This window comes from Fundulus heteroclitus, chromosome 12 (genome assembly GCF_011125445.2).
Source record: "Fundulus heteroclitus isolate FHET01 chromosome 12, MU-UCD_Fhet_4.1, whole genome shotgun sequence".
Lineage (NCBI taxonomy): Eukaryota > Metazoa > Chordata > Actinopteri > Cyprinodontiformes > Fundulidae > Fundulus > Fundulus heteroclitus.
Window position 1 is genome coordinate 1,070,177 of NC_046372.1, and position 71,823 is coordinate 1,141,999.

General features: G+C 40.0%; 3 protein-coding genes across 3 annotated transcripts; all 3 read right to left on the reverse strand.

The window, feature by feature from the left end:
- Positions 1-8,181: 8,181 nt before the first annotated feature.
- On the reverse strand, positions 8,182-29,442 carry LOC105926939 (leucyl/cystinyl aminopeptidase). Its single transcript, XM_012863485.3, has 22 exons — positions 29,031-29,442; positions 26,645-26,739; positions 25,180-25,382; positions 24,715-24,826; positions 24,361-24,618; positions 24,085-24,275; positions 23,765-23,903; positions 20,169-20,303; positions 19,955-20,075; positions 19,697-19,848; positions 19,492-19,605; positions 19,235-19,366; positions 17,167-17,295; positions 15,799-15,953; positions 15,635-15,723; positions 15,368-15,551; positions 13,930-14,086; positions 13,508-13,692; positions 13,158-13,319; positions 11,759-11,899; positions 11,560-11,641; positions 8,182-10,979 (listed from the first exon to the last, which is right to left on the reverse strand). The coding sequence occupies exons 1-22, from the start codon at positions 29,056-29,058 to the stop codon at positions 10,848-10,850; spliced, it is 3,096 nt and encodes a 1,031-aa protein (XP_012718939.2). The 5' UTR covers positions 29,059-29,442; the 3' UTR covers positions 8,182-10,847.
- A 1,165-nt stretch (positions 29,443-30,607) lies between these two features.
- Positions 30,608-40,656, reverse strand: erap2 (endoplasmic reticulum aminopeptidase 2). The gene is made up of 22 exons (XM_036143639.1): positions 40,471-40,656; positions 40,175-40,243; positions 38,543-38,894; positions 38,250-38,436; positions 38,003-38,172; positions 37,777-37,915; positions 37,556-37,690; positions 37,341-37,461; positions 37,110-37,264; positions 36,885-36,998; positions 36,667-36,798; positions 36,288-36,419; positions 34,128-34,196; positions 33,857-34,032; positions 33,679-33,758; positions 33,403-33,586; positions 33,166-33,322; positions 32,890-33,074; positions 31,758-31,919; positions 31,386-31,526; positions 31,085-31,166; positions 30,608-30,754 (listed from the first exon to the last, which is right to left on the reverse strand). The coding sequence occupies exons 3-22, from the start codon at positions 38,710-38,712 to the stop codon at positions 30,608-30,610; spliced, it is 2,838 nt and encodes a 945-aa protein (XP_035999532.1). The 5' UTR covers positions 38,713-38,894; positions 40,175-40,243; positions 40,471-40,656.
- Positions 40,657-47,126: 6,470 nt separating this feature from the next.
- rgmb (repulsive guidance molecule BMP co-receptor b) lies at positions 47,127-56,830 on the reverse strand. Its single transcript, XM_012863558.3, has 3 exons — positions 56,296-56,830; positions 51,333-51,868; positions 47,127-48,272 (listed from the first exon to the last, which is right to left on the reverse strand). Exons 1-3 carry the CDS (start codon positions 56,411-56,413, stop codon positions 47,514-47,516), a joined length of 1,413 nt encoding a protein of 470 aa, XP_012719012.2. The 5' UTR covers positions 56,414-56,830; the 3' UTR covers positions 47,127-47,513.
- Between the last annotated feature and the right edge of the window lie 14,993 nt (positions 56,831-71,823).

Here is a 71,823-nt window from a genome sequence, read left to right on the forward strand (position 1 = left end):
TTAAAGGGTTTCAGCATTTTTACAGTCCTCTGGGAGTTTGTTCCAGATGAGTGGAGCATAAGAAAGAAATGCTGCTTCTCTGTGTTCGGTTCTGGTTCTAGGTATGCAGAGTGGATTTGAGCCAGAAGACCTGAGTGGTCTGGAGGGTTGATACACTGATAACAAGTCTGTGATGTATTTAGGTGCTAAGACATTCAGGGATTTATAGACCAACAGAAGGATTTTAACGTCTATTCTCTGAGATACACGGAGCCAGTGGAAGGACTTTGGAACTGGGGTGATGTGCTCTACTTTCTTAGACTTAGTGAGGACGCGGGCAGCAGCGTTCTGGATCAGCTGCAGCTGTCTGATCCACTTTTTAGGCAGACCTGTGAAAACACCGTTGCAGTAATCAGTTTGACTAAAGATAAAGGATTTGTTTTTCCGAGATACTGCTGAGACATCAGTCCTTTAATCCTGAAATGCTCTTCAGTTGACAGAAGACTGACTCTTGATTGCTCCTCCGTTGGTCCCAAAGTTATTACTTCAGGTTTGTTTTTATTCAACTGTAGAAATTTTTGACACATCCATGCATTGATTTCTTCTAAGCATTTACTCAGTGCTTGAATGGGTTCATAGTCACCTGGTGACATAGTGATGTAGAGCTGTGTGTCATCTGCATAGTTATGGTAAATTATGTAGTTGTTTTCTATCATCTGAGCTAGACTTAGACTTAGACACTTTATTTGTCATTTTGTATGCACAGAGTGCGTACAGAACAAAATTTCGTTTGCAATCAGCTTGAAAAATCACAGTAAATTGCAGTAAGTTTCAGGATAAGGGCAGTAGTAATTTATGTAAACAATTGAAATGTTAACAATGGAAACAATGCAGGGGAAATAGACAGTGTGCGATTCACAGTGTACAGGTGAGTATTATTAGAACCGTGCAATACACGAATGTGGTACAGAGTCCATTTGTGGCTTCAGCAGTTCAGCAGTTCTGAAGCCTATGTGCAAATGTGTAAATGTGTAAATGTGCAGATATACGAATGTGGTACAGAGTCCATTTTGAGGCTTCAGCAGTTCAACAGTCTGATGGCATATGTGCAAATGTGCAATATGTGAATGTGGTCCAGAGTCCATTTTGCGGCCTCAGCAGTTCAGGGTCCCTTTTGTGGCTTCAGCAGTTCCAGCAGTTCAACAGTCTGATGGCAGCAGGGAAAAAGCTTTTGCAGAACCTGGTGGACCTGCAGCGGATGCTGCGGAACCTCTTACCAGAGGGCAGCTGGGAGAACAGTCCATTGTGGGGGTGTGAGGGGTCCCTGATGATGTTACAGGCTCGGGACACGCAGCGCTGAGATGAAAGGTCCTTAATGGAGGGAAGAGGAGCCCCGATGATCCCTTCTGCTGTCCGCACGTTCTTCCAGTCGGAGGCACTGCAGCCTCCACACCACACAGAGAGACAGCTGGTCAGAATGCTCTCTATGGTGCTTTTGTAGAAGGTTGTGAGGATGGGCGGGGGCAGGTGGGCTCTCCTCATCCTCCGCAGGAAGCACAAGCGCTTCTGTGTCCTTTTGACCAGTGATGTGGTGTTCACAGACCAGGTGAGGTTGTCCGTGATGTGCACCCCCAGGACCTTGGTGCTGCTGACCACCTCCACAGCTGAGTTGTTGATGAGCAGTGGAGCGAGGTGGGGCCGGTTCTTCCTGAAGTCGACGATGATCTCCTTCATCTTCTCCACGTTCAGGATCAGGCTGTTGTCTCTGCACCAGCCCACCGGTTGCTCAACCTCTTCTCTGTAGTCCTGGTCATTAAGCTAAGGGGAGCATGTAGATATTGAATAGGAGGGGACCCAGGATGGACCCTTGGGGAACTTTTGTGGTCTCTGATTCGATCCGTATGGCAGGGATTGGTCAGAGTTTTACAGGTCTGCAGCTCTCACAGAGATAAAAATTGTCCCCTCCTTTTTCCGAATATATAATGTATTGACTACTGTCAGGGTGAAAGGACTAATTTACCCAGTATAACAAAAAGTGTTTCTGAACATGATTACCAACTATAGCTTTAAGTAACATATCCCTACAAACTTTCTTTGGACCTAAAGAGGAATGAACTAGAGTCAGCACGCAGCTTAAGTTATTATAACTACTAATTAGTGATCCGAAATCTATGTGTAGTGATGGACTCAGAGCTGAACCTTCAAGGACACATGAAGACAGTCACAAAGTCAACCTTCTACCCCCCGAAGAACATTTCCAGGATTAAAGGATTGATGTCTAAACACAATCTAGGGAAATTTATCCATGCATTTATCTTTTGTTGCATTGATTACTGCAACGGTGTCTTCACAGGTCTACCCAAAAAAATCAATCAGACAACTGCAGCTGATCCAGAACACTGCTGCCCGTGTTCTCACTAAAACCAGAAGGATAGGGCACATCAACCCAGTTCTGAAGTCCTTACACTGGCTCCCTGTAGCTCAGAGAATAGACTTTAAAATACTCATGTTAGTTTATAAATCACTGATTTACCAGCAAAATACATTAAAGACCTGTTGTTGCTGTATCAGCCATCCAGACCACTGAGATCTTCTGGTTCTGGTCTACTCTCCAGAACTAAACAGGGAGAAGCAGCATTTAGTTCATATGCTCCACAAATCTGGAAAAAAACTTTCAGAAAACTGCAAATCAGCCGAAACACTGAGTTCCTTTAAATCAAGACTGAAAACCCACCTGTTTGGAGATGCTTTTGACCCATAATAACAGGAACACTGACCAACATATTTGATGCGTATTGATGTTTTCACCTGATACAGTTTAATGTTTGTTACTGGTCTCACAACCAGTGACCATTTCGATGTGTGGGATATTTTTATATTCTCATGAACATAATGTAAACATGATGTAACCTTGAACCACCTTGCTGCTGAAATGCGCTGTACAAATAAATCTGACTTAACCCCAGATTGCTCTTCGTGCGCTGCACAGTGGCAGTCCACTGCTCCCAATGGGATTAATTGCAGAGAACATACGTATTACATTGGAATGTATGCTGCAATGACAGTAAAGATTATTATTATTATTATTGACTCTATTAGACATGCCTCCTGTTCCTGTGTCTCACTGGTCATTGATTATATCACTTTGTCCATCTCTCTGGCTCTCTCCAACATCTCTTCTTCTTCCCTCTGATTCAACTCTCAGTCACACAAGCAAAGAGTACTGCTTTGAAACGTTTACACAGTCTTTAGTAATAAAAAGTTAAAGGTTTTTCGCATCAGTGCATGAATAAATATGCTCACGGTGAGTCGTTTTCTCCTAATGCCACAACCGATCTGTGTTAAGTTTTTCTTGGCAGAATTGGCACAGTAGTAGACCTAATCATTTTTACCATTTTGCTATCTTGCATCTGATTTGTGTAAAAGAGCATATCTTCACGTAAGCAATGACTTTCAAAGTATGAGGTCAAGCACAATATCTAGATGTAGAGACAAAGAGTAACGTTCTCAAAAATAAGTCTGTGAGACATGACTGAAATGTCATCACAGTAATCAAAGTATAAAGCCATTTTATGTTTCGTCAGTCTTGCGTTAGTAATCATTTTTATTTAATAAATTATATATTTAAACACAATGATAAAAATAAAGTGCTCCCCATCCCCGAGGAAGAGGGTTGGACAGCACTTCTCTAATGCATGCATGCAAAAACACAAGACTTAAAAAGTTTTAACTCTGACAATACTGATTAAGGAACACGTTCTGTTTGCTACATCATGATATAATAATTTAACTCTGATGGTTTAACTCTGAAGTAATTGATTACATTTGGAAATAGCATCTAATCTATTTTCAAATGTATTATTATTTGCAGCTGAGGAGGCCAGTTTCAGTCGTGGAATTGATGCAGAGGGAGAGAATAATGCCAGTCATAGGAGTCCGGAGTTAGGAGGAGACAGATGAGGAGGAACAGGAGAAAGGTGATGGAAGAGGAACAGAAAAAGCAGGAAATAACAAAAAAACAAACAAAACAAAAAGACAATGCCAGCTACAGGTGCTGGGCTATGTTGGTAAAAAGTGTTTGCATTGAATTATATTAAGCCACTTGAGATCTCAGGATCACAGTTCAAATCAAGGCTTTTTGACATCTTATAGCCAATAGGCTGAAAAGGCTGATTAATTCTAGGTCTAGCTTTTTTTTCAGGATATAGCTTTAGTTTTTGTTCCTTAATATTTGCTTTGATTTTTATGATAAGTTCTTTGTTTAGTATTGTTTTATAATCTGAAAATAGTTTTTATTTTTATCTTTAAGTTTTTTTTACTGCAAATAATGTATTCATGTCAAAATTATGGTTCCACTTGTATTCGTTGTGTGATCAGATGAAAGGGCCTCTTCAAACCGGGCTCCCGGGCTGCATTTCAACCCCAAAATGCCCCTGGCTGTGCTGTTTTCTTCTTACCTTTCTTCTTCTTGTTATGATGTGGTCTCAGTAATGTTGGCTCCCATTTCTCAAAAACAGAGAAGCCAGTATCCACATTTTTTCTGTAAACAGTTTCCCTTCTGTGTGACCCTAACCTTTAATCAGTGTTGTAACAAAGCTTCCTGGTTTTTGTTACCAGCACCACATGAGGTAGAAGGACCGTGTTCAAATATTTGGAACAAGGTACCCACAATGATCCAATAATAAGATTACATAAAAGTAATATGCATAATACACCATATTGAAAATAACTCCATGAAGAAACATAACCAATCAAACAAATACACCTTCAACATATTATAGCTATATATACTGGAATAAAACATAATTCAAATAAAATGAGGCAAATGTAAATTCTGTAATTTCTGCAAGTTAATGACTCAATGCAATCTGCTGGTACCTTAGACGGAGAACTTTTGAACCATTCTGTCTGTATGATTTCACATAATTGACTTTGTAAAGTGTCTTGAGATAACTTTGCCTGCAAGCCGAATACTTGTGGTATTTGTGCGTTTACAAACACGAGAAAATCCATCTTGTCTGGCTCCCGCTTCAACTGCCAATCACGTTGCAGTATTATGGTTTCATCACCGCTGTGATGAAACCTAGGGCTGCCGAGCCCACAGCCGAACTAACATAAACATGGCAGCGCAGGAGAATGCACGTGTAGCTGCTGCTATCACATCTGTTTTGTAAGAATCCACAATTTCATCTTTGAAAGAAGAACAGCGACACAAGCTTTGACTAGTTTACCTTGTTGCGGTTTCTTACGACGCCTGGTTCTTACATTTTCATTTAATACCGTGACTGGCTAAAACCAAACTTTGGTAGGCGGGCACTAGATGTCGCTTTGTCCAATCAGCTCGCTCTGCTGCATGTTCCTCTTTTCCCCAAACAGATATGATAGGAGCAGTCCCATATTGATAATGTACAGAACGGAGAGTGCTACACATTATCAACCTGTCTTGCCAGGTTAGCTTTGAGATGGCATGTTGTAAATTGGTGCTATGTAAATAAACTGGTTTGATTTCATTCTCTCTGTAAGGCAGTGGTCTCAAACTCCAGTTTTCAAGGGCTGGTGTCCTGCAACTTTTAGATGCAGCTCTGCTTCAACTCACTTGGCTCCAGTGTGAGCTCATTATCAGAGCTTGACCACATGCTAGTGAGGTTGCTTAGCTATTTGATTCAGGTGTGCAGGACACCAACCATCAAGAATTTGAGTTTGAGATCACTGTTGTAAGGAATACGGAAATGCATCTTGCAGCAGATTGTCATAGAATAGAACAGCAATGCAATAAAAATTTAAATCAGTTTATCCAGGCTTGGTTAGTTGGATTAGGCACATCGTGCCGTCTGTGCATAGCTTGTCAGTCAGTCATAGTCTGTCTCTTTGGCTCTCTACACCTTCTCCCCATCACACTCTGTCAGATGCTGATTTAGCCCTCATTCTCACACAAGACTACATCCACATTAGATTGCTATGTGGTAGATTTTAATCTTTATCAAGAAGGAAAGCACACTACACATTAATTAGAGAAAGATGCACCTTTGTCTTTGCAAATTTATTCAAAGGCGTAGAGCGTTTGAATGTCTCTGTCCCAACGCAGTCAGGAAACAGAGTGAGAGGAAAAGAGCACACTACATTTTCTGGGTTAACATAGGAAGTAGAAGTAGTCTTCATCTGAGAAAATGGGAGTGCACACAGCTGGTATGATCTTGTGCTAATCTAACACAACTCTTCTCTGTGTCCTTAGTTGAACAGAACACAATAATAAATCTGTGAGCTTTTTGTGTTTTGGAATACAAAATCACAACATCCCCCCACAGTTGTCAACAAAATCCTTCAAGGTCAACTGCAGGCACTTGGAGAAGACGCAGTTTAGACGCTTAACCATTAATGTTAAATGGCATTAATTCAATACATGTATTCATACTTTTAGCATGGATCTTTTTTCACATACAGAATAAGAGGTCATTACATCTGGACAATCTCAGGACCCTGATCTGAGTAATTAAGTTGATTTAGTTCAAACTAATGTCACCTGAAGACCTTTTTAACATTCTTGACAACATTAGAATGGCTGCATCAGTGTTTGTTCAAGCTCTGTTCTTGTGCGGTTCTCTTAATTTTTTAGTTAAAAAAAATATATCTTTTGTACATACTGATTTAGAACTGATTCAAATTAAATCACTTGAGGTTTATCTGCTCATAAAGACATTTGCAACATCCTCACAACAAAGGTATATTGGCATATTATCAACCTCAAAATTAATATACCAAAAACTATACAAAGCATTAAACTTACAAACATAACCCAGAAAAACGGAGGAGCTTCACTGCCATCTCCTGGTAAGATATATTATGGTTTACAAAGGTTTAAAAGCTTCAGCAAAGCAACTTAAAATCATGTTTTTCTTGACATTTTCTTAGTCTGTAAGGATTTTAAGCTGCTGCTTTAGATATAAATCTGTTTTTGTCATCCTCAGATGAGATTTGCTTACTCAAGATCTTATATGTTCCATTCCAAGAATGTAATTAATTTACAGATTCTAAATTTTAAACTGTTACTTTACATTTTAGATTTAGACAATTTTATTTAGAATAACACTTTCAAAGCCTCAGGTAAAGTGGAATGGAGCTACTTTAACTCTGTATTCTCTTGATCTTGGTTCACTTCCCTGTGAAATAAGGTGATTTAGCGAGGTGTGAAAAGAAAACTTATTTAACCCTAACTAGAGCTAACCTGTTGGCTTTCGACACAACTCAAATCAGTAAAAAAAATAAATAATAAATTAAAGAAAAAAAAAATTATATATATATATATATATATATAAATAAATAAAAGTGGGCCAATAATCTGTCCATAAGAATCTGTCCAATACATTAACTAAATCTGAAGGGAGAGTTAAATTGGGAAAATAAAACCAATTTTTTACATCATAATTGGAAATTATTTCAATAATAAAAATCTTGCAATATTCGATAAAAAAAAAAAAACCCTGTGTAGTGTTCCAACATCTCAACGGTGAAGCTAATAAAAAAAAAACGTTACTTAGGCTTAAAACAAAAAGAAGTGATGAAAATAATTACAGATTATCGCAGATCTAGAGAGACGGGATCAATTGTACAAGACAAACAGATGAAATATTGCACCCATCATAGTTTTTTTAATCCTTAGGAGGAAGTATAATGATCTGGGGTTGCTTCAGACAGCCAGATCCAAGTCTCACCACATGTTCTTTTTCTCTCAAAGAAATTTCACCCCATGAGGGATTAAGCGGGTCAGAAAATGGATGGATGGATGGTGATCATGTTTACATGTAAGCACGTTTATGTTTTCATTGGTTATATGTCTAATAGGGGGTCATCTCCTGATCTTAACGACCAATGCCCTTCAAGTTTTAGATGTTCCCCAGGTCAAACACCCAGGTCAAGCTGAGAAGGTGACTCATTACTTCGATGCAGGGAAACATCTAAAATACGGATCAAGGATTTAAAGATCAGGTGGGAAATGTGTCTACATCTGGGCAGAAATATGCTGTATTATTATTATTATTATTATTATTATTATTATTATTATTATTATTAGTGCACAGCTAATGTTCTGATGACATTTAAAGATGTTCTGACAAAATATGTGTGAACAACTTTTTTTTTTCTTTGTAAGGCTGGATATTTTACAATAAACACTGTTGTTGCACAATGAATGCCAGTGAAGAAAACTTGGATGCAGCTTAACTTTATTTGGAGTTTCAATAATAATTATCACTGAAACATTTTTCTTTCATGAAAAAAGCTTCTAAAGCACAGGAACTTGAACTTCGGTCTGTTATTGAAAGAAGGACAAAATTAAAACGGCAAAAAAATAAAACATAGGAACAATGTGGGAAAATCTGACAGATAATGATGGAGTTCCCTTTAAATTCTATCAAAAATCAAAATGTTTCCCCCAGAACTGCTTAGTCCAACAATTTGTACACATATCAAGCAATGAAATCTTCAAAGCATCTACAGCACATCATCTCAGTGCAAAAAGAGACCAATCTGACAGTTCCACTGCAAACATGGTGCTCTCCTACAGTCCTGCGTAACACAGAAAAGTATCTGGACATTCAATGCCTTCAAAATTAACAACGAAACTGAACGAGATCCTCTAACTGAATACAATCACCGAGTGGAGGACAAACTTATCATCTGCAATATTGATGATCCTCAAACAGATTTAAACTATTTAAACTACAGTCTATTTCAGTCATTTGTTTTTCTCGAATTCTTCTTTAGAAAATTAGAAACACTTGCAATAGTAGATCGTTATATAGTTCTGACACATTTTTATGACAAATTTTGCATTTCCCAGAATTAAATTTCTAGATTTAATCCAACAATTTATAATAAATCTTTACAAAACAATTTGACCCTGCTTGAATAGCAGTCCAGTCAGTTTATATGTAGGTTCCATAATATTTTTTGGAGTGTGACATAAGAGATAACTTAGATCAGCTCATAATGTCCCAGACCGAAAGCAGATATTTAAAGCACAGATTTGAAACTTTGATGCCTTCATTTTGCTTGTAGAAATTGATTAAAGAATGCAATTCATATTGCTTTGTTAAATTGTTTAATCTGAATCTAAAACTGTCTAGAGATCAAACAGGGAGTAAAATAGTAGGTCTTCAGTAGATTCCTGACGGAGTATTCTTCATTCGTAAAACCAAAATTCTTGTGAGTAAAATGTTAAATGTATAATTTGAAAGCATATAAATTTCATACAGATCAACGTAATAAGTAAAAAAGAAAATGCAATTAACTGTGGGAACATCAAAGAACTATACTACACTCAGATTTCTTTTTCCATACTTATTGAGATCTGCAAAAATGCTGAAAGCAAATCCATACTTTTTAGGGCCCTATGAGGAACCCTGTGTTTCGTCATCCCCATTAAAGATGAGGGTTTTATCGAGTCGTCTTCTCTGAAGGTACCGTTAAGTTTAGCATTTTCACAGATCTCTCGAGTTGTCTTTATGAGTGGGAGTGACACTCAGTATTATGTAACGACACATTTTTAACAGGATAGTGAAGTACCTCTCTGGATGTGCATCTGTCTTTAAATAACATTTAAGAACAAAACTGAGTCACATGTAACAATGCTAAATAAATAGCTAATTCTGAGGAGCGACAACTCTAGTTAACACCAGAGCAAGCTCCGTGTTTTTTTTTTTAGACTAATAACAAATTATCAATAAGTACAAACAGATAAACACATATGCCTGGTATCTGTAATATGCACAGTAGCCCTTGTAACACAACAATCATCAGCAAATGACTTCTTTTTGGTTGTCTAAATGAGGAGGTAAGGGAATAACAAAAAAAAGCTTTGACCTGGACTCAGAATAATTTGGACTTTACAATATACACAAACAAAACAGAAATCAAGTCGTAAAATATTAAAAGTCAGTATGTCTAAAATGGTATCTCCAAAAGCACATCGCTGACCGTATTTACATTATAGTTACATCTTTACACAGGTGTGGCCTAAAAAAAAAAAAAAGGAGCATACAGGCAATACAAGTAGAGAAAAACCTGTGGATCAGAGCAGAAGTTGGAGAAACTAAATAAAGAGACCATTTGGCTCCAGTGTTGGCTGCCTGCTCTCACCTGCTGTAAGACACATTGGGTGATTTAAACCTGCACTGTTTTTCAGTACATCCTTTACTGCACACAGTGGGAAGGTTTCTTTCTACATTCAACTAATGCCAGCACAGTTTTTGGCATTTTAAGCTATCAATTAATCATCTAACCCGACTATGATCAACATGGCAGAAGGCTTTAGTTACAGGAGTAATGGGGATTTATTTATTTAACACAACTGGCATCTGTCAGTTCCTCACGGCTGACGAACGCTGCACGGCCTCGTCTTCGCAAAACAAATTGGCTGTTCTGACACAAGACAGCGACGCTGACACTAATCTTAACTTGGATTTACCAAGAGGACGCATGTTTATCTTAAATGGTTGGGTTGACTGAGATGCAGCGGAGACTAAGAGGGGGATTTGTTTCAGTCTTTGAAGCATGATTGTCTAATAAAGTCCAGGGTTCAGATGAGAACTGCAGAGGAGGTTTGGTCAACAGCATAAAACACCAGGAGTGTGTGGTGGAGTCTAACAATGCCAAGTCAGACGGACAATCGGATCCACCCTGAGCTATCAAGTAAAACTGACAGGACTCATCTCTGAAGCCTTCCATCCAGCAAGAGCAGCTGACTGGTGCTCTGATCTGGATACTGGGAGTTAGGGGACAGAGTCCAAAAGTTGTGCAAACACTGCTGCTGTCTTGAAGATGCACCCCACCTGCTCGTTTTTCGGGGGTGGCTTCAGCTTGAATTAACCTTCCTAAAGCCACTTTCCAAAAGCTTGTAAGTTGTTCTCCATCCACCGTTTGTTCAGCCTGATGGTCTCCAGAGCCTCCCGCACGCTCCTCATCTGAGAGCCTCGTTGCTTCAGGCTGGAGAAGAAAGCTTGAACCTGAACAAGACAGAAAGTGATCACAGGACTCCTAATCCCCTCAAAACAAGAACTTATTTACTTTTTGTCACATTACAACCTCAATGTACTCTACTGGGTTTTTATGACAGGGTAACACAGCAAGTAATATAACTGTGTCTAATGGATGGTTTTCAAAATAATTTACCAAATTAAAGAATGGGGTGAATCTGTATTTAACCCAAATGAGTCAATACTTATTGGCTGTAGAATCACCTGTTGCTGCAGTTAAAGCCAAGTATTTAGTATTTTTGGGGGTATGTCTTTACCAGCTTTGCACATGTACAGACATTCTTACTCATTGTTGCCCATTCTTCCTCACAAGACAGCTACAGAGCGGCCAGATTATAAGGAGACATCGACTGCCAAACATTCCCAACTTCGTATAGGTTCGGAACGGGCCATTCTAACACATGGATGAGTTTAATCTAAATGACTCCACTGTAACTCTGAGTTTAGGGTCAGAGTTACAGTGGAGTTACATACTCTGTATGTTTAGGGTGTTGTTCTGGTCAATCATATAAAATTATACTGTATATATATTTTTGTAATCTATACATACCTGATCCAGGTGTGCCTGGGTGGAGAACTGGGAGGTAGTGGATTTGATGATTGACTGGATGGCAAAAGAGCCCAGAGGAAACCTGCAGCCAGAATCACAAAAAGCTTATTATTATATCATAAAAAATGTCTGATCCTTTTAATAATGCGGTAAATTTATCCTAAAATGGACTTTAAGGAATGGTTTTGATGAGACTTACTTCTCTATGAGCCGGTCCCAGTTTACTTGTATGAAATCCCAAGCAAACAAATAGCCAGCAAAGCCGTTACACACGGTGTTGATGATCAGAGGCAGCTCCTGCGTCTGGATGATATCCCCGTTAAGACCCGCCTTGAGGATCCTGCACAGACCAAAACAGAGAGTTTAAATACCGCTCACAACACACTCCTCGCTGAGACCATAATGCAACAAGAGTAAAATGTTTGTACTAAGGGGGAAGATGGTGTGACGGGAGAAAAATAAGCAGCAGATGTCATCTTTAATTTGTTAACCTATAAGCCCTGCCACTACAATGGTTAATTAGGTTCTCATACACCGATTCATTTATTTGTGTATTTTTTCATCTATTCACAGAACAGGTCGACAGTAGCTTGAAAGGAAATGGGAAGTCTACCTGCTGTGATGTATTATGAAGTGCTGTTTTCTACATCAGCCAGCAAAGTTAACTGCATTTAACAACATTTTCACATTTTGTCAAATAAAGACAAAATTCTAAGTATTTTATACCCATTTTATGTGACAGTGAGACACAACCTTGTCCATTATCGTCAAGTGGAAAGATTATAACACAGGGTTTTGACTAACAGATAAAAATCAGAAGACTGTAGCGTGCTTTTACACGCCCCCTGAGAAAATACTTCGCAGAATCAGAACCTTTGCTGCAGTTACGGCTGCAATTCCTTTCGTTTACGTCTCTGCTAGCTTTCCACATCTAGAGACTGAAAGATTGCCCATTCCTCTCTGCAAAATAGCCCAGGCTCAATTAGACTGGATGGAGAAAGTTGTAAAAAAATCTATTTTACAGTCTTACTACAGATTTTCAAATGGATTTAGATCTGGGGGTTTACTGGGCATCAATTTAATTTGATGAAAGCATTCTCATGTGGCTCTTGCTTTAAGAACACCCCCTCCTAAGGATGGCCCTGCATTTAGCTCCTTTCGTCTTTCCAACGCCTCTGACCATGTTTCTCTTCTCTGCTGAAGACATATATGGTGCTGCAACCCCCTTGTTTTACAGGTATGGTGTACAAATAGTGTTTTCCATTATCTCAACAGATTTGTTCTCTGCAGCTCCTCCAGAGTCACCAGTAAGACTAAATTACATGCAGATGGACTGCATTTACTCATTTGTTGATTTGTTGACAACTGACTGCACTAGATTTTATTTAGGGGTAACAAAGTAAAAGAAAATAATAAAAAAAGAAGATTTTGTATTTGCAAAAACTGTTGAAAATAATTTATTTTACACTTCCAGAACTATGGACTACATTGTGTTGGTCTGATATTTGTAGTGCAAAATGTGCAAGACTTTAAAGAACTGGGTGGACAGCTGAAGACATACAGAAATAAATCTGTTAAACAGAGAGAGAGACCCTTACCATGCAATACGCCGAGGGTCCTGAGTGGATGCCAGGCCCTTTAGCATCTTCCGCTTCTCTGCATCATAGGTGGTGGTTGTGTACAAGTTGAGCAAGCTTCTCCAACCATCGTCTGACTGAGCTGCCACCATAAAGACAGCTTGCTGCAAATCACCTGGAATCCTACAGAAGTAAATATAAAACCCCACAAATATAGGAATGTTGAGTTCAGGGCTGCTGCTTTAGTCATCCTCCTAACACACATTTACAGCCCAGTTCTGTTGACTCTTAATTCATTTCAAGATTGTTTCTGTTCTTATTTAGGTCATTATTCATTCAAAGTCCTGGTAAATCTTGGGTTCTGTACTTACTTAATGGTGAAATTGGAGTCACTGTATTGTTTGAACAGGGACGTGGCATTGGCAACGCAGCTTTCTTCATTCAGAGTACAGGCCGTCGAGACGAGGGCTGAGCGCAGTTCCTGTTTCGATAGACTCTGCTCCTCGCCCCAGGATTGATTATTCATCAGAGAACCAAAATGAGTCAGAATATAAGTCTGTTGAATAGACAAAAACAGATCATGAATACATTTTCACCCGAAACATTTCTCCAGTTAAACCTAATATTTGGAATCTGACAGACTTTTTTTATTTTACAAAAGTGAGATACCTTGTGACTCAATGAATTATTAAGACTTTACATTTAGGGCTGATAGACATCAAAAAGCAATCATTTCACTATTTAGGAAATGTAAACACATACTGACTTTCCAAAACACTTATATGTAAAGTACCTTCATGCGAGCTACCAAGCCAGACTCCTGTCTTTTATCGAGCAGCCCGTGGACACTATTGAGCTGCAGCAGAGCTTCTCTCACAGGAGAAGTCTCCGTTTCATTGGACATGGAGTTTAACAGGTGGAGAACTTGTTCAAAAGTTACCCGTCCCAGCCTAAGACCAAACAAAGCAGTTAGAAAAGGTGGAACATTATAGAAAATCAAAGAAAACAGATGCATCTCAGCAAAATAGAATATTGCTGAAATGTTAATTTATTTAAGGCATTCAATTCAACTTTGTTTGTATCCAGAAATATTAATGGAAGGTTGAGGGGAAGAAAAAGGTGTCTGAGCAAGAGATGACCACAGCCTCGTCAGGCTTATGAAGCAAATGTCATTCAAGAGTTTGGAGGAGATTCACACGACCTGAACTGTACCCGAGTCAGTGCTTCAGGAGGCTCAACACACCGACATAGGCAATAACCCAGTCCTTGAATTAATGCATGAGGATCATGCATGAGGTAAAATATGGCATCTCCACATTCAATGATGCTTTGTGGAGGCATGCCATCTGCTGCTGTTGGTCCTCTGGGTGTTATCAAACCCAAATTCATCACAGCATCTATCAGGAAATTTTAGAGCACTTAATGCTTTCCTCTGCTGACCAGGCTTTATGGAGATGCTATTTTATATGTCAGGAAAACTTTGCACCAAGTCACATTGCCAAAACTATCAATACCTGCTTTAATCACCAAAGTATCACAGTGAACTAGTCTGACCTAAAAACACCGTACAAAACCTTTATGGCAGGGGTCACCACATGTGGTCCTCAGGGGCACCAAGTAGCCCCTGAGGACCACATGTGGTGCCCTCGACGAGCCAGTTCTAAAAAAACAAGGAAAGAATACACAACCCGCCAGTGAGCTGCATCTAAAACTTTATATCGTTACACTTCCTGTTTGTTCATACTTGCATTTATATAGATTTAAAAACGACATTATCTATAACATGGCATGAAAAATGTAAAGTTGAGCTCTGACTCTTCTAGTACAAAGGTCAGTACTGGTAGCCCTTCGTATGACAACATAACTGAAGTAACTCTCAGTTTCAAAAAGGTCGGTGACCCCTTCTTTAGGGTATTTTCAAGATAAAAGGTGAAATACACCAGAGCGACAATGCATATGAGCTGAAGGATAATATTAGAGGAACCCGGGCTTCTTTCCAGAGCCAAAGGTCGACGGCCTCCATATGATGCTGCATTGATGCATTTTGACTGATTAATTCAGTCAAAATGAGCCCCAACCAACCTCTGAGTGCAGATACTATATAGTATAATGACAGACTTCTCAGTAAGTTTTTGATCCGAGTTACTGAAATAAATTAACTTTTCGATGACATCCTTTATTTTGGCGAACTCGTAAAGTTAAAAAACAATGTTCAGATGTGCTGTGTGTACCTGGAGAGAGCAAAGATGTTATGTATGAGCGAGGCCCGGTCTTCAGGTGTGAGAACACTGATGTTTGTGGACAAAGCCTCGATAAGAGCATTCCAGCCGTCATTTCCATAGTCGACAACATAGAAGCCAGTACTCTTGTAGTTCAGTTTTAGCCACTTTACACTTTCTGGCACCTTGAGATTTTCTAAAACACACAAACGTTTGTCATTACACACTGCATCATGAACAACATGTCATATTACGTCAGGGTTAAGCTTTGTACTGTACCGCTCTTGCTCTTCAGAGTGAACATCTGGCTGCACTCTGGGGCCAAACTACAGCTGTCGTTCACATATGTGATGGGAATAGTCCACAGTCTGAAACGGAGATCGCAGCAGAGTTGGGATCCATGTTGCATTTCTCAGACCGGTGAGTGTGATGACAAAACCCACCTGGATTTTTTTGTGGTGTTGTCAGATGTGAGCAGGAATGGTTCCTGGGAAAGGGTCACCTGATCTCCTTTGCGACTGACATTGACCAATGGGAAGCCTTTCTGTGATGTCCATGAATTCATCATCTCGGAAATATTCTGACGTGTTGTGGAAACCTCAAAACGCAAAAAGGAAAGAAAATGAGCAAGCTGGCAGGAGGAGTCATTTGAAGTGTTACAGCTGAATTATAAAGATTCTGTTAAGAAAAAAAAATATCTAACATAAATAGTGTATAAACAGATTGATTTGACATCAAGCAAAACTGTTAAGAGATGGTAAAAGTAATAAATCCTATATCAAAAGTTTCTATTGCAGCTTTTAAGAGCTGTTTACACAACAGAAATGGAACTAAAAGTAAGTAAGAAAAATGTATTAGTGTATTTGTTCTTATTTTGAGCAGGCAAGTTTAAATGATCTGCCAATGGAATAAGATTTTTGCACTTAAAATAGGAACAACTCATCTCCATCATCTTATTTCATTTAAGTGCTGTACCTGCTCAAATCAAGAACAAATACACTAATTTCAAGAAAATGTTACTTACTTTTAGTTCCCTTTTTGCAGTGTAAACAGCTCCTAAAAGCTGCATTACAAAATTTTGAGCCAAATCTTTCACATGACTCTCCTTTAGCAAAGTATATCTTTTATTAATAATAAAGCTCATGAGAAACTATCCAGTTAACCCGAAGAGTAAAAATTACAAAATTAGGTCCATTTTAGGAGAAACAAAGTATTCCTTTCAGGAGTACTAAGTTCAGGAGTACTAATGATAAAAACCTATGAATAAAGACAGATCAGGTTTTTATGTACCAGTACCGATTTCTAGGGCTGACTTGTTCATTATAATTTTCTTTTTGAGCACTATCTTATTTATTATCTTTAACCAAGAAATGTAACACTGACCATAAAATTTACTGCAAATTACTGGGATTTTTCAAGCTGTATAAAAACGAAATTTCATTTTGTACGCACTTTGTGCATACAAAATGACAAATAAAGTTGTCTAAAAGACAAAGTGCTACAGGCAAATTGAAAGAAACACTCGAACATCTGCTACTTATGTATAGAAGCAAATATTCTACATCTTTAATCGTTTGTTTTAGTAAAGTCCAAAACAAATCATATACATGTGTGAACCTGCTATGTGCTTACAAATTAAAACAGTAGGAGTTTTGCGCTTCGATGCATTTATCGGACATGAAATAAATTAGGATTTTGAAGCATTGTGACCTGCATTTTAAGGATAAGAGGCAATCAAGGGAAAGGGTAATCACTGACCGACTGCATATTGGTTACTAATGAAAACAACAATAAGATAAATGCACACATACCTGTGTAAGGCTGTTCCAAAGATCATCAGTTTCTGTATTTAATCCTCTAAATGTTTTCAGATACTGAATAATGCCTTTTTTGAACTCCTTTGGCAAGGACGCATTCAGCATCAGGAGAATCGATGCACCCTGGAGAGCAGAGGCACAAAACATCCACAATTAGAACCAACATGGATCACTGAATGCAGCAATGGCTGAGTGCGATGTCGAGTATAGAGACATTTCTCAGAGGTAAATATTCGGATGTGGATTTTTGGCAAAAGAAAACCAGTTAATTAGGCAAGTTATAAACTACCTCAATATATGTTCATTATCTGCCTTTAAGAAGCCAGGCTTTCGGTAATGTGTAAACGTTTTCTGTATCCATAGCTCCCCGAGCTTTTTAAACATCTTTCAAAGCTTCTTCTGTTCACTTCTTTAAAAAAGTAATTGAACATAACTGCAAATTGTGCAGCGTGAGCTTTAAAACAGGAAAACAGACAAATGGAGGACAATGGAAGAAGCATTAGGCAAAAACAAACTGGAAACTAAACCTGTAAAGATGCAGGACTTGAGAGATGCATCATCCTTCAGTTGGTCATGTTGTATGCCAAGGATTCAGCTAATAGCTCTCTGAAAATCACCTTGTTGGTGGCAACATATGATTTCATGTGTACTACTGTATAATTTTTGCTAGGTTTATAAATTCAACATAAGAGATGGGAACAGATGTGTTTTTAAGAGCCTGTTGGAAAATGTCACTATTTTCTCTTGAACTACAGCAAGTATTCACCAAGCCCAACGACAACACAACTGTTATTGTCAGTCCTCCCTTTCAGAGGGACTAAATACTATTAACCCCTGACAAAAATAACACATATACTCCTAGTTATCTAACGCAGCCTGAAATGTATAATATTATGTCGAATCACCGAATTAATCCACTATTTCAGATATTTTTCTCTCTCCTCCAAAACATTTATCTCAGTGAGAATGTGCAAATCACATTCAGTTGTTGCACTGATTATCTTGTCAGGTGATAAATGGCGCTAACCCACTGTAGGACCATCACCCCCACCCACCCCAAGCTGTAGAGTTAATACTTGGACATAATACTCTGATAAAACTATGTGTGATAGTGATTTTTTTTATAGATCAGCTTCTCCTGCTAGGTAAACCAAACAGCTTTCTTTTATTTTTCTGGTAGAGAGCTTTTTAATGATTTAATGCTGAAAATTCACCTCCATAAAAGAAAGTTTTAGTAGGTAGAAAACCCGCATTATACAGCTTAATGGGTTACAAGAAGGAAGAGATTTTTTTCTCTATAGATTTGTTCAGGGAATTTCTGGATCTGAATGGGCCCCCTGTGGTAAACATACTGTAAAATGCCTGGTGTAAATCACTAATGAATCATATGAGTCAGTGAGGCTGCAGTGTTGACTGCGACAGAGCACTGTGTAGAGCAGCTTAGGTGGGTCACCTTTTGGCTGCAGTGGAGCCTTTCAGGGTTAAAATTATCAGTGTTTAAGTGCCGATACTGAGCTTTATGAAGTAACACATTTATTCTCCTTTATATCTCACAAACCAAGTCTGTTAAGTTAAATTATTAAACTTAAGATTGTTGTAGCAAATGCATCTCAACTAGTTATTGTTGGAACAATAATGAAGGGTGAATATATTTGTGATGTTCCACATCTGCACAGCTGTTGACCTCTGACAGGTGTGTTTATCTGCAGGTGAATAACACTGACTATAATAGTTCTGATTTTTACAAATAATTTTTTTTTTTTTTACGAAGAGGACGCATATAAATAAGCAGCTCTAAACAGGTCCGATGTTTGACTGATTCTTCAGAGTTAGGAAGCTAAAATAACCAAAAGAGTATTTCTTGGTTTTTCATGTAATGAGTGCAAAGTCAGCCAGTTCAAGGAAAAACAGAAAATAATCTGGCATGCTGGGCCAAATATCAATCAGGGTCGCTGTAAATGACAACAGGAAAGTCCAATTCTTATTGGAAGCAAGATATAGAGAGATGAGAGATGTCTAAACACCTCTGCATTGCAATTGTACCCAACACTTAAAGCAGTACCTTTTCATAGGAGACAGAGTCAAACATTTCTTCGACTTGCTCAGGCGTATTAACCTCTGTCGACACAGGGTGGGAAGAGTTTAGAGCATCTTTGTCCATGGCTCTGAACCGCACAGACAGGAATAGGTTACCCTGCAAAAAAAAAAAAAAAAAAGATACAAACAAAAGGTGATGCAAAAACACATAAATGTATCTGCCAGAAAAAAAAAACAACGAAAAATCAATCAGGAATTCACAGGTAAAATGTTCAAACTTACAGTGTCAAGACTGGGCAATATTTCCTGCAGTGACATGAACTCCATGTAGGTGGCGAAGCCTTCGTTTAGCCAGAGGTCGTTCCACCAGCTCATGGTTACCAAGTTTCCAAACCACTGCAACACAGAGATGGATCAGCAGCTGAACACAAACGCAACCTCTGCTACTTTCGTAGAAGTTTCAATAAATAAATAAATCTAAAACTACCTGATGAGCGAGCTCGTGGGCTATTACAGAAGCGACTACTTGTTTTTCGAGAGAGGAAGAATTGTTTCCCAAAAGTAAGGTGGTCTCCCTAAATGTGATGAGCCCCCAGTTCTCCATGGCTCCTGCCAGGAAGTCAGGAATGGCCACCAAGTCTGACAAAAGAGAAATTAAGCTAAAGTGTCCACAAAAGGAGGCTCAAGATAAGACCAAAAAGAGGTGTAATAAGATAGATGTGTGCAGGAGAGTGGTTGAGCTCACCTAGTTTCTTTAGTGGGTACTCAATCTCAAAGAATTTATTGTAAAACGTCAACAGTTTGGAGGCTGTGTCCAAAGCGAAGCGAGTCTGTTCTTTCTTCTCTGGCACAGAATATACAGAGACCTAAAACCCACAGACGTAAATATACATCACAAATACGCACAAACCAACACAATGTTTTCAAATCACTTATAGATGATTATGGCCTGAATGTACCATTGTTCCTGGATCAGTGCTGTTGACACGAGTGAAGTTAGCAACAATGAAGGCCACCAGATAAGTGCTCATGTTGACATTGGTCTTCTCAAACTCATCCTGCATGAGGCCATTGGAGAGAGTCATAGTTTTAGCCTGAAAAACACAGAGAGATGGAGTTACTCTAAGCTCATCCTGCAGGAAAATAAAGCCGGTTTTAAAATCTGAAAATGAGAGAACAAAAACAGCGAGCCCGCATTGAGAGCTACAAATCTCAGGAGGTTATAGTCCTTGGTATAACCACACCCATAAACTTGTCTAGTGTATAATGTATAGATTGGAGTTGTTGCAGAATTATTTCTAGAACCTTTGGTAAAATACCAGCAGGTGCAATGAACCTGTAATTATCCAGACAGCTCACCTTTCCAGCTTTGTTCTTAATGACTGGGACATGCAAAATAAACACTGACTCTGGCACTGTGCCATGCATCATCCAGCCAGTGAAGCAGAGCGTCAAAAAGTGGAGCTAGCTTTAAACGGCAATTTTTTAAAATGTTTTACTGTACCGTGATCCAAAGCAAAGGGACCATTATCAGGTAATTTATGAATGGCTAGTGGTTTGGGTTACTTCATGGGTCATTATACTTCTAGGTTCATCGGCCACATCAGAACAATCCACATACGGATTGCTTTTTATACAGTTGAACAATGTACTGTAATGCTGCTAAGATTATCTGCCCCAGAAACACTTTAACCAAGCATGGTAGAGATGATTTACAATTATTAAGTGGTCTCACCTTTTTACAAAAATCTGTGATATTATTACACTGAATTTTCCTGGCCATACAATCTGCCTTCATAATTTGATCATGTTTAGACATAAAAATTAACAGCACCATTATATCTGGCACTAGCAGGCTTTTTCTGTTCAAACTATGGACATACTTACAATTGACATCCTTGAACAAAATAGCTTCTAAAGGCAGATAAATGTTCAGATCTCTATCTGCGTTATTATAATGGGCTAAGGAGTGATCTTCACTGAATTCTCACCAGTCTAATTTTACACTGGTAACACTATTAGTGTGCCAAGCTTCAGACAGATAAAAAAAATGTCCACACTGCAAAAAAAAAAAAAAAAACAAGGCTATTTTGTTCCCGTTTTGGTCGGGTCAGTTAGGATTTCTACAGTTATTTATAATTGCTTAAGGTTACAATGAGAGAGGGAACAGTTTTTAAAACTGTTATTCAAATTCAGGAGTTTTCATGAATTTCTCTGATATAGGATCGCCTTTCAATTGTATGACTTGGGTCAAATGTTTTGGGTATCCTTCCCACAAGCACCTCACAATAGTTTGCTGTAATTTTGGCCCATTGCTTCAGACAGAACTGTTGTAACCGAGTCAGGTTTGTAAGCCACTTTATTCAAACCTTTTCAGCTCTGCCCACTAACTCGGGACAATAGGACTTGATATCAGGAATCTGTGATGGCAACTTTAAAACATGGTCTTTGTTGTCCTCAAGCCTGTTTGCAACTAATTTGGCCGTAGACTTTGGTTCATTGTGCATTTGAAAGACCTGCTTGTGCCTAAGCTTTAATGTACTTGCATGTGTTTTAAGATTTTGAGTTAATTTTTCCCTAAAATGTTCTTTCCTTATTATACCATCTATTTTGTGAAGCCCACCAGTCCCTCTTGCAGAAAAATACACAATGCTGCCAATCCAGCACATATTTGAGATGATGTTCTCTGGCGCCAGCTAGTAAACAAAGTAATGTAACAATGTTTTTTTTGTAGCCAAACACTTATTTTTGTATTTATCACACCGCAGGACATGTCCATAAAATCTTGTCTTTATCCCTTTGTGCCTCTGTAATCTGTTTATATGCTGTTTTTTTGAGTAATGGCTTCTTCCTTGCTGAGCGGCTTTTCAGTCTATATTGGTACAGGACTTGTTTCACCGAGGAGCTTTACATGAGATTCAGTCAGGTATGATAACTGAACATTAATGTTTGTACTTGCATATAATTGTTTGAACAGATCAATAAGTTATCTTCAGGCATCTTGTATGCAACTTTGAACTAGACACCTGAAGTGAATTCTCTCCACAATATCTTACCTAATTGTTTTGACTTTTCCATGATGTCACATGAGGAAACTGTGTGTTTCAGGTATTGCCTACAGATGTGTCTTCATTTAACTCAAAACTATTGAATCACCCTATTAGAAGGTATGAAAGTAAAAATTCAATGGGGTTTCACAGCAACAACGCACAGTTGAGTAAAATGCTGGTCTCAGTGAAAGCCATTGTGTATGTGTTGTTCAGATTTTAACCACCAAGCGTCACTATTGCTTATAGCTCCTTTAAACAAACCAGCAAACTGAGGACACACCTGCACAACTTTTACAGTGTTCACAGATTTTGAGAAGACTTGGAGTTGGCACTAACGGACTAATTCAGTGGATTGTTTTATGACTGAAAGACCACGTATCACACATTTCACAACTGGACCTGCCAAGGGACGGACTCGCTGCTCACTGCAGGATCTATCTAAGCAACTAAAGTCAACTGAGCACATCAAGCTCTAATGAGGGCGACAGTTTAAAGGGTAAACAAGCATACCTGTGGGTGGCAGCCATAAATCATATTATATTCAGACTATATTCCTTTTCCGCTTCAGTCTAAGATGAAAGAAATGTGATTTTTAGCCTATAGATGAAAGAACCTTAACCTATAAGTGAATTTCTAAAATATTAATTTGATTTGTATGTTTATTGTGTTTCTTTTTTTTCATTTTCTTTTTTTTTGATAATATGCAGAAAGTTGGAGTATTTTCTTTATGTGGGGTTATTAGAGATGATGTTCAATGTTGGCTTCATTCTGAAAAATGTTATTATTTCCACCGTTACAGACAAGACACAAATATTTGGAGTCTATAATAAACAAATTCATTATCATTATAAATACTTTATGCATGAATGTTGGTTCTTCACACGCAAAATGTTCTGACTTTATTTGGTAAATCCATGATAATTCAAGAGCATTTCCATCCTTTAAAATCAAAATTTTAAGTTATGTTTATTTTAATAAGGCTATCATTATTCATTTGACGTATCTTCTCTTTTTCCCCATCTTTTTTATAACTTTACGTTCCGCTTAGTCTGAGATTTTACTGTATTTAATAAGTTGAGAGTTTGCATTATGTCCACTGTTCTTCTTTTGTATTTATGCTTGTAATGTCGTTTTACAAAGTTTTTCAAAGAAAAAAAAAATCTGCTGAAATCTAACGTTTAGTCCCAGCCTCTACTTTTCATTGGCTGTTGGAAACACGTCTTTGCTGTCGGGTCGGTAATCATTTCACACAACCCAAATTCATCCAGAGTTAGGTTGAAAAATCCAAAGCCATTTGATTGAATGCGACTGAGACTGGATCGGTTCTGTGCTCAAACACACGTGCCGAGTCCAGTCTCTGCTTACTGTCCCCAACTAGTGAAGACAAAACTGATTCTCCCCAGCATAAGGTGCAAGAATTACTATCATATAGATTAGTGGGAGCAGAGCGCTGTAATATATGTACCCTTTTAACGTTAGAGGGGAAATCACTAATAGGACAGTACCTGAGGCATGTTTGAAAGAGTCATGTAGTTCGGTTTTCTGTTGATTTTTATCAGGAAAGTAGCTTTGAAAGATGGCTCATCAAAACAAGGAAAGGCCTTCCTGGCTGACAGCGGCTCAAACTGGGTTGCTGCAAGGACTCTATGGATAAAAGATGAAGGTTATTAGGCACTTGTCAAATAAAAAGAGTCAAACATAATTTAAGTTGTTGTCTTTACATCATTTCTTTCATTCATGTCCAATTAAGAGTCGGGATAGCTTTCAGCAAAATGTCTTCCTCTTGTAATCTTAACAAAAGCATTATTATTATTAAAAAGTATACCTCTTGTTTCCATCTTTATCGGTGTATGAGCTGTTGTAGAAACCATCATAGGTGTGGGAGAGGTTAGCTGAGTAATCAAAGGTCAAAACACACTGCTGGCCCGCTTTCAGCTCCTCTTTCATTTTAATAGCAATCTGCTGGTGGGGTTTGTACTCCAGCACATGTACATCATCGGCCTTCCCATCCCCCAGCTGGAAGAGAACACAAGTCCAATGAGCAACAAGACAGAGAGCAAAGTCAAAAACAATTACTGAACTGGCCCCCTTTCAATCCAACCTTAAACGTAGCCTTGATAATGTTGATATTAGCAGCATGGAGCACAATTCGTTTTGTGCTGTGAAGTACGGACATTTCGATGACAGTCCTGCCAGTAAAGGTCATGTTGTCAAGGTCTGGGGTCAAGGTGAGATCATAGCCGAGAGGTCGGATGCTGCGAGGCAGCCGGAGTTCGGCCCATGGAAACGGTTCACCGCTTGTGGAATTAGGGTAGACTGGCTCAAAAGGTGCGGTCTTATTTGGCTTAGGACAGCCAGCCTGTAAAAAGACAAAGGTTAGGGAGTGAGCGCGAGAGGCAGAGAATGGTTGATCAAGAAGGAAAAGAATATACTTTATAAAAATTATTTATCCTACCTTCGTGAAGGTGCAGCCAGGTAAGAGGTACATGACCATGATCAATGAGGCTACTAACACCAGGACTAGGACACACGCGATCATGGTGCGAGTTGAAGGCCGTGAGCATGACCTGAGACCGAAAATAAATTAAAGGTATATTCTATCAACTAAAGTGCAAACAACTCTTGATTTCCTACAGCAGAAAGGCTAGAAATACATATTTTGAATGTTCTTCTTTTATATTTTTATATTATTGTTCTGAAAGTAAAATATCTGAATCTGCCAAACTCCGTTCCGACAGGTCAAAGGTTTAGAAAAACCAGAGAAATCACAATTTGTTGATCTCTAATCATCACATAACCCAAAAATGATAAATCCCAAGATCCAACCCTAACTGACTCCCAGAAGAGAGCTGAAGATCATAAAGTCAGAAAAAATATCAACAGCACATCAACGTTTTTGATGACCAGGTCTGAGTGTTACCTCGGTGGAGACTGTCTGGCGTAAGGGGACGAGTTGGATCTGTTGGAAGAGCTGCGGTTCATGAAAGACATTCCTAGGAGACGTGCAGAAGACTCGCAGTCCTCTTCATCGTCGTCCATGTCGTTTTCTCCCAGGCCACGCACCAGCAGCCGTGAGCTGCGAGGCTCATATGCCACCTCATCAGGGTCCAGAGTAGGAAATGCCTATGGAGATCATGGGCGATTCACTGTCGTTACTCAGACAAGAAAATAAATAAATCGCTCCGTTGTGTAAACCATTTAGCATGGGATGCAGCAAGGAGAGAAGCGACACAGACAAGTAAAAAGCCTGGATCAAAATTACAGGTACAGCACATTGCTTATGTATTCATAAATTTTTCACATTTTGTCACATAACAACCACAAACTCCAAAGGTATTTTATTGGGATTATTTGTGACGGATCCACACAAATGTGCCCATAATGTGATGTGGAAGGAAAAGCATGTAAGATTTTTTTTTTTTTTTAAGTTTGACCAATAAAAATTCCAAAGGTGTGCATTTGTTTTCCACCCCCTTTACTGTGACACAAGCAAGTAAAATGTCTAAATTTGTATTTTTTTTTTTTTTCTCCACATAAATCCTTTAGGTCTGATGGTGGCACCATCATATTGTGGGGATGCTTTTTGTCAACTGGGGCAAGGAAGATTGTTAGGTTTAATGACTAAACACAGGGCAATCCTGGAAGAATACTCTAAAAGACTTGGGGAAATAAGTGGAGGTTTACCTTCCAGCAGGACATTAGACAGTTTGGATCAATCCATAGCCTTGTGTTAGAATGGCCCAGTTAAAGTACAGAACTAAATCCAACTGGGAATCAATGGCAAGATTTGAAAATTGATGTTCACAGGCAGATGCCTTCCTTCTAGCCGGACTGAGCTGGAGCTATTTTGCTAATGGCCAAAAACTTCAGTCTCTAGAAGAGCAAAGCTGGTATAGAGAGAAGTTTAAAGCCGTTACTGTGAGAGGTAGTTCTACAAAGGCCTGATTCGTGTGAGGAGAAAACAAAAGCATGCAATGCTTTTCAGATTTGTTTTATGTAAAAAAAAAAAAAACTTGTGTTGTGTTCCTACTGCTTCTACTTTGTGCCTCACACAGAAAACCCAATAAAATATATTCAAGTTTTTGGTTTTAAAATGACAAAGTATGAAAACATTTGATGGGTGTGAATACTTTCACAAGGCCCTATAGATAAGATTCAGTTCCTAATGCATGGAAATAAAATACTGCAATAGAGTATATATATATATATATAAAAATAAATAAATAAATAATTGAATTCACGATCCGTTACAAGCATCTTCATCTTCGCTGGCTCATCTGTTTGGTGACACTTGGTACCAGCTTAGCCATCACATCTCTTTCAAATGTGCAATTTTGTGCAACTTCCGCCTTTTTTACAATGAACAGAATAGGAAACTGGCGTACTGGAAATGTGCTGGAGTCTTTGGCCAAATCCACCACGTCAGGCTCTTCTTCGAACATGCTGTTCTCGATCATGTTCCTCGGTAGGTTAGCTCGCTCTGTGAAGCACAAGGGGAAAGGAAACAAGACAAATGATTCTCAAAAAGGTTGCCGAGCAGTGTGTGAGGGAGAGGTATATCCTAACAGAATACAAATGTTGAATTACACGGGCACAAAGCGAGTTTCATCTGTTCATGTTTGGAGACGGAGTGGAGATTTTTCTCATAGAGTGGCGACAAATGCTGTGTTAATGCAAAAGCTTGCTTCACTGGCTGAGTTTCTGCAGTTTCCTGTTAGTACACCTTCTACCGTTTTTTTTTCTTCCTTTCTTAGAACCCTGACCTAAATAAAACAGGTTTGTCTGCCAGCGGAGAGGCCTTTCAGTCTCATCTATCTAAACTGGCACTCATTAAACATATCTCACCCCGGTGGTTTACATAGCTGCCACAAAACCGAGCAAAAACAGAAATTGTCAGAAACATAATAAATATGCAAAGTCTCTGTTTTGTCACATGGTGCTGTTAAAGAGAAAGACCTCCACTTCCTCAAACCAAAATGCATCTTCAGCAAAAGGAAGAGAATAAACCTCTGTTTAACTAAATGCAGGGCATTTCCAGGCAGCCAGACTCTTTACTCCCGAAGTAATTTGTGAAACAATCAGAAGCATGTTCAGCTTCCTAATTCAATAACTACGCGGGTAAGACACTGCGCAGCTGTGTCCTCACAACCCACCCAAGCTTTTAACAGGTGATGGGCAGCGTATTATCCTAGCATTTGATGGATGCGAGATGGGAAAGTGGAGAGACTGTAAACACCTACTGAAGACATCCTGTCTACTTTGAGTTAATGACAACAAACACAGCCGAGCTTCAACTACCCCCAAAAACGCGCCGGCCGCCCAGACATGCGAAGGCTGTATTACCCGAGCCCGTTTCTGCTCAGTTACAGTGTTTCTGATGGGACTTCCAACACAGCCTCTCTGTCTGGACCACTCTGCTGCGGTATGAATGTCTATTAATAGGCAAGCAGCTAAGTAGCTCGGCGCTGTGTAATGTCCAGAAGAGTTTATGACAAAAATAATACAGTCGCATTACGCTTTGGATGCCGTCACTTTTAACAACTCGTGTGTATTGCTGCATTATCGCAGCAATGCGCACATTATGCAACCAGAAAGACATCTTTGGATGAGAGAGGAAGTGGATAGGGTGGTTATCGCCAAACCAGGCACATATCATTTGCATGGTATCTGTTCACTGTGGTTTACCTATTACTCAGAAACATTTATCAACTTTACATTACAGTGTCTGGCAAATGTATTCATGCCTCTTTAGGATTTTCACCCTTTTGTCACATTATGACCACAAACAAGTGTTTGTGATAGACCAGCGCACACCAATGCATAATTTTGTAGAGCAAAACAGTAAAAATGGTGGTGCTGGTGGTGGTGGTGGTGGCATTGTGCTGTGGGGATGCTTTCATTCAGCAGAGGCAGGGAAGCTGATTAGAGAAGATGAGACGACGGATAAAGCTATAGATTATTGATTATAAACACGTCACACTTTTCAGATTTTAGCTATGGAAAAATAAATTCCTTTCACTGCACAGTAATGTACAACTTTGCGTTTATAAACACAAATCTCCCCCCACCCAAAACGTGTTAAAGTTTGCGGGTTTGAAGTGACTTAGCGTGGAAAATCTTAAGGGACGTGTCTGACGTGATCCTCTTCAGATCACGGACACAGGCAGCACATTTCTGCAGGCATATAGTTAGTTGTTTGTTTTCATATCCTCTTTGCTATCTGATCAACAATCTGATTGTGAAATTCATGTTTGGTCTTGTGCCGAAAAAGGACGAACTAACTAAGATATATTCAAAGATTAAAAAAAAGGGAAGTTGAACCGCTGTGATTTGACTTCTTCTCGGTCTGCTGTACTGTTTGCATCCATCATTGTTTGTTTTAACAACGCCCTGGGACTAAATCAGTGGTCACAAAACAGCTGACTTAAAACCCCCTCACTAAACTTCTTCTTCTTCTTAGAATTAAAAAGAACAGGCTTCTAAGTAAACACATCAAGCTGATGTGCTTTCACTTTGAACAGGAAAACAAGCTCCTGTTCAGATCTTTTTTAAGCGATCTTAACAGATCCTGACCGCAAGGTTGTTTGCCGTAAAGAAAATGTAAGTTTTTCCCCCTTATATAAATACACCCGCATGCGTTGCATCCAGCAAAAGGAGCCATTGTAGCTATAAATGTCACCGTGTGACCGCCGCACAGCCTGACCCGACAGTTGTTAGCCGGCCTGCTGCTGTTAGCTAATGGTGCTGTCACCCACCGTGTCCTGTTCTTACCTGCAGCGTTACTGTCAAACAGATCCATGGCGATTTATCTCATTTAGCTCCTGTCCAGACGGAACTGGGGGGAAAACGTTCAAGGACGTCCGACGGAGGCGATGTTTAATGGCTGGCCACAACCCAACACAAGCTCACAGTTGATATCAGCAGCCTCCCCCCCCACTGTAACAGGCTGAACAGCATACAAACAGCTAATGTTAGCCGCTCACAACTTCACCCCTCATGGTTGGCTTTTTAAGAAAAACGGGTAAAAAGGGTGCATTTGCCTGTATATTTAACCGCTCAAACAAAACAAAAAACACGTAAAAACAATCTCAGTTCAACGTGTTAGGCTGACTAAACCTGAATTAAAGGACTTTTCCTCCTCTCCGGACCAGTTGTTGACAACGTTCCGTCAAGTTACAGTGCTAACAGCTAATTGGATGATACTGACAGGGGGCGGGGCCAGCGCGCTTGACGCACGAATAAGCTTTTGAGGACATCGCGTTGCACTTCCAATGGGATCTCCTTAACGTCTAATATTGATAAAAACGCATTTAAAGGTTCAAAGAGCTCTATATTAGGGCAACAAGTTGTATGTATTTGGGGCTTTTAATCACGTTTGAAATCAGACGTTTAAATGCACGGTGTAAAACGACACACCTCCGTTTATCGTTGTCAGACATTTTGTCACACTTTGTTTTATATTATAAAAACAATGAACAAGAGGGGTTTTTGAGATTATTTTAATGTTTTTTATCCAAAACAATTGCAGTAAGATGGTACAAAGATTGAGCCATTTAGCTACACATTCAAGTGGTATGTGTGGAGGAGAGGCGTTCAAACCTAAGGACACTGCACCATGCCAAGCAGGGTGGCAGTAACCTCATGCTGTGACGTGTTCTCTGAAGGGATGCATTTCACAACAGGAACTGAATAATGCTGCAGGACAATCTACACATTTTTCAACTTCAAATCAAATCAACAACTTGATAGTTAAAAAAGGACAATGGTTTGGTTTTGAAACTGTTAAAACCAGGCCAACAACAAGCTCCTGGAATGGCCTTCCCAAGTCCAAAAGCAAATGACAACAAAAGGCGGTGGTAGAGGCACGGTTGTAATTGTAAACTCAAAATTGTGCACCCAAATTTTGTTTTTGAAACTCGTTGTTTGCTTCATTTCACCGCAAAAAATTGTAAAATAAAAGATCCATGATTGAATGGCTTGAGGACTGTACCTTTTTTATTGAACCCACAAGCATAGGCAGAAAGAACAGAGGTACTGTATGCTCAACTCAACTGCTGAGCTACAATAAATTGATTTACTGTCTGCTTGCTGATCTTAGCTTTTTCTGCGACACACAGACACACATTGAAAACAAAATGATTGTTATACAGTCTGCCATTTTTAATTAACTATTTTACTCTTAACAAAGAAAATCCCAGGCATTTATTATTTCCCATATTCAAAATTGTTTCATCATCTCAAACATCAACTTTTCCAAGGTGGCACATACAAAATCCTCAAAAACATTTGGAAAGTCTCCTTGGGAAAGAGTTTTTCCCTCCCGATGGTTTGCATGTTTCTGCTGTCTGTCATTTCACCTGATCATTCAGCCAGTTTCTCAGAGTTTCCAAGTTCCTCTGAACCCAGCGAATGTTTTTCTGTATATTGTCCAGGGCAAGCTGTGTTGCTCTAAGCTGAGAAGCCTGCTCTTTGATGGATTCGAAAAATAATTGCACCTGAGTGACAAGAAACATATAAAGATAAAATAATTAACTAAAGAAGTAGCTCCAAGTGGTCAAGTATCTGTTAAAGAATCACATTCAAAACAAGCTCAACAAGTATTAGCTAGGACCAGTTCAATTAACTGTTTTTTCCAACAGAATGCATTATTCAAAGTGGAATTTCTTTGTATCTGAAGTTGATGGGCAGCGCATTACCCTAGCATAACTCATGTTGAATAACCCCACCACGAGTTATTCAACATTTTGTTAAAATGTGCTCCATAATCACATGTCATCTTTGAAATAAACATAAAGGTATTAAAAATTATTAAAGTAATAATTTACCTCAGTGAGCTCCTCTGGAGATGAAAACTGTCCTGTGGTCCCAATAATCATGGTCCTGATGCAGGATGAGCCTAACTGGAACCTTTAAGAAAGAAAGGAGGATTGACAGGATTGAAATAAACTCCAATAAACTCCATATCTGCTCCAGCAGATGCAAATCTACAATCTTAAATCCATGCTGGAGGGTTAGGACAAGTTCATCAGAGAACCTTGATTGGCAAAAAATAGCTTTCAGAAAATACAATATGCATAAAGTGGCACCGTCATGGTATTGCATGTTATGAAAATGAGTCATACAGACTTTTCAACTAGTGTGTCCCAGTTCTGTTTGACAAAGTTCCAGGCCAGATAATATCCCTTCGGGTTACCAGCCACCATCCAAACGACATGAGACAGGTCCTGTGAGCGAATCACCTCCCCTTTCAGACCCATTGCCAGCAGTCTGCAATGTAAATACACACAAAGCACACTGCTGACTTAAATCTGCAGTATTTATGACACTAAGCATGTTATTGCTTAATCTTTCACCTGGGCTTAACCAACATTTGTGCAATATAAACCAACGGAAACATATTACAATATATAATATAAATATATAAATATAATATTTTTTTTTGCCACAAGATGGTAGCACCATCCATTTAAAAAAATCAGAAAAAGGGTTGTGCAGCACCTTTGCAGCTTGTCTGTGTCTTTGGTGGTTGCCAAAGCAAAGAGGATCTTTGTCTTCTGGGCTTCTGAGAGGGAAATCTTGTACGTGTTTAGGAGCGAGGTCCAGCCATGGTCATCTTGAGCTCCCACTGAGAAAACGGTCTCTGCCACATCAGTAGGCAAGCTATAGTAAAACCAAGCACAGACAATGACAAAACGACTCAATTACATATTAAAGTATATATGCCATTCTCTCACAGAACAGATACTACTTTTTAACACAGAGAATCAGCCAACCACATTGCATCCCCTCAATGCAATTAGCCATTTAAACATAGTGAAGACAGCTTAGTGAAGGTCAAACTGAGCATCAGAATGGGGCAGAAACAGGATTTAGTGTGCCATGGTTGTCAATGATAGAGAGGCAACAAATGCTCAAGTAGCCACTCCTTACAACCAAGATCTAAATGCCATCTGTGAACGCACAACAAATCGAACTAGGAAGCAGCTGATCTACATGAGCAGTGACCCCACCATGTGCAAATTCAGTCAGATAAGAGCAGGAAGCTGATGCTGCAATCTAAACAAAACTAGGCAATGGCAGCCTGGCCCGGTGAGTCTGGATTTCAGCTGCAGCATCTGGAAGGTAGGGTCAGAATTTGGCACGGACAACATAAAAGCATGGATGCATCAAGCCTTGGATCAACGTTCAGGCTGCTAGCAAAGGTGGTGTAATTGAATATTTTTGCAAAACCCCACAGCCAACTTGGATATTGTTGCTGATTTTATGCCTTTATGAACAAAGTGTTTCAATCCATTAAAGTGTGTCAATCCACTATAATCTCACAAAACTCAAATCCTCTCAAACTGGTTTGTTGAACATGACAGTGAGTTCACTATGCTTCGGTGGCCTCCAGAGTCGCCAGATCTCCCTCCCACAGTGCACCTTCTGGATGTGAGGGAACAGTGGATGTGCAACCCACAAATCCAGAGCAACTGTATGAAGCTGTAATGTCCATATGTACCAAAATCTCACCTTATTGAATACATGCTATTTTAGAATTAAAGCTGCTCTGAAAGCGCCATCAAGGCACATCTCCAAAAATTATTGCTGGGTGTAAAAATATATTTGTTATCATGTGAGTCAAACTGACTTCAATGTCCCATTGGAACGGAGCCAGTCTTGAAAGTGATGATTTGCACGCTCCAGACAGGGGGGGTATTCCAGGTGACAAGCCAGAGACAGGACCTCCGACCTCAGACGTCGCTCAGACACAGTGCCGCTGTCACTCCATGTCTGCTGGTCGATGATGGCCCTGAAAAACTTCAGGATGTATTTCTGCCCGGAGAAAGAGAAACAGCACGTCACATTCAGACAATGTCAAAATGAAATACATTTTAGGAAAACCTATAAGATGTAGCTCTCTTACTCCCAGTTCTTGTGTTAAAATTGGCTCATTTTTCTTTTCAATAATGTGGTAAAAGACCTTCAGATAACCAAGTCCTTGGAGGAGAGGCACTGTGTGTTTCTCAAGTTGTAGATAACCTATCAGGTCCAAGGCTTTATTAAGTGGGAGATGCCCCGCCCTTCACAAAGATAGAAAACAAAATCATTACTCTCTTTGCAGTCATTCAGATAAGTTTCTTGTGCAAACATTATAACTTACGTGACTAGCTGAACTGCATTGTGTATCAATTGAGTCCTGTCCTTGTAGCTCAGAGCAGTGTGATTTTCCCTCAGTAGTTTAGCCATCACATCCCAACCATCATCAGCATAATGAACCACATAATACCCGGTCATATCAGAGTTTATTTTCACCCAGTTGGCTTCTTCTCCAATGTGTATACTGTCTAAACAAAACAAAACAAACAAACTGTTGGATTATTGGAAAGTAAAGCTGAAAACAAGAGAACTTGATCCAGGGTTTTATTTCATCTCTTACCTGTAGGAGAAGTCATCAGATGTCTGTGGATGGTGCTGGAAGTATCAGTCTTGTATGTCAGAGGAATCTGCCATAGGAAACTATTCAAAAGGAAAGTGAATGAATCTCAAAATGTTTTCAATTACAAAATAAAATAAGTTTAAAAGGCACGATATATTACTAATACTGGTGAAGTTACCCTTTTTGCACAGCGGGCCACTGAGGATCAGAGGGAAGAATTGTCCTTAAGAACCTATCCTGTCTTAGCAGCAGTCGAGGGCCCTTTCTGGTCACAGTGACCAGAGGAATCCCTTTCTGTAAAGTCCAAGTGTTCATCATGGCTGTCAGGTTTAGGTGTTCCCCTGCAAACAGATACTGCAGAAGGACATTAACACTCAGTACCTGCAAACACAATCATGTAAATACTGCGACATCGGGAAGGTGAGAGAGGGTACAGATGTTTTACTCACTGCATTCTTGGAGGCCTGGTCACTGCTGTAACAGTGTTTTCCTGAGGTGAAGTCATCCTCTGAGCATGTCTGAAAAATAATATGGAAGATTTATCTTTTTTTAATCAAATACATCACTTTGGATGAGGTTCATTTGATTAAAATGGTCTGTGCCTTGCAAAACTATACATACATATGACACTTTTGTGTAATTCTGCAAACTTCAAAGTGTCTGCTAAAATTTTCTGTGAGAGACCAACACAAAGCAGTGATTCTATTTCTTATTCTTTTCATGCCTCAGTATAACTGTCAAAAATGGTATTTCGAGTGCTTTTACTTCAGACATTTTAAACAATTCACCTTCTAAAAATAAAACCTTCTAAAAGTAGTCTTTCCTAAAACAGTTTTCTTTTTTAATCACCAATTCTGCTCTACCAAAACCAGTTTTTCTTTTCATAAGTAAATACTTGAGTGTGGTTGTTGTGATATTGTGTTTACATCATGAATACACTCAAACCAGAGATTTCTTTTTTTTTTCAATAGTTTAAGTAGGTAAACTGTGTTTCTCTTCAAAAATATTGAAGTGTAAATGGTGGTAAATTATTTTTTTTTCTTTTATGCTCTTACACAACCCCACTGGCTGCAGGAATCTGCATTTTACAATTTCCTTTTAAACTGATTGAGAATTTGTTAATTCTAAAAAAAGCTAAAAAAAAATGGAACGGTTGCATCTTTTACTGTATTACATGCTAAATTCCGTTCATCCCTCTCCCAGTCTGCAGCTGAAATCGTCATACATGCCTTCATCACCTCCAGACTCGAGTACTGCAATAGCATCCTCTATGGACCTCTCCTTCAGTCATCTCCAAAAATTACAATACATACAGAACTCTGCTGCCTGCCTACACACCCATACCTGGTCCAGAGATCACACCACCCCTGTCCTCCAACAGCTTCACTGGCTCTTTGTCCAATAGCATAACCAGTACAAGCTTCTTCTCCTCATCTACAAGTCTCTTCATAATATGGCCCCTCCATATCTGAGTGACCTCCTGAAACCCCACCGCCCCTCCTGCTCCCTCCGCTCTGCAGACACCAACTTCCTCACACCCATCACCTACATCAAACACCAGACCTTAGGGGACCGAGCCTTTGCTACTGGGTAAAAATAAGGAAGGCTCTCTGTGTATGAATGAATTAATAAATGAAAAACTTGTCAGAATCATCAGTATTAAGGATAAAATGCAAACAATGAACAATGGATAGAAAGGAACTGCACATATCCCAATGTAAGCTGATGAACTGCGATGTAAAATGTTCAGTTCAGAAGATGGTTGTAGTATTATATCATAGGTGTATATGTGAGGGGATGCTGTATGTATGTGTGGTAGAGAGATCCATCCACGCACCCTTTCCATTCGCTTCAAAATTATGGATTAGGGTTGTAAACCAATTGTGCTTTGCTTTGTGCTGGTCTATCACACTGAAACCCAACAAAACACAATGAGGTTTGTTTGTGGTTGTAAAGTAACACAAGGTGACAAAAACTAAGGGCTAATAGTACTTTTGCAAAGCACTGTATGTTTAACTATTTATTCTAACTGAATAAAAAAAGCAACTCTGAGTAAAATGGAAACATAAATTAATGTCAGTGTTTGCAAATTATATTGACTGAATTTTTTTCTATTGTTGTCTGACGAAGATATTCTATGCAGATTCACACCAACAGTCACCAAAGACCAAGAGAAACTGGAAAAGTTGGAGGCATATTTTGTTCCAAAGCACACATTATCAGTGTTTTACACTTTTAAAAAAAGAATTCTGCACTTAAATACCATGTACAGATAATGGAATGTCAATGCAGGTAAAACACACTTAATCTAAACAAAGATTTCTTTAAAGCAACAAGTAAAAGTTAACAGCACCCTGGATCTGTGATAACTAACATACTGGTCTAACACAAAACATATATATTTAAGAAAATGAATAGGGAGTTTAAAATAAAATGATCAATCCACAGTTTGTTCATTATGTGGTAAAAAAGCTATTACAAAAACAGAATAAGAACATGTAATTTGCTTTATCTGAACTAGAAATGTGACAGATGCACTGGACAGCTCCATAAAACTCCCTCTGTATGAAAATGTTCCGTAGGAAAAAAGAAAAATAATAGTGTCTTACATTAGATAGACTGTCCCAAAGGTCCTGATTGTGGGCATTTCCGTAGCTGTACTTGCGGAGGTATCGCACTATCCCGCCCTGAAACACGTCTTCTGTCAGGAAGTGTCGCAGCATGTGCAGGATGCATGCTCCCTGGAAAAGTTTTAGATATCAACTATGCGATGTCATGAAGACTGTAAAATGTTATTTTGTAACATCATATATGTGATCAGGTTACTCACTCTGTTATTATGTTCAAATGATATGAACATTTGAACTCAAATAAGGTATATTAGTGCAACTACATTTGATGAAAATTCTACACTTTTGTTAATTTTGTGTTTGCTACATCCTCAATTCGAGGCTACGATCAATTGTTACCTAAACAGAAAGAGCATACCTTGTCATAGGAGACTGTGTCAAACATCTCTTCGATCTGAGTGGGGCTCTCTGCTGGGCTCGAGATAGGCCGAGAGGAGTTTAAAGAATCAAGACTAATTGCTGCAAAACATGTGTGCAGTAGATACTCCTCCTGCCAGAACAGGTTAGGTAACATGAAAATCAATCTTCCTTTTAGGGAATAATTGTGATATATTAGTCAGGGATTAAACAGTTTACCACTTTGAGAATAGGGTAGGTGGCCTCCACTGAAATATATTCCATGTATTTGGCAAATCCTTCATTCAGCCAGAGGTCGTTCCACCAATCCATGGTGACCAAGTTCCCAAACCACTGCAGGGCAAACCGAAGGATTTAAGCTCTTCATCCAAATCTAAGAAATCTAAACTAGAAAAACTAAACAATAATCCTAATGCACCATTGACTTTACTCGTATGCCCTCACCTGATGGGCAAGTTCATGACCAATGACCATTGTAACCCAGAGTTTATCAGAAATGGAGGATGTGAGGGGGTCATAGAGAAGGCTGGTCTCCCTGTAGGTGGTCAGGCCCCAGTTCTCCATTGCACCGACCTGGAAATCTGGGATGGCAATCAGATCTGGAAGAGAAAGAAATAACCAATAAATAAAAAATGGTAAAGTTTGGAAATAAGAAATAAAATATTTTTTTGTTACCTTGTTTGGGTAAAGGATAGCGAATGTTGAAGTACTCCTCGTAGAAGTCCAGCATTTTAACAGCAACCTCCAAAGCATAGTGGGTTTGCATCCACTTCTCAGGTGCAGCATAGATGGACACCTGCAGTGAAACCAGACCCGAACTGTTGAACCAGAATTCAAGGCTCGTAAAGTAACAGAAGCTAAAAAAGTGACACCAGGGTAGAAGGCCTTACCTTCACCCCAGACGATGTTGTTGCATTGACAGACTTAAAGTCACAAACGATGAAAGCTACGAGGTACGTGCTCATCGTCACACTCGGGGCGAAATGATCTTCAAGAAGGTCACCGCTCAGTTGTTTTGTTTTGATCTGAAGCCCAGAAGAACTGTGAAGACTTTTTTTTTCTTTGAAAGACTTTGAAAGCGTATGCAACGTTTCAAAGCTCCAGCACTCACCACAGGCATATTGGAGAGAGAAATGTACTCCGGGCTCCTCCTGATCCGCACAGAGAAGTTGGCTTTGAAGCTCGGCTCATCGAAACAAGGAAATGCCATTCGAGCGCTTGTGGGTTCAAAGTGAGTGGAAGCTAGGTTTCTGAAAAGAGATGGTTGCGCTGTTGCTGCAGAGTATGTGTTGGATCATTTTCCCAATGATGTTGGAAGACAGGAAACCTTCTCTCACCTGGTCTCTCCTTCACTGGTTCTGTAGCTGCTTTTGTAGAAGCCATAAAATCCCTCAGCTAGCGGTGCTTCAAACTCTACATACAGGAAATACTTATGCCCGCTGCTGAGAACCCTAGGAGAAAAAATGCCTATCTGCTCGTGCAAAGGGTTGTGAAGAACTGGAAGAACCTACAAAAGGAGAAAATTGTTAAGGAGATAAGTGACTGTAAAACAAAAAAGATAATCCCCTTTGTATGTCCAACTACCTGGTCAGATAGATGAGCAAGGTTATGGTCTAAAATTGTGGCCTTGGAGATTTGAAGACCCTTGCTGTGTAACACAACCCAGTTTGTATTGTTCTGGACGTCAATCTGGATCTGCACGGTGCCTGTGAAACTGAGAGTTGTGAGGTTGGGGTGCAGGAGAAGGTGGTAGTGAAGAGGAACAATGTACCTGAGACACAGAAACATGACAGTTAGTTAATCGGTGAGTCGAAATACAGATATTTCTCCTTTTTCCATGTGCTAGAAAATAGTCCTAGAAAATTAGCGGAGCATACCTCGGCAGACGGAGACGGCTCCAGGGGAAGGACAGGGTGCCATGTTCCAGGGGTGGTTGTTCTGTGGTAGGACTAGGCGGGCTTGTTACCTGCTGTGAATTCTGGGAGGGCTGAGACCCAACCATGCACACCTTGAACACCAGCAGCACTAAAAGCCTAACTGCAGTCATTGCAAAAGAAATGTCTGTCAGCAAAATTGATTAAAATGATGCCAACCCGTCTGAGATGCTGACTATTAGCACAGAACTCATTTATTCATATCTCGTACACTGGGGTCAAGCAGCAAGGACCTCCCAAACTCAATAGTTAATACAAATATATTGACTATTCCTCTGGGATTCCTTTTTTGAACCTGAAAGACATGAAAAGGGGAATAAAAAGTCAAAAAAAATCTCTTTAAAGATAATACATGCATGTATACATTCTTATTACAGGTGTCAAAGTAAGAAACCTGCCACCACCCAGGACTTCATACTATTCTAGCAGAATCTCATTGAACTGAATTTAGGACTGTCTGTACTCTTTGTTTTCCTTTCCAATAGAAACTTCCCCTGTCCCTGTGCTTTCTTAGCAGAGTTGTAGACAGATATATCAACCATTAACTTTGTGTACCCTTTATACTTCTACTCCATAGCAATTTTTTATCGCTCAGTGCTTTTGGTTTAGCTGTCTCTTTCCTGGACACAACAGATATATTGCCAGCATGAACTACTACTGCTACCATTAACCCTGTTTAGTCTCTCTCTCCCATAAAAACACCAGTGGCAAGTGGTTTCCATGTTTTTGTATCTTGTTCCTGTCTCTTTTACTCTCACCTAGTCACGGCGTCTTGCTTATACTTTATTCTGTTGGAGTGTTTTATTTTCCCTGTTTAACAGGAGTTGTTCCTCTCCACTGTCACTGTATGCTTGGTAAGGATTGCTTCATGATCTGGAACTGGACTGTTTCTAACTGGAGCTAAATGTGACTGAATATTAGAATAAATTTAATCTTTTTTATTGCATTTTACTTGCACTGATTTGTCTGGTCTTGTCTTGGGAATTTTTATTGCATCAAATTGCCACCACATTGATAAAACGAACAGAACATAATTGTGGTGCAATAAACATATTGCTATGGGATATCTAGTTTACTTTAGACCGCCGTGTAGCTGTGAAATAGATATCTAATGTGGGGCCTAAAAAAATAAAAAGACTAGATTATTCTCTTAGAGCAGGTGGAGAAAAACTGCTAAGAATAACTGGGCTGTGCGGAGCACCACATGCTCGGTTAATTCTGGCACACAGAGCTCAGCTAAAACTCAGACCACAGCAAATCTATTCCTTTAAGAGATTCAAACTTGTGAGCATAAACAAGACAGCCTTCATTATACGGGCAGAAAGCAAGAGGAGGACAGAGCTATAACGAGAAAAAAAAGGTGACAGCAGCTGCCGGAGCACAGCTACAGTTCAATTCAGGTTGCAGGAGTATTCTTAAAGCTGCACTGTGTCAAACTTAATATTTACAACAAACATTTACAGACTCTTGAGTTATCCACAGCCTAGATGCATTGTTAGAGATGAGCTGGAACTTAGCTCTGCTCAAACTGTGAGAGATTTTAAGAATTACCAAAAAAAAAAAAAAAAGCATTACCTCGATCACTTTAGCTTCATCATGCTTCCTTGATGCTCAGTTTCACTTTCTCTTTTAAGATGCCGCCCACTGAGGATTAAAAAAAATGCTTAAATGAGTTTGTAGGTGAGCGTGTAAGAGAGAGAGGAGAGATGGTGGAACTTTAGATTCCAGGATACAGGCAATAAGGTTTCCTTATGAGTTAATAGGAGATACATTTTGAGCAAAGTGTCTAAATTGATTTACATGTTGATATTTATCACTTTCCAGAACAATGTCTGTGTCTGTGTGTGCAGGTGTTGCTGATATTATCTCACCTCAGACGCAACAGCCATACGCAGGTGGGACTCCGGTTGTTTCAGTATTATTATTAATGCCCTCTCCTCATTTCCCTGAAGTTTTAATGAATCCTAACAGAGCTTCACATGTGTAACATGTCTCCCTTCCTCCCTCTGTGTGTCTGGGTGTTTGGGTTTGTGTGTGTATTGGCAGTGTGTAAGGGGTTGCCATTGTTAGTATAAGGTCACAACAATGAGACATGCCAATCTCCCACAATGCAACGCTCCTGGCAAAGCCCTCTTTTAATGCACTGACACACAAGGCATACCAACACTCACCAACTAACACACACACAAACACACACACGTACTGCAAGCACTGATCAGAGCTCCTAAAAGTCAGAGTAGTTGCAGGTTAGAAATGACTGAGCCACGCAGAGGATTCATTTATCTTCCGATTATATATCTATGGACAGGTAAGACCTTTGACCGTGCTCCTTATTTCGTTAAAAAAAATAGGCAAAATATATATTTTTGCATGGAAAAAAACTCATCCTTTACAGAAGTGCAAATGGATGTGTTGGTGCTTAATACATTTTTACCATATATTACTACCAGCAACATTTAGCAAATACAAAATTGAATTGTTTTATTTATCTAATTTTTTAGAAATAATGTTCGATGCATAGTTAAGCTTGAAGGTGTCACATTTCTCCAATTTTATAGTGCCTGCTTTGACTACTTGATCATTTTAGTATTGATTTTAAGGTGCATTTAATGACTTTTAGAATCAACAGTCTAAGTTGTGCAAATTTATCAGTTCTGTTTTTATTGTGCAATTTTTTTTCCTTTCTTGTTGCTACTTTCCCTTGGATTTTATTTTTACTTTAATCATTTATTTTGTTTTAAATTCTTGTGTTTTAATTATCTTTTTTTAGTGCTTACTGTTTTTATAGTACTTTATAAATGAAGTTAGCTTGGCTTGTAAATCATCCCAAAGTAAAACCAAAAAGCTGTGCTTAGGGAACATTTTCATGTTGTCGAGGAGACCATTAATGTTTTCAAAAGTGACTTGGGATTTATTCATTTAGTTTGGCTTTTAGCTTTAGTCATTTAAATACACATTCCTAATTCAACCTTGTCCTAGACTAATCATACCTGAAGTTTTAATGAACTTTTAGTTAATTGTGTATTCAATTTACACATTTGTATTTAACATTTATTTTCTTCTATTGCTTCATTGATTATTATCTTCACATTATCTTAACTGTCTTTTTGTTATTTTTGACACTGTTGTCAGGACCTTTCATAAAGCATCTCAGATTGTTATCCACCTCCAATGTTTCCGTCTTATGATGAACACAATTGTGTTTCCTTACTCCTTCAAGCAAACTTCACCACTGTTAAAGACACATTTTCATCATATATATTTTTTTTTGTTTAGCTCCTCATTTTCAGACTTTACCTGTTTTTATTACGTCTTGCTTTGCTCAACATATAAAGTTTGCTTGAATGATTCATTTTTTCTCATCTCTGCAACCAATGGACATTTTTTGAGTCCATCTGCCACTCAGTCTTGCGGTTTCTCCATCTTCCTGCTTTTGTTTTAGTTGACTTGTGAACATTTTGATGTGATCTTTTCCACTTTTCTTGTTTCAGGAGGGGTGGAGGGTCATGTGCTGGCTTCTCTGGCCCCACCGGTCCACCTCTCAGGCGAGAGGCTTGGCTGGACCCTGCTGGTCTGTGTAGTGAGCGACTTCAGGAGAGGGCACCTGGAGATCAGCTGGAGGTCCGCCTCTGATGAGGACTACATCAACGTCGCCCCATACAACGGTGCTGTAAGCAGGAAGCATCGTGGCCACAGTGCTGTGGCGATGATCACTGTGGTCACCAATAACTGGCCGTCATACACCTGCTCTGTGCGCCGCAGGAAACCCTCAAAGGCCACAAAAAGGCACTGCATTGCCTCAAAAGGTATTGCTGATCAGAGTTTATCCATCATAAATTTGGAGCAACAGCACTCTGAGTTAGCTTCCAAACATTTCTGTTATTTCTAAAGGTGAGGATGAAATGTCCAGCAATGAAGAAGAAAGAGAAGGTAAAACATCGTTGAAGGCCCTCAGTGAAAAATTGCCCGTTTTTAAGTGGATTCAACATGTTTATGTGTGGCTTGATCTACAGATGTTGCTGTGAGGACCAACATTGTGGTCGTGCTGTGTATGCGGCTTCTTCTAACGAAGATAATAGTCTTTGATGCACTGATGACTATTTATGTTGTTATTAAGTGGTAAGAGTGACTCATCAAACAGGACACTATGAGGTCTTTGATTACAAGTACTTCATGTTTAATAGAAAGGAATAGGAAATTTAATCAGTGAATTCAATAATGGCCTGACTCCTCGATTTCTCAGGCGAGATTGTACTCTGTTGTGTGAAAGAAGGTTTCAGCATACATGTATTTATTACTAATGTAGGCCTATTTTACACTGTGAAATCAAAACATCTAACACCAAACAGTTGCAGGTAATTTTGTCATTACATAGGTGACGTTAGTGGTGATTCAAGATGGCAGTACCCAAGGCAGGCTCCATGTATGACACTTAATCATTTTAACATTTGGATAGCTCCACTTCGTGACTTCATCTCATCATTTGTGATGAGACGGAGAAATCTCACCAAATAGGCAGATGCAAATTAAGGCAGAAAATTGTCATCTGTAGTTTCCCTTTCATATTATGGTTTAAAATTAAATTTGCCCTTTTATGTAAAATTTCAGCTGCTTGACACAACAATAGCCCGAACCCACTGTCTTTATTTAGTTACCCTCCTGAAACTGAACCCCTATATGCTGGGACAGTTTGGGATTTTATTGCTTCTAATAGGCCACTGTAACTGTCAAAGGTATAATGTGAACAGTATGACAAAAATATTAAAAACCTTCTCCTGAAAAGAGATTTTGTGGATTTGAGCCCTAATTGAAATCACTGATTGCATGACATTTTGAGGAGTAACTATTAGGTCACTGCAATAATTCAGCTGTTGCTGATTAACTATATTGATTTTTCTGAATACAGATGAAAAAACCTACCTAAACAGTCTAAAATCTTTGCATTTTTTATAGATATTTGAAAAGGAAGAGCTTTGGATACAGAGCATCATGCTGAAAAGAAACCGGAGCAACTGAAGCTTCTTCTTTTGTCAACTCGGAGAGGATTTCTACACCAAAAGATGAAGGGATTGCTCCCGTCCTTTATAGTTGACTTCATGAAGATGTCTTTTCAGTGAGTTTTTGGGGAAAGCTACAGGAACAACAGAAGTGAACCTCGAGAGTTTACTGTTCTGAATTAGTCGTGGCGCCTTTTTTCAGGTTTTTTTTTTTCTCACATCCCAGGTGTTGCTGACTGTGGCAGTTGAAAAGAGATCCTGTTTGTGAGGCCAAGTCTGATGGTATCTGATCAAAACGAAAACCTCACACAGGTGGATCAATGCTCGAAAATTTTGTTCACTTTTTAAGTCGTGAGGAGCTCCAGTGTTCAGTTTGAATAGAATAAATATAATAAAAAAAATAGATTAAAGAAATTAGCCAATAGAATGAAATGTAATTTCTGTTTAACTTTCCAACAGCTTAATTACCAAGGATTCACAGCATTTTTGTATTTTGTCTCTTCACACTTTAAAATTTTGTGATAGACCAGCATAAGGCACAGCATAATTGTGACATGAAAAGAGTTATACATGTTTTTTAATCCTTTTTTTGCACTTGGATGTCTGAAAGTTTGGTGCATTCCTACTGGCCTATATTGAGCTCACTCATCAGGTTCTTGTTCCTGCTGAATGCATCCACGCCGCATAATGCTGCTGCCACCATGTATACGTGACATTTGAAGGTACTTAATTGCCTTGAAACTTCACTTTTGAGTATCAAAGTATTGAGGGTTGAAGAACTCAAGGATTTATTTGTTAAGAAAAATTAAAAAACATATATTGTTTTCCATTTCTCAACTACATGCTTCTTTTCTTGGTCTTTAAGTGAAAATCCCAATTATATACTTTGAAGGTTGTTGTTGTGCCGTGATGAAATGTGAGAATAGTTCAAGGTGTTTGAATACCTCTGCAAAGTCCTGTATAAATTGCTGTGAGACCAGTTCAACACAAACTGGAAGACCAGATAGAAACAATAAGCTATAAACAAGGTTTCAAAACACAAGATAAAACCTTGAATTTAGATCATTTGATTAAGCTTAACTGTTTATTTCAGGATAATAGTGTTACACACCTAGAAATTTTACTATTGTATCATTGTTTTATGATTTCTCTTCTCTTCTAAATTATATTAAACAAAATTAAAACCCAGAGTGGGTAGCAACTAGTCACATTTACTCTGTAATACATATTTGGAAATGTATTTGTTCCACATTAATTTGTTATTTTGTATTGATGTAACTTATTTTAACTTGTTTTTTGTTTTGTTCTTTGTTTAATTTCATATATATTTGTCTGATAGTCCAATCACACCATTTACACAAATGAAATTAGACGTTCTAATCAAACCGGTACTCAGTAGTGGCCTTTTTGCCAAACAGATTTCACTCTTAGTGAGTAATGTTTTGGATGACAACTTTTTACTTCTACTTGAGTTAGATATACTGAGGTGATGAGTACAAATATCGGCTACTCTCCCCACCTCAGTGACCAGACCAGAGGAGAATCTAAGATCCCGCACAAAAAGGTTTTTGGACCTGGTCAAGGAATTGTTACTTCATTATTGTTTTAAATCTAGTGTAAACCCCTTGTTATTCAATGCCTTGCAATTTAATTAATTGTAATTAAATATTTAAAACCTGTTTTAGACCATCAACCTTCCAGACGCTACAGAGGAATTTGGTATATAAGGCTATATTTGATATATTTACATGGTGGACTGATGTTTATTAAGATGTTTAACACATAACCAGTTCAGCTGCCTTATATTGCTGTTTCTATAGTTATCCTATAATTATTAGACATTAAATAATACATCACTGCTGACTTGATTTCATTCTGTTTAAATAAAAGACCAGCACACACTTTGTTTCTTCCATTCTGTTTTTTTTTTTTAGTTTGTTTTTTGAGCGCTTTGAGTAACACACTAACATAGCAAGGAAGCACCACTAGGTGGCAGAACAATCACATCTGACATTTTATTTAAATATTTTATCCAACAGCAAGAATATGGAGCTTAACTTCCCCTACAGGACACTACGTTCATAAATAAGTTAAGGTATTTCAACACTGACCAGCCACTCTTCACCAAACCGACACGCACAAGATGAAAGGAGATCTCAAAATGGCTAAAACTAAAGTTGATCCAACAAACTGGGAATAAATATACAGAATGTTACATGTTCGATAGGGCGGGAAATTCTACGAGGCGTTGATTCCCACATCACAGTGCTTATACAGACACATTTCAATAATCTGAACAGTTGTGTTTTTCACTTCCAGTATTTTTCTTCGTATCCCAAGATGAAACACCGGGCCAAAGGATAAACAGGTTTACAGTAGCAAGTTTTAAAAATAGTGGGGATGAAGGTGCTGGTTTGGTCATGATTCCTGTGTACATTAAACATGCCATTTGTCTTTGGTAAAAATCAAATCAAGAAGGGTGTAGCACAACATAATACAGTCTGTACTTTCCTGGGACTAAAAAGGTCAGTTTTTGGCACATACCAGGGGCTTTACCTCAACTTTTATTCAACTTACTGGTTCCTTTCTGGGAATCGACCAGGTACTCTTCAGGATCTTACTTGTATTCTGAAACTTACCAGGTACTCTCCTGGAACTTTTTACTTCTTATCAAGTATGTCTCCATGTCACATAGCCTCGTTACTGAAAGTAGCTTCAGCAAAAGTTCCTGGTTAGTTCAAAGGAAATACTTGGTAAATTCCTGGAAAGTAATCAGTAAGATTTGTGAATGATTTTGGAAACTACCTGATTAGTTCCTCAAAAGTAAGTCAGAAAAATCACGAAAGTGCCAGGAAAGTAATCGTTAACCTAACTGAAAGCTCCTGGAAAGTAATCCTTAAGCTAAATGAAAGTTGCAGGAAAGTACCTAGTGAGTTTCAAAAAAGTACCTAATAAGTTCTTGGAAAGGTTTGGAGAAAGTGCTTGGTAAGTTCCAAGAAAGGTCATAAAAATACGCTCTTACATTCAGGAAGGTACAGGCAGTTTTATGTGTTATGTATAAAAAAAATGCAGTATTATCATTACATGTTGGCAAAAAGTTTGAATTATCTCTAGTGTGAGTCACATTAAATAAAGCAAACATTAATTAGTTCTTAAAAAATATCCAAAATCCTTGCAGACACGCGCGCATACACAGACACACGCACACACACTTAGCTGGAATCAAATAACAACCGAGTAGTACTGATGACATTTGCTGCAATAATACATTCAACAGAAAACCTCACATTAACTGACTTTAAAGGAGACGCTGACCCGGATCAGCTGCTGGAAGAATGTTTCATTTTAGCCTCAATGGCAGCTCCTCATATTCAACTTATTCTGAAAGGAGCAAAACAACAACAACAACAACAAATACTTGAATAGTTATTGGTTTTTGGTGAAAAAAAAAAAAAAAAAAAAACCCAGAAACACTGACTGGCATCGTGTAAAAAAATGTCAAAATAAAGTGCTTTCATTAAAAAAACAAGCCTCTGTGTGAGGTATTTAAAAAAAATCTGATGCAATGACAGAAACAAAAAAAAATCTCTACGCTATCACACTGTGCACTTAAGGGGGAAAAAAATAACTATGTACAGATGATTCACCCACATGGAAACATTTTTCTCATTGTCAGTTGCATTTGATGATTCTGACGCTGCCAGGAGAAGTGCAGTTAGTGCTGGCAGGCTTTCCTGTGCACCCCCCCACCCCCTCATGTTAAAACACTTCCAGTTCCCAATCACTGTCCGACCTGCTGTTTTTTTCTCCGCATCAGTGCTCAGTATCAGTGCTCGGCTAAACAAATCCTCCCTAACTCCTCTTGTAGTGCACATACATGGGCCTACATGCATTCAGGCACACAGGGACTGCCATTCTCACAAGAATACGACGCTCAGGGCGCACAGCAGGAGCGGAGTGAGCTTTTTGATAAGCTGAGAGTTGGAGAGGAAGAAGGAGGCTGCAGAGCCACGGGGGTATATCCTCCATCTGTCCCGGTGTGGATGAAGGTTTTCCATGTCCTTCTGGGCGCTGTGTGCAGCCAATGTAAAGTTAGCATCTCCAGTGGTGAGGAGATCAAACACGCAGGAGTGGAAGTAGATGTCTAGGGCCTCCAGCTTCTCACTGCAGCGCTCCTTCGCCCCTTCCACGCCAAAAACGTGTCTAGCACCAAAGGGGTACGCCTGCATTTGCGCGGAGTAGCCTGGCCGGCGCAGCTGCTGTCGCTGCAGGCCGAGCGCGGGCGGAGAAGGCGGCAGGGGGAGGTGGCCCGCCTGGTCGATGCGCTCGCTGCTGGGGCAGCCGTTCAGGCAGAGCTGCAGGTCCTGGGTATCATCGTAGGCCTGAGCCAGCTCCTCCGGGATCCGCACAGCCAACGTCAGGTAGCGCCCCAGCTGGCGAATGATTACAGTCACGCCGATATAGCCAGCGTGCAGCTCCACGTGGCGCCCGGGGCTGCGTTCAGAGATCCAAAGAGCCCGGACCTTCCCGGCCGCGCCGTCAGCGCCGAAGGAGGTGTGGATGGGGTCTCCGCTGCTCACCGTGCCGTCATCAAAGGCAGCTGGGAGGCTGTCCGTGACTGCCTGGTACACCCTCTGGTCTGTGCAACCCTCATATGGCTTGAAGATGATGGTGATCTACAGTGAGAAACAGTGTAGAAATGGTTTGTATTGTCGAGACTCAACATCAGAGAGAGAGAGGTTTGAGAAGGATCCTTTTATCCTTATTATTCAGAGCTTTGCTATAGCGGTGGTTCGTGACAACAGGTGGTGCTCTTTTCGACCCTCTGCACTGCAAAATGAGAACTAAAAGTAAGTGCAATTTTCTTGAAATTATGTATTTTTTCCTTGATTTGAGCAGCTAAATAAGACTATTTGCCAATGGAATGGGCATTTTTACCCCTAAAATAAGATAATTAGTCATCCTGCACTTCAAATAAGATGATGGAGATGAACTGTTTTATATTTTAAGTGCAAAAATCTTATTCCATTGGCAAATAGTCTTATTTACCTGCTCAAATAAAAAAATAAATAAAAAAAATACTAATTTCAAGAAAATTGCACTTACTTTTAGTTCCCTTTTTGCAGTGTGCAGTTTTTTGGGATACAAAATGGCGCTGTGGTCTGCTGCATGTTATGCAACAACCATGTGTTAATTGGCACCCACCAAAGTCAATGTGTGCATATTTTCTGTCAATGGTTGATTTTCTGCATATTTGCAAAACCCACTTGTGATCCATTTAGGGCCCCACTCCTCTGGAGCGGGCGACGACGCAGTTTTTTCGCTCACATTTATATGATTGTTTTGTTTTTTTTCGCTACAGGAAAAAACTAAATTGAGAAAGATTAAGACGACGTGGTTTAGAAATCTAGATCCAAAATAAAAAGCCACCCACACCGAGACACAATCCTCTCAATATTTATGAAATGACTTGATGACTTTCTAACAAGTTGTAATTTGACACAGCTATGAAAACATGCTGACACATGAACGCGCACACTTGCTCCAGGGGTGTGCAGAAGCAGCGGTGGACGCAGGGTGTGGTGTGTGAGCATTACGGTTAACTCCGGCATCACAGTTCCGGTGAATGGCTGCTTTGTTCACATGACAGCCGTGAGGAATGAGGCCTGGCAGCCCATTAAGCCTGGCGGGCTGTTAATGTGGGTGTATATGAAAGTGTGCGTGCGGGTGTGTGTGTGTGTGTGTTCGACTCTAATAGTCGTGACTAATAACTCGCCCCACCTCTGACACAAGGTCAAATCTTCAGCTGCAAAGTGCCGAAAACCAGCTTTTTGCTCCCTCTGCTTGCGCGGGTGTTGGTGAATAGCTGTTTGTGCATGTGCTTTAATAATTAAAGCTATCCACTAAGCTAGAGGGGGCAAATCATCGGGGGAAATATCAGCATTTTTTCTTTAACACCACAAAGATCACCTTGTGTGGCTTGTCCTCCATGCAGTGCCGTGCACAGATGTGTGTACGCGTATCTTTGCTGTTGCACAGGAACCTTTTAACACACACAGTGCTTTAAGCTGACTGCAAGGAGTGCTACTTATGAACCTGTAGGACCCATATTCACTCTTATAGACACACGAATGCTTCCAAATGTGCTTATAAGTAAACAATGGATCCCTTCACGCATCTCATTCCTCCCTATTAGCGGTCAGGCTATATGCAGCCGTTAACCGAGTTAGGTTTGCTGCACTGCTGCAGTCACAAGAGGCGGTCACAAGATCGAGGACGCTTGCCTTGCACCTGTGTGCCTGTGGAAGCCAGAGAAACGCAGAGGGAGTCTGGAAGGGAGCTAAGTAGAGCAAGGTTGTTTTCTGGTTTCCCACTGATAAGATTTCTTGTGTTGTGGCAAGGAAAGGAACAAATAAAAAGCACACACACACACACACACACACACAAAGAGAAAAATAAACTATGTCAGCCTCACTGTTTTAGTGGGCTCTGTCAGTCTTAATACCAGGAAATTACAGATGTGCTTTCAACTTAATTGGCCCTGACCCCTGGTGGGCATCAGCCAAAAATCCAGTTTTTGTCAGATGCACTGTACTATTCACAACAAACAACACTCTTCAGTGTGGACACTGTTACATAGGGAAGAAGACTATTTACCATATCAAATGAAGCACAGAGATGTAAGATGCTAATCAAAATACACTCATTCAGAGAGACAGAGAGTGCAGGAATATGGTTACATAACGGGAAGTCTGAATGTTTTAGCTGTCTACATCCGTCTGTTATGGAACATGCTGGATTTGGAAATGCTGGCAGCCCTTTTGGAAGTCTCTGTTAATGCTGTAGTGCTAGCAGCGCTGGTCGCTAGCAGCGCTAGACGCTAGCAGCGCTAGTCGCTAGCAGCGCTAGTCGCTAGCAGACGTCGCTAACAATAGTTAAAAATGTCAACCCTGTAATCATTTAGACTTTGTTGTAAAATATTTGCCAGCCCCCTAATATAAATAATAAATTCTAATGACAAGTAGGCTGGAACAACATAATTTCAAAGTTTTTCTTACAGTCCTTAAAGGGGCCTAGTCACACACTATGATTTTACGAATTTCTACGCCAGTACCTCACTCTGGTTGCACACAAAGGTTTACTGATTAATTTATCACGCCCTGTTGGCTTATTATATTTTATTTCTGTGTTTTACACTTTGTTTTAACTCCATTTGTTAGTAAACAAGGCTTTTATGCATATTTACCATGCGTGCAATGAGTAAACAAGGAGAAGCAATGGAGTCGAGGTACAAAAGTAAAGAGCTTAAGTAGCCTTAGCCCTGTAGATCGGGTTGGTATTCGAGCGCCCTGAGCTGTGTCTTTGCTGCGAGACATTGCAGGACGGTCTACTTGCTTTTACAGTAGCTGCATCCATTGTCGCCATCTTGCTTTCTGATAGTTCAGCGGTACTGCCAGCAGGTGGCACAACAATGATTATGTCTGCTGATCGTGCCCGGTGCAAAGTTCTTTTCAAGTTCTAAGGACTAAGTAAACACCATCAGGAGAAAATCATGGTGTATATTGTCTGATTTGAGTATAAATATATGTTTTTTGTGTTTTTTAATGACCAAAACATTTGATTAGGCTTCTTTAAAAAGAAATCTGAACCAGCTAAAACAAGCATCGACGGGTCAAAGATCAAAAGTAACACAAAGGTTTTTTATAATTTTTTTCCACCATTTCAACAGTTCTCACCTTGTTGGTTGCGGTTGCACTGGAGCCGTTAACCACGGGAACATTAGTGACCTGCACCGACAGATAGTCATTGTCAATAAGAGGCCATGCCCCCTCCACCTTACAAGTCTGGAAACTGTCCTTAAATGTTCTCAGGTGGGGGTCCCCGAATAGTCCACAGAACAAGTACCCGGGCCGAGAGCGGCCATGGCCATGGGAGTGAGAGTGGATGTGGGAGTGTGTGTGGGTGTGCTGGGTGCGGCTGTGGTAGTTGCAGGGTTCAAGGTGGATCTCGGGGTGCGCAGAGGGAGTTGGGCCATCTCTGGAACAGTTCCTCTGACTCATGAGGTCCGAGATGCCCAGCACGGCTGAGTGGTACACCAGGTTTCCCCGGCAGGCCTTAGCTGTCCCCTGGGTGCAGGCTGAATACGCGCGTAGAGCCTTGCAAAACTCAGCGTGAAAGCCATCCACGGCGGGCGTCAGGTGGGAGGTCAGCGAGACAAAGTCGGTGGTGCACTTCTGGATGCGACACTGGGTGGTAGCCACTTGGCACTGACCTGAACGGGACAAACAAAGACAGTCTGAGATAGCTTCATAAGACAAAACATGTGTTTGCAGCAGATGGCAAGCTAAAGAAGCTACATATGTCTGACAATTTAGGTCTAAACCTGATCTTTCTAGAAATGGAAAATCTGTGCACTAACATGAACAGGCTTAGATAGAGGTGTGAGAACGATTTCTTTGATCTTATACTCGCAACGCTCTATGCTGCTACAGTCAAACCCAATAAAAGTAGAAAAAGAACCAGCAGCCGATTAAAAGTCTCGATCAATCAGCAGTGCCGCTTTGTGAGTGCAATAAACCTGAAGTGTAATAAACCAAAGAGCACCCAGACAAGAACGATGAAGCAACTTCATCCCACAAGCAGTCAGATAATACTGCCCAGACAGCCAGGAAGTACGTAAAATAGTTTTTTAACTGTGCGGTGGCTTCAGCTTTGCTGCACATAGAGCTAAAGAGCCTTACAGAAACATTAATACCTCCTGAAATGTTTCCCATTTTGTGGCTTCAACTTCAAACCATAATGTATGTAAGTAGGATGTGATATCATAAAACAACACAAATTAGTGTCTAATTGTGACAAGAGGGAAAAAATAATGCGTGATTTTCAAAACCTTTTACAAATAGAAATCTTTGTGTCTATTTCTATTCGGCACATTTTACTCCCAGGCTGTCCACATAAACTGACAGGCCAGGCATAGAGGCCATTACACAGAGAAGGAGCTAAGAAAGTAACTCTGGAGGAGCTGCAGAGAGCTACAGCTCAGGTGGGAGAATGTGCTTACACTGCTTAGTAATGCACCCCATCAATCTAGTTTCAAGTAAGAGTTTCAAGAAGAAAAACGTTGAAAGAAACACTGCAGATGACCCTGAACACACCATCCCACCTCATGCTGTACGCACTTTGTGCATACAAAATGACAATAAAGATATCTATCTATCTATCTATCTATCTATCTATCTATCTATCTATCTATCTATCTATCTATCTATCTATCTATCTATCTATCTATCTATCTATCTATCTATCTATCTATCTATCTATCTATCTATCTATCTATCTATCTAAAATATGGTGGTGGTAGGATCATGCTGTGGGAGGCCTCAGCATGGACAGGCAAGCTGCTAAGAGTTGATAGGAAGACGAATGAGCTAGTCTGGGAAGAGAACCAGCAGGTTCACCTTACAGCGTTAAAATGGCATAGTCAAAACCAAGACCCCAGTTCAATCAAGAACATTTGGTAAAACTTGAAATTATCCACGCTTAGACAGTAATAATCCATCTATGTTCTTCAGGTTTGGAGGCTTTAAAGGAAATTATGTCATATTTCAGCAAAAACGTCCTTTGTTTTTGTAGTTAGCGTTGAATAAAGAAGAGCGCGAGAGAAAATTAAACATCAAAAGCCATTTGTAAGATGTGTAGCCATTTTTCATAGGACCTGTTCAGTTACGCCACACTTTTGAGATATTTCTCTGAATATGTGTCATCTTCCTTCCACGTCACAACGAAGTGCTAATCTGCGCTGGCCTATCACATAAAATATTGTGTTTGTAAAGTGACAAAATGCAAAAAAAAAAAAAAAAAAAAAAAGTCCAAGCAGAGAATGGCATGTATCAAGATTTCTGAAAACTTAGATGACTGGCGCGTTTGCAACCCTCTCTTTAAAAAGAACAAACACATGATCAAGAATTCACTCTCACACCCCTCGGGGAACTGATTCCTTGGTCTGTGATTTTGTATCTGTTTTCTCATTTCTAAGTGGAACGAGGGTCAAAACAGGCCTTTTGTATTACTGACCATCAGATGGACAGAGAGAGTTAGAGCCAGAGAGAGAGATTAGAGACCAGACCTAATCCATCAGTCACAGCGTGCTCCTATTAGATTAGTCCAGAGAGAGAGAGAGAGAGAGAGAGTGAGAGGAAGGCTCTGCAGAGAGGGGCCGGCTGCACACAAACACAAGCAGGGCTAAGAAAAGAAATATGGTGGTATGACTCTGATGTCTGAGCACAAGAAAAAAATAAATAAATCTGCACCCTCCATCAGTGTCACACATTCACGTCACACATTCACGTAGATTACCGCTGACAATTAAGCCTACTAAGTAGCGAAGTCCACAAGCTCTCCTCTTTGTGGACTCATAAAGGACTTCTGTCCCACCATGTGGGGGCAGTGCTGCTCTGAGTTTTCCGAAATTGACAAATCAGGGTGCAGATGTAGACCCCCACTCACAGCAGGCTTCAGAATCTCTCCCCTGCTTGTTAAACACTGACACCAGCCAAAGATATGCCCGGCGCACATACATGCACAGGCTGTCTGAGCACTGAGGGCTCATTGTGTCTGTTGCCCCGCCACTCCAAAGGCCTGCCTTCTTTTCCCTCCTAGCAGGCCTGTAGGACCCAAGTACTGCTGCTAGGAGTCTAATCGGAACCACCTTTCAGCCGCATGTAGACCCCTTTATACGTCCTCGTGCGGACATCTGTTCACGTTTCATTTTTTTTTTCAACCACAATTTCACATTGCTCAGATGGAAGGCAAAACCCTCTTTTATTGTCTGTTGGATTCACTAAAACTGTCTCGCAAAGATTAAAAACCGACCAGATACCGAGGAAGAAAAAGTTTGCGCCGGCTCCGAATGGATCACAGAAGAACCACTGCTGGCTTCTGGCCTTCCATGAGGAGATGTTCGTGTTATAATTAAATATGTTCTGCCTATCTAAGGTTACTTATTAAAGAGAATTATCTTATCTTTGTTCTCGGGGGATTCTCGTAATCTTATTAAGTATTCATAGCTGTTCTTTCAAAAGAAAATCCAAGCTATGCATATAAATAAGGAACGTAAGGTAAAGCAAGTAAAGGTGGCGAATACTGAAAAGGCTTTAAAAATGTTATTAAGAGAAGAATAAAGAAATCGCCATGTTAGGATCTGAGGTGCTCAGAGGTGTGTTTGTGTTATCCCCTGCTGCAAAGTTTCTATTAAAGACACATGAGTCAGACCTTTCTCCAAAAATGATACACACGTCTCCATATTTCTATTATTTTCAACTTTTCTTTCCTTCATGTTAGCTGTTATTGCACTTGCCAGGGCTTCAGGTCACCAGCTCCCGGTTCTCCTGCATGCCAAGGCAGCTTCTCCACCACCAGACAAGAGGTCAGGAGATCCCAGACTAGAATTTTTTATTTATTTATTTCATCGGTTCTCTGTCTCCGAACCTTTTCTGATAATCCAGAGATCAGACAAAAAACACTGACCTACTGGGATCACCTCTCAGCCGAGGGAACAGCTCGCGAAGTGCTTATTGATCACCTCGGTTGTGTGCGCTCTCTCACGTTCTCTACCAAGCACGCAGCCGCCTAAGCCCCGGCAACAATAGCTCCTAAAAAAATCCAGATGCTCCCTGCCATCCCTGTGCAAACACGCGCGGAGCTGACAGCCGATGACATACGTCTGAACAAAAGTAACACAAACAAGACCTTCTTCACACCTTTTAGCAAATAAACCGTTCTGTTTGCCTCACCAAACCAAATAATACACATTCTTTCCTGGTGAGGCATGTGTGGCAGGAGGTGCTGAGAGGGTTTTAAACTAAACTAGGTGCTGTGTGTGTGCAGAAACAGGAGCGTATAGGGGGGAGTGTTGGGGTCCTGCTACCCAGCACTGTTTAACTAATTACAAGAGGTGTGACTGTCCAACACATAGCCAAAAAAAAAAAAAAAATCCTCCACACACACAAAAAGACATAGAAATGCTGGGGGAAAGGGGAGATTGTACTGAACATAAAGCAATCCGGAAAAGAAGAAGTGATATTTCTCTTAGACAGACTAAAGAGCTCAAATCTGTGTCAATTAAGCGCTTGCCAATGAGTTTCTGCTTTTGGATCCCTCAAAGATGAACTATAAATAGAATAATGAGGCATTAAAAGAATCTTTGATGACTTTTAATGCTTTTCTTTCTCCGATCTTGACACTTCAGTCAGGATTAAATCCCACTATGTTGTGCTTTCAGGTCTGGCAACACTTACAGACCGAACTTGGATTTCAATGGATCTGTGATGTATGGAGAGGAGGAGAAGTAGCAAGCCCTGTTTCCCCCTTCTCTTCCCCTCCTCCATGAGCCATTAAGGGGCAGACAGGAGAATGACGGCCCAGGAGAGAGGAGGAGAAACTCGATCCGGACTCAGACTGCTGCACTGCCGCTTTGGAGAGGGCCATTGTCAGGCAGTGTAGCGGTGCTGGGCCCCCCGACGCAAAACACGCTCACAGACGCCTTAATAACTCATTAATTATCTGAAGTCATGCTAAAGCGCGAACAGGGGTGACGTGGTATAAAGTGAAGTTGTCTAGAATTACAGTGAAGTGCACAAACGAAGTGTAAAACGGAGGATCCAGCGAGGGTTTGACCCGAAGACGTGAGGGTTTAGTTACCTATGCGAGCGCCGCAGCAGAGACCGATGATCAGCAGCAGCAGCGGCCGGAAGCGGCGCGTCACGGACGGGGAAGCGAGGCGCTCAGCCCCGCGGCAACAGCATCTGGCTCTCCCCATCCCCGTCCATGCAGGGCCAGGAGGGGAGAGTGGACGGAGTCCCAGAGAGCGGGGACGGGTGGTGTCCAGGCCTCCTCCTCACCCCCTCTTCAGCCTCTTCTTCCTCACTCTTCTCTCCGTCCTCTCCTTCTCGGGTGCGTAGGGGCATTAAAGCACAGCTGCTCAGCGGAATGCAGGGCGTAGGAGGAGGGGAAGACTGGAGAAGAGGTGGGGGGAAAAAAAACAAAAAAAAAAACAATGTGCGAAGTCACTTTACTCCGATGACACTTTTACTTTTCTCCCGGGTCCCACGTGTTTTAGGAGCGCTCCCTGGCTCGGCGGTCCGACTTTTGCTCTGACTGCGATCTGCTCTGCTCTGCTCTCCGACACCCAACAATCACATCCCTCCCTCCCCTCATCAAACAGGGATTTCTCCTCCACTCTCTCCGCTCCACTCCCCTTTCACTTTCTCCTCCTCCTCCTCTCCTCCTCCCCCCTCCTCCTCTGGCTTTCCAACAAATCAATAGAGAATCAACCAAACCCTGCTGGCGGAAAACCCGCCCACCCCGAGGCAGGAGGACATGGCTTGAATAAAAGTAGTAAAACAACAATTTCAGTATGAATATCAAAAGTGAATTTATGTTTCCCTAATTCAATTCAAACGTTGAAACTCATATAATATGTTGATCAACACACACACACATACTGGGAAATACATCATTGTGTGGACCTTCCATTTACTTCCATTAATTTTCTATTGCCCTTACCCTGAACCTAAGATCACAGGTACATACCCTAACCCTAACCTAAACTCAATTCACACCTTGGTCCTAAACCTAAGCATCAGCCCAATTTGCATTGTGTGGACCTTGCAAAATGTCCTCACAATGCCAGTTGTCCACGCAACGTTGGTCTACTGTCGAGTTTTGGTCCTCACAACGATAGACATACATGTGCACACACACAGAGACGCACACACACACACACACACACAGCGACACATCAAGAATATATTTCTGTCAATGCTGATGATAATGTCTACCTACTGAAAAATATGTGTGTTGTTACTCTGTACAGTACATGGACTCGTCCCTTGGTCAGGGCTGATTTTGCATGAATTGCTGCATCAGTGCAGTGTGGCATGGAGGCTCTGAAGTGTTCAGGAAGCCCAGGTCGCTTTACTAGCATTCATCTGTCTGCATTGTTGGATCTAGTGCCGTTCATCTTCCTCTTGACAATACCCCATGTACTCCCTCTACGGTTTAGACTAGTTGACTTTGCTGGCTAATCAAGCATAATGATACCATGGGCATTAAAGGAAAAGTCCGGTCAAAATCAGAATTCAAACTGCTGAAAGTACTTTAAATATAAAAAAGGACTTTAAATATAAAACTATTACATACTGTTCAATAAATGATACGTTTTTTTTTTAATTAAGAGTAATTTTCATTTAATCATGTTTATGTGGAGGCGTCCATCTGTTACCTCCCAGTTTGTGACGTCACATCGCGGGACCGGCTGTTGAGCAAGTCCCAAGGCTCTATTTGTTGTTTGTCACTACGCGCTATTATCCACGATGGCGACAACCAGAGCTCTATACGAAGCAGAGAGTGATGGATTAATTAGCGACAGCGATGGGAGTCATCATCATCTGATAGTGATATGGATTTTTTTTAGCAGAGTTTCTTGACAGCAACCAGACTTTTGACGGAATCCAGCCGTACCAGTTTGAGCCCATGAGACCAAAAAGGGACGATGTGAGTTGAATCTGTCTGCTGCGACACCACAGCCGTCTCCTTATTTTTGTGTTATTCTTCTCAGTTTGTTGTTCCTGCCGATGAAATATCTCAGTGTCAATATCAATTAAAATTAGTGCTGTCAGTTTTAACGCGTTAACATTGTTTGACCATAACGGCGCCTTTTTTAACGCGCGTTAACAGCATTATTGTTTTTTCCCCCACCACGCCCTCCGGACTGTGTTTGGTGTTTTATTTCCCCTCGGCTTACGTTGTTCCAAAATTGCTAGAGACTTGCATAACAGACCAGTGCTCACTGTTGCAAAGCCCGATTATTTTATGCAACTAATAAAAGTCGCTTGTTAATTTCCATGTTGCGGGTATCGGTTTTGGGCTTGTTTCAGAAAGTGAAGTGGATTGTTTCGGCTCTAAACTAAGTGACACTGCCACACTTCAGACACCAGCGGAAATATCCCTCCGCCTCATAACGCACTGCAGCTCATCCTGCCATAGGAGCAGAGTTGAAATAAGTAATGTTTTTTTCACTTTTACCCGATGTATTGGAACATCAAACTGCCATGCACGTGAGCATTGTTGCTTTAACAATAGCTCTCGTGAATTTCAATGGTGAAGTCCTCTGGAAATCCAAAATAATTGTTGTTGATCGCAGCTGTGTAGAACGGTTCCTACTGAGTTTGCTTATAAAGTGTGGAGAACTGCCCTCGGCTCACCGCAATGTTACATCACAGGATGTGATGTCAGGTGGCCGTTTTTGCCCATATTTGGACAATAATGGCCGCCCCCAGTATCAGTGATCGCGACAACAATGTTTTCATTTATTTACTGAATAACGCTAAATTCATTAAATCACCACAAACGTATTAGTTTTAGTTATAGCTAATGATCCACTGATTTTTCCTTGTTGACCGGACTTCCCCTTTAAAGCACATATTATTTTTGGCAGTTTGGGCACGCACCAAGTCCAGCTGGAAAAACGAAAACAACATCTCCCAAAAAGGATGTCAGCAAAGAAAAACCTGAAGCCCTCTGTTTGCTGGTTGGCTTCTGCACTGACTTTGGACTTGATGAAGCGCAGTGGACCAACACCGGATTATGTGGCACCCCAAATAATCACAGACTTTACAGTGGACATGAAGAATCAAGAATCTTTGTTGTCATTATGTGATACCATAATGACATTTTTGATTAGCCAGACACCGGCTCAGAATGCACACACATTACACATAACACACAGACACAACAAGACATAATCTTTTCAAATCTTCTGTATTTTTATTTATTTATTTATTGAAATCAGTTGACTGCACCATGAGAAGCTTAAATTGTGGAAATAGTCCTTAGCATCTAATAGACTTATTTCCAAGTCAAGCAGTCAGATAACATTCCCTTATGATATAGACTACGGTGCAGTTGCATGAGTGTATCACATGAATGCTCCTTTATTTGATGCACTCATGCAAACAGTAAAGTACTATATAATAAATTTAGATCTTCAAGTTAAAGAACTGTGCAATTTGCATGGATGCCCAAACACATTCCATGAGAAACTGAAGTGTGTGAATGCACATTTGCATGTGAAAGACGGTGTAAATAATTCAGGTAATATGGCTTTCCTTGATTTACAAATGAAATGCAAAATGTAGCACTTTCCTCTAAAAATATGACTTTGGCCAACTGAGCAAACTCATTTTTCCCATTATCCCGGGTAAAACACCTCTGACGTTCTCTCCTACTCCGGATTGGTTTGGCAGGAGTGTGAACACTGTAGCCCTTGTCCAGGGTATGTCTTTGTGTGGAGGCTCTTTCAGTCCAGAGCTGTAGTCCACGTCTTCTGAAACTTCCCCAAACCCTCTAATGGACTTTGCTTTTCTAACAAATTTCTTAATTGCACTCAGTTTGCCATTGGTGTATTTGAAAAAAACGGCCCTCTGAACAAGCAGCTTTCTTAGCAATTATATTTTGTGCTTTATATGCAGTTGAAACAAGATATTAGCATCCTCTGTATAAAAATACATAGAAGCTTTGTTTTCACTGTCTAAACTTTCAAATTTTAGGTCTGCTAGAATTACAAAAAATATCTTAATTTACTAAATTCCAGAATTATGTGTGATTTTTATAAAACCCAATTTGATTCAGAAGTTTACATACATTTTCTACGTATTTGGTGGAGTGGCATTTTAAGCTGTATGACTTTGGATTTCATCCCACATGTTTCTAATAATAGTTTGCTGGAGGTTTTTTTTAGCCCATTCTTCTTGACAGAACTTATGTAGCAGGGCCAAGTTTGTTGGCCAACCTGCTAACACACACGTGTTCAGCCCTGTCCACAAATTTCTATATACTGAGATCTGGGCTTTGTGATGGCTACTCCTAAACATTTACTTTTATTGCCCTTAAGCCACTTTGTAACTTGTATAAGGGCATGCTGGTGTAGATTCTCATCCAGATCATCCAGGTCATCCAGAATGTGGCAAAATTTGATTGCAAACAACAGTTTTTTTAAACCTTTTTTGAATTTATATCATGGTATTCTTATTGAGTTATTGCCCCATTTGGAATGTTCTTTGCTCCTAGTACCACCTATGTTGGGAAATGCACCTGTTCCCCTTGCAGCAAAACACATACACAACATGATGCTGCCACCCATGTTGTTCACATCAGGATGGTGTTGTCTTCTTTGCAACTTCCCCCTTTTTCCTCCAAATGAAACCACGGTAACTGGAACCAAACATTTCCATTTCAGCTTCATCAGAACAAATAACCTGTCTCTACTGGATTTTAAAAGAGGAAGGCTCCAAAGCTGCCATCTTAAATAATGGGAATACCCATTCTCATGTAGAAAATAACTTAATAACCATAAGGCTGTATAATAATAGTAAGAAAAAAACGATTTTCTGACTGCATCTGTTAGAACTAAAATAATTAGGTTAAAATAACAAGGTTAAAATCTTAACTAGACTTACTTTGCAGTCTGCCCAGTACTTTGATCAGTTCTGATCACATTCATAATGCAAGAGGATTCCTCCCTATTTTAATATTAATCCGCTGTGTAGCTTTGATGTATTCACGGAGTCAAATAAGTTCAGTAGTTCACTAGTAGACCAATAAATATTTATTTTTTATTTTTTGGGTTTTTATGATTGATGAAATAATTTTGAAAAAATATTTATGGACATTACCCCATATCAGATATAAAATGTGTTTTTCCCTGTTTGATGTCAAACAGAGCACGCTATGAGAGGAGCTCTGTGAAACACAGACAGCATACTGAACACAAACACCAAGAGTCAACATGACCAACCGTCATAAATCATAAAGTCAAGTCAAGAGAAGTGCCGAAAGGTACACAGGTGGTGTAAACACCACTCAGAGATTATTGCAGATACTGAATATATGCAGAACAGCTTCTACGGCACTTTTGTTCCCTCCGTAACGGATAAATGAATAACTTCACGCCCTGAAATGTTTTTTTATTGCAAAGGTTTGAACTTGGGCCAAAACCTATCCAGCTAAAGGATATAAAGTAGGTCAGGCATCAAAGGGAGCACCAAACCACTAAAGTCCTAGATAACCATTTACACACCATATATTGTACATATCTGTGTTGGTTCTGTGTGTTGTGTATGTGTTTAGTCATGTGTTCTGCTTTTATCATCCTTGCTCAACTTGTGTCTCTGCAGTAAATAAAGCTTCTCTGTAGTTGATAGTTTATGAGCTTCTATGTGAGTCAAATCAAACTAGTTTCACTCTGTCATGACTCATAACCAGCGTGTTAACTTAAATCACTGCCGGCAAAGGATTTGGTCATGGTCACTCGTTTAATCCTGAATATGTCAACATAAATAAACACACACAGAGTGACTTTAAAGCTCATGAAGATTTCACAGCAAATGTGGCCAGAGGAGATGTTGTGAGCAGCTCAAACAGGTTCTCCTATTAGATTATATTTGCTTCCTGTTTGCGCCAGAAGTCTCTGATCTCAGCAGCAAACAAGGCTGCCTGTGTGTGTCAGTGTGCAAAGAAACCAAGTCTAATATGGTATCATTGTTCATGCATACTTTCAAACCAGTCTGGAATAAGCCAAGAGGCTTCAAACAATATTACAGGCAAAGGATATCAGGGCCCGTATTCACAAATAATCCTAAAACTAGAGTAGCTCTTAGTGACGTCATTTTAGGAAAAATCCCAGAAATTCCCAAATTCTAAGATTCTTCTTAGAACTTAACACAACAAGATACAAGTTATTCACAAAGTATCTTAGGCCTTGAGAGAGCTCTTAAAGTGAAAAATGCTAGTAGTGAGGAGAAATTTTAGCAAGCCAAAGAGTGTCTTAAGCAGGGAAGATGGTGGAAAGAGAGCGCTGATTGGCTGATCCACCGCCTAAAGTGGAGGAAATGAGCAAATAAACTTCTTTAACAATCATACAATTATTAATTTTGTAGATAATATAAACGCTATCGTCATCATAGGGGGAAATTAATTTGTTTCAACAAGAAGATGAGTTACAGGTGCAGCTCTGGTAACATAATTTTACTGGGGAGAAATAAATAAAAATCGAATAAAAATTATGAATAATCGTGAATAAAAAGTTGAAAAATGTACAAAGAGTATAGTACAGAGGGATTTTTACATTATTTACAGATTATAAAATATTCTCAAAAACATACATTTTGGAATCTAGAACTGCCATGATCTTTCTGGATCACCTGTCCACCCTCTAAGATGTAACCAATAAAGGTTATGGTTGTTTCATGAAACACACACTTTTCAGCTTTGGCAAAAAGATTTTTGTAGGATGACTTGGCTGAAATTATTTAAATGTTCTTGTAGGTTACGTGAGAAAATGAAGAAGTCAGTGAAGTAGACAAAAAACAAAGACATTAAGGAAATCACAGAGGGCAACAACAACAAGCAAGGACAACAGATAAAGGTTTAAATGATTAATTGAAGTGACAAGGAAAGCGAATGCTGCTGTCAGGTTTTGGAACGAAGAAGGAGGCGTTGAGTTCGGCAGGTTATATGGGTCTGGAACCAATTCAGATTATGTTTATTTCTTTATTCTAGGAAGAATTGGTGGTGGCTCGTTGGAGGGAGGACAAGCAGCTGAATGATGGTGTTTTGGAGGAAAGCACAAACACACACAAACACACACACAAAACCAGTCCTGCACACAACACTGAGGATATAACAGCTACGTAGGCCAAAATCATGAATTATACCAATAATGTATGATTTCTTTTAAGGGAATGAAATGTGTAAATAATTGTACAATTAAAACTTTTGCACGTTCGCCTTTTTACCAGAAAGGCACCCAGTTTTTATTTTTTTTTCAGTTTTAGGCTGGATAATTTTTGTCTATTCTGAGCAATAAAAACTTGAATTGGGTGACTCTTTCTTTGAAAACACTTGCTGTATTTATCCAAGTTTAATAAGTTAATTAAAGGCAGATTTGGGTTACCCAATGTCTGCTTTTGAGTAAAAGACACTGGATAGATGCAGTCCTATTTAATATGAAAGTAAACAGAAAGCAAAAATTGTTGATGTTGAAAGACAAATACTAATAGAATTTTATCCAACATTGTACACTGGTAAAATACTTTAATTTGTTTGTAATCATTTTGTCACAATTAAAATAAAAAATCTCTGTCTATAGTAACTGTGCCAAATTTGTATGATTCCTCAATTATTGAAGAAAGTCCCTCAAAATCTATTCAGGGTCCGGACTGAGAGACTTCTGGAAAGTCTGTTTTTTTCTATTTTTTGATAGGTACTAGAATGATGTCCTGAAAATGATTTTCTTCTTGAGAAGGGGCTGCATTTAAAAAATTAAGCACCGAACTTTGAAATTTATGAAAATCTTGTCATCATGCAACATTATGTCAATTTTCACCTATGGAAAAATGCTTTTATTGTTATCTTTGTAACTACCTTTAACCAAACTCATGGAAATTCTAGATATGACTAAAGATCCATTACTTTTAGAATAAGCAAATCAAAGCAATAAATGGTCTAAAAGGGTGTCATATAAAAGAAATGCAATCATCTTGCCAGTGGAGTAAAAGCAGTCTGAGCTTCCTGGTGGTCCAGTCCAACACCCTGCTCAGACACTTAATGCTGTTTAACTTTAATTTGCCACCCAGCTGTACATCCTGGATACCAAATATTGGGGCCTTCATCAAACAAGCCCTAATCTGACAGTTTGACAGCTTCTTTCTCCAGCCTGTCAGCAAGTAGCTTAGCTCACTAGAGAATGGAACAAAAACACAGGTGAACATTTCATTCACTCTAACACACTCAACATAGAGGGGCTAATTCAATTACATGCATACATGTGGTGTTATTAATCAGCACTAATTTCATATTTCATTCTAATTTCACATTTCCTTAAACAGACAGACACCGAGAGAACACATAATAACCTTTTCATGAGGATTAATATGATAGTATATAGAGATTCATCTAATCAATTATACCACAGCTGAGAGAAGGGAGCAGAGGAAGCCGACAACACCCCCTTCCCCACACACATACACGCACCTCCCCATGTGCTGCTTTGCTGCCCTCAGGCACAAAGACAGTCTGTTTCTGAACATCGAGCTTGTCTTCACCTCCACACCTCTGCCTCCTTTCTCTGCTTCTACCTCTATTCACGCCCACTCCCCAACCAAACTGCAAACAGACCATCGCTCAACAGCCTGCACAATTCCACAAAGCACCTGTGTGTGTGTGTGTGTGTGTGTGTGTGTGCGTGCGTGCGTGCGTGCGTGCGTGCGTGCGTGCGTGCGTGCGTGTACAAGTGTTAAGACCTTGAATTGTTGTAAAACCCATCAGAGACTGTGGACAAAGTGGAGGGATTGTTTCTATCAACATTACATAGTGTAGGTAGTTTCTTTGACAAAAAATACAAATGAATATCAAGGAAAACGAAAAGGATTTTTTTTTCAAAATCTATAGATACATTATAAATATCAGCAGTTTAGAGTTGTTGAAAACTGATCTAACTGATTATGTATTTATGTGCAAAAAGTATTTTTCTTCCAGATACTCTAAGGTGGTGAAAAACCAAAAGTCAATTGGTTAAGATATGACAAAAAAAATCAAAACATGAATTTTGGAAATGCTTTAAAATGGAATATTTAATGAGAACAATATGCATTGTCAAAACATTTCTTATTTTTTATAGTTTTACATCAATGACATTGAAACAATGCTTCACATTTTAATAAGCTTTGAAATTTCATAACACTATTTTGTCACACTTTTGTGGGTCACCCTCAAGAAAAAACGCAGAGTAAATACTATAACACCTTTTTCTCAAGTACACCAACTTTTTCTGCAACTCAAACCTTTTTGACACAAGAGCACATAAGTTATACATATCTGGTGAGGCACCAGAACACCAAACCACCTGAATACTGAGTAATACATGTGCGGTAAAAGGTAAAAAGAAGCGCTGCAGCTGTACGGGATTAAATTCCTGATGTGAGACGATAATCGAAGCGATAAAATCAACGTATCAAAGCCCATAGTAATGTGAGTGGAAACAATATCCTTTAATAGCCTGTTTGATAGCTTTGCCTCTTCAGGGCCAAACTTCTTTAGTGTTTTACCTGACTGAATGTTATCTGGCCTCCATGTGTCCTCGTACATTTAGTCCTCTGTTACAAAGAGGAGAGTTTGACTGATGTTGGCTTCGAGTTCCAGAAAAGGGAAAAAAAAACAATCTAAATTTGGAGGAGATGTAAGGTCTTCTCAGGGAGCCCAGATCGGTGTGACAAAGAGAGATTATCACATTGATCTTTCTCTCGCACATCTTAAGCCCCGTTGTCATTTACTCTGACCTGGATGTCAATGCACGCTGATCGATGGCATTGACCTAAAATCACAATACAAAACTGACACCATAGTTTAAAAGCTCTTCCTCTCTTATTTCTACATGTTGCGTCAGTATTACTTCATTTCAGGTTTATATTTACAAAAAGAAAAATATTTCCAGGTGTCTGAAAATGAATAACATAGACTTTATTGATGTAATGCTACGTGCGAAGGACAAAAGTACAATGCTCTAAATCCCGCTGCATAAAACTCATCAAGATTCGCTCATGGAACAAGAGCCGAGGGCCCAGGCTCGACCTCCGACCTTCGCAGATGCGAATCCTATCAAGCATCTGTGGGATGCGTTTGAACAATCCTGATCCACAGTGAGACGATAGGATCCATTTTCAACATCCTGGTGCTAAACACTACAGGACATAAAGGGGTCTCATGTCCTGGCAGATCAAAGCTCTTTTGGCTGCTAGAGAATGATCCACCTTCTGTGTTTGGCAACTTATGTATATTGTAGTTTTTTATAATGCAGCGAGCACATAAAGCAGTTTTACCTCAACCAACAACTATATTCAATTCAGTTCAATTCAAAAGTACTTTATTAAGCCCAAAGGGAAATTAAATGCCCTTGTAACTCATATTATGCAGGTTTCTTCAAATTATTGTTGTAGATTGTGACAGTAGTGGACAGGATATTTTGTAAGTGTGGGTTTTACAGTGGATCTGAAGAATCATCTGACTGAAGACGTTCTGTTGTATGACAGTCTGATGAAGAATATGCTCAGGGCTGTCTGTGTGCCTTCTTTGCACAATCATTTCCCGGGGGCTCTAGAAGGGTTCTCAGAACAGAACCAGCCATCTTTATTAGCTTGTTGAGCTTTTTTTTATCTGATGCTGCTACCCCAAGGGATGATGGCAGAAGAGATCATGCTCTCTGAAACAGATTTATAAGGGAACCTCAGCATCCTGCTAGAAACAATGTAGGACCTAAGCTTCCTCAAGAACTACAATCTGCTCTGCCCTTACTTGTAGACAGCTTCGCAGTCGCATCTCTAGTTCAGATTGTTATCTAGGTGAACACTGAGGTATTTATACTCCACCACCATCTCCACTTTTTCTCCCATGAGGGACATAATGGTTGACCTGTTCCTTTTTCTTCTAAAATTTACAATCATCTCCTTGTTGAGATGATTGTTTCCACACCATTCCTCAAAGCATTTCACCAACTGCTTGCACTCAGCCTCTTATCCATCTCTGATACATCCCACGACAGCAGAGTCGTCTGAGTATTTCTGCAGATGACAGGAGTCTGTCATGATCAAAGTATGAATGGTGAGAGTACAGTCCAAGGAGCACAGGACAGGAGAACAGGTGCTCCTGTGCTGCTGACTGCCTGGTTAGAGAAACAACCCCTCAGTTTGTCAGGTAGTCTCTGATCCAGGTGATTTTTGAGGTCTCCACCTGAGTGTTCTGGGTTTCTGACAAAGTGAATCAGGCAGAACTGAGTTAAATGCACCGGAGAAATAAATCAACATGATCCTCACAGTGCTGCTTGCTTTGTACAGGTGACAGTGTGTTTGTTGAAAAGGGTGTACAATGGCATCCTAAATCCAAATCCACGGTGATAAACAAAATGCGAGGGGTCCTGATTGTTGGTTTACTCAGGTAGGATAACAAGATTTTCTCTAGGACCTTTTTGATTTGGAATGTCATTCAAACAGGCTTGTACTTGAGGACTGATGGGCGAGTTTTCTTTGGTACCAGAACGAGGCAAATGGTCTTCCACAACACTGGAACCTTCCCCTGAGTCAGACTAAGGTTGAAACAGTACTGCAGAATCCCACAGAGCTGCACAGGCCTTCAGGACTCTGTGGATGACACCATCTGGACCTGTAGACTTCCATCAGGGTGAATGCGTACATGTTGATGCGTATTGATTATTCATTATGACAAAATATTTAGTAAGATTTAATGGCCACTTAGGAACCCCTCAATGCATTTAGATATCTAGTCCTGGAGCTCAACCAGGTCAAGACGGTGGATTTCCGGACAACTCCCCCCACACTGCCTCCCTTCGGTTTGGTTCCACCTTTTCGGAACCACCCTTTCACATGACCTGGGCTGGTCCTCACAGTCCTGTCCAGCAGATGGCCAAGCAGATACTGTACTTCTTGCAGCTACTCAAGAAGTACAATTTCCCACTTAAGCTGCTGGTCATCAGTCTATTTTGTGCACACTCATAACTGCGTGGTTTGGCTCATCCTCAAATGAGGACAGGCGAAAACTGCAATGAACAATTAGAGGATCATTGGGGTTGATCGCCATCTAGGTACTGTACAGGCCTAGGTTCAGTAAAAGGGCAGCTAATATCTCTGCAGACCAAACACATCCTGCAAACAGGCTGTTTAGACCATTACCTTCTGGTTGGCACTGCTACAGAGCGCTAATTACAAAAAACAGCCTCCACAGAGACAGTTACCCTCTTCTTTTCCTCAAATATTCAACGTGGTAAAACTTTTGATAAGCAACCCGAGATCCCAACCTCGTCACTAATCCTCCTCCAGGAAAGGCTCTTTACTCTCTCTGTAGTGATAGAGCGACTGATCATAGATAACAGGATGGGCACAAATAATGATGATGAGTTTGTGCTCCATTGTCCACTTCCCGGTTTTTCATGGGCCTTCGGAAAATGTGCCACTACGTCACATAGCTGAGTCTCTCTGGTTGAGGCGCTGCGTCCAGCTGCAAAAGGTTAGATTTTCTAGCTCTAGCATCTGCTGCCTTGGATACTCAGACACTTAAATGTCAAAAAGTGCCGCTGCTGATGCGTGAAACAGGACCTATTGACGCTCCTAGATGCACGTTCACCACAGACTTTGCATATAAACCATCTCCTGATGCTCAAATGGCATTCGCTTGGAAAACAGCAGTGGTGGCTCCTTTTTAAGCAGGAAGTGTTTTTGTGCATGAACATGTTGAGGGAGATTACACAGTTTTTTTTAACATTTTTACTAGTGTTGTGTTCATGGAGATCATAATAAAAACATTGTCATGTAGAACAGAAACAATCGGAAAAAAACAAACGTGTTCAATGGCTCGTTGTCGTGTGCACAGGGGATGAGTTGAAATAGCATCAGAGAGAATGAAACACCTGCTCCCCAGGGACACTTTCCATTTTTAGCAGGAGGTAAGTTTGTTCTTTAAAAGAAAAATATTCTGATGATTTGCTAGAGCTGTGTTACAACCGTAGAGTAAGATAACTAGATTTTATTGCCGCAGTTGTTTTTTTTTTCATAATACTCCGCATCAGCGTTGTTTTGTATTCCCTAGACTTTAGTCTTCATTTACTTCATCCTTTGTGTAAAAACATCTGAAGGGTACACAGCTGCATCTGACAGCGCAGTCACAACGAGGCCTTTGTTTTCCCTGAGCAAACACACACATAACCACATTTGCACACACAGAGCTGTAAGAAGGAAACAGCTGAGGGATGTAATAGGGCAGATGAGGATCATGGGGTTGCAGTTTGGTCTGGGTCAGGCTGAATGTTTGGCAGCTGCGAGACAAAAGACGTGCTATTAAAACTCCTCACTTCTCGCCTCCAGCTCACACTGTGCTGAAACTTGTTTTTTTCACTCACTCTTGAAGAAACCAAAATCTTGTGATTTTATCGACAATCATTTAGTGATGAGAAACATCATATGTGTGTGCACCACTTCAGGGCATCTAAAAACAGGGACTTCTTTGACCATCTGCACCATTTGAATCTCTACTTTTATTCAGTGGCACATACATCCCGATGGCCCACATCTTCAAAAGCTGCTCAATTTTGTTTTTGTACTTCTTTCAAAGCACACATACACACTCTTAAATCTCCACGTGTATTTTGAATCAACAGATGGTCATCTTAGATCTTCTACTTATGTCTTCTTGAAGGAGTAAACACGTGCACTTGTCAACACACATTTTCACAGAAACTATAGGTATCCATAAATCATTTATAATCCAGAGGCATATGCTCATACCTGTCTGTAAGGTGGAAGCCCAAACACAGGTGAGCGTCTTACATTCCTTCAACTTGCAAACCTGACAGGAATACAGATTGGGAAGCAGACACAGAGAGTGGGAGAACCCCCCCCCCCCCTCCATCCTTTTCAAATCCAGCTGTTAGTGCCTTCCTCTTTTTTCCTCCCCCTCTTCTCCCATTCCTTCCCCTTGGGATAGAGTGCTCACAGAGAGGCAGATGGGTGGAATGCATAATACTTAGACGATTTTGGGGGGCTGGGGTGTGTGTGTGTGTGTGTGTGTGTGTGTGTGTGTGTGTGTGTGTGTGTGTGTGTGTGTGTGTGTGTGTGTGTGTGTGTGTGTGTGTGTGTGTGTGTGTGTGTGTGTGTTGTTAGTCCGTTGGGATTAAGGCTCGCAGAGTCATTATAGATCTAATGGTTGTGTTTTAGACGCTGTGCCATGCCAATCTCATTTGAAGTGCAAAAGCCAGATGAGTGTGAAGCGTTTCATTACTCATGCTCTGTGAAATCCATCACAACTTTAAAAACTGCATATAAATAAATACACAGTGAGTCTGTTAGTGTGGACACTCGTCATTAATGGGAACGTTTTAAAGAACAGTCTAATTTCGGGTCATCTGGAGTTTAGTCTTTTGTTCTTCTCAGATGTAGTTCTGCTTCCTCGATCATGTAGATCTCATGTAGACATTATTTCCCTAATTACTCTTATTAAAGCGATGTATCATAATGCAGTGTAATTAGCAATCCATTGTAACCTAACAAGGCTTCCTCAGGCATAGGTAATGGATTTTGGAAAGTCAAGCTGAGCTGAGGCATGACTAATTCAAAATTCATAAGTATAATTAAAGACTTCTTACTAGTCAGAGATTCTGTATCTTACCAGCCCAGCTACTACTGTGATATGCTGGTATTTCATTTTTGTGCAAATGACCAATTAGCATGATTACATTATTTTTGCAATGCTATTTATTCTTGTACACAATATTATGACTTTATTCTCATAATTTCCAGAAAAGAAAATTGTATTAGAGCCATTATAGATTAAAGAAAAATAAATTATTGGCTACAAAGGAGTAAATATCCACAAAAATCTCTGATATTTTGAAATTAATTTCACATATTTGCGAGAAATAAACTTTGATGTTCTCTGTTGTAGAAAAGTCATAAAATTTTGAGGGAAAAAATAAAATTCTCCACAGTTAAAGGCAACATTTGCTATATTAATGTTATGATCTTGGCACTAGTGCTGGTCTGATTCTCCATCTGACACACCTGTGCATCTCATTAGCCTTCACCAGATCCACCTGCACCACTGACTATATAAACAGCTCTGAGCTGTCACTAGTGCCAGACTATTACTAGCCATCGGTAGGGTTAAATCCAGCGTCCTGAATCCTCTCTGCCTGCTTGCCTGTTTCCTGACCTGTTTCTGCCATCTGACCGTCTGAGCCTGCCAAGCCCATCGGACCTGATTATTGTGCTGTCTGGATTTCTGACCTGTTTTTATACCCTGTCCCTGCCTTTAGCTCTTTGGGCTGTCTCTGGATTTCTGATCACCCAATTCTGACTCTGGACCTGCTGTCGGATCTCGGACTCTGGTTATTCCCCCTGATCATCCTGCCTGACTCTGCTATCACGGCTTATGACCCTGTGCCTGTTTTTTTGGACCACCGAGCAACTGCCAGTCCTGTGAATAAGATCATTCAAGCTGACCTGATCGGAACTGATCCGGTTTCACCCGCAGCCGTTTTCACCTCAATAAACTGTTTTCTTAACATTTGATCTTGTCTGGATGAATTCTGGGTCCTCGGTTTCAAGTCAT

What these genes read in the sequence shown, in the direction of transcription:
- LOC105926939 (XM_012863485.3), bottom strand. Translation starts at nt 29,058, where the DNA reads ATGGATCTGTTTGACAGTAACGCTGCAG. An exon ending in GCCAGACAGTCTCCACCGAG is followed by an intron (nt 24,827 to 25,179) that starts GTAACACTCAGA and finishes TTTCGGTCTCAG; the next exon opens with GTCATGCTCACGGCCTTCAA. An exon ending in GACTCCAATTTCACCATTAA is followed by an intron (nt 13,320 to 13,507) that starts GTAAGTACAGAA and finishes TTACTTCTGTAG; the next exon opens with GATTCCAGGTGATTTGCAGC.
- erap2 (XM_036143639.1), bottom strand. Translation starts at nt 38,712, where the DNA reads ATGACTGCAGTTAGGCTTTTAGTGCTGCTGGTGTTCAAGGTGTGCATG. An exon ending in CTCTCTCCAATATGCCTGTG is followed by an intron (nt 37,691 to 37,776) that starts GTGAGTGCTGGA and finishes TCTGGGCTTCAG; the next exon opens with ATCAAAACAAAACAACTGAG. An exon ending in TGGCCCGCTGTGCAAAAAGG is followed by an intron (nt 33,759 to 33,856) that starts GTAACTTCACCA and finishes CCTTTTGAATAG; the next exon opens with TTTCCTATGGCAGATTCCTC.
- rgmb (XM_012863558.3), bottom strand. Translation starts at nt 56,413, where the DNA reads ATGGGGAGAGCCAGATGCTGTTGCCGCGGGGCTGAGCGCCTCGCTTCC. An exon ending in CTGCTGCGGCGCTCGCATAG is followed by an intron (nt 51,869 to 56,295) that starts GTAACTAAACCC and finishes TGTCCCGTTCAG; the next exon opens with GTCAGTGCCAAGTGGCTACC. An exon ending in GTGCAACCGCAACCAACAAG is followed by an intron (nt 48,273 to 51,332) that starts GTGAGAACTGTT and finishes TTCTCACTGTAG; the next exon opens with ATCACCATCATCTTCAAGCC.